Source organism: Semicossyphus pulcher, unplaced genomic scaffold (assembly GCF_022749685.1).
Source record: "Semicossyphus pulcher isolate SPU_LCO1_2020_fin unplaced genomic scaffold, fSemPul1.0.p SCAF_13, whole genome shotgun sequence".
Lineage (NCBI taxonomy): Eukaryota > Metazoa > Chordata > Actinopteri > Labriformes > Labridae > Semicossyphus > Semicossyphus pulcher.
The window spans coordinates 31,201,658-31,263,586 of NW_027211637.1; the positions used below are offsets into that span (position 1 = coordinate 31,201,658).

The 61,929-nt window shown below is 42.7% G+C and overlaps 3 protein-coding genes across 3 annotated transcripts; all 3 read left to right on the plus strand.

The window, feature by feature from the left end:
- Nucleotides 1–984: 984 nt before the first annotated feature.
- edem2 (ER degradation enhancer, mannosidase alpha-like 2) lies at nucleotides 985–6,606 on the plus strand. Its single transcript, XM_069660237.1, has 11 exons — nucleotides 985–1,203; nucleotides 1,780–1,890; nucleotides 2,207–2,246; nucleotides 2,476–2,581; nucleotides 2,770–2,895; nucleotides 3,120–3,331; nucleotides 3,965–4,106; nucleotides 4,197–4,321; nucleotides 5,008–5,152; nucleotides 5,386–5,507; nucleotides 5,817–6,606. The coding sequence occupies exons 1-11, from the start codon at nucleotides 1,112–1,114 to the stop codon at nucleotides 6,300–6,302; spliced, it is 1,707 nt and encodes a 568-aa protein (XP_069516338.1). The 5' UTR covers nucleotides 985–1,111; the 3' UTR covers nucleotides 6,303–6,606.
- A 17,024-nt stretch (nucleotides 6,607–23,630) lies between these two features.
- LOC138589188 (peptidase inhibitor 16-like) lies at nucleotides 23,631–41,208 on the plus strand. The gene is made up of 6 exons (XM_069659378.1): nucleotides 23,631–24,134; nucleotides 36,111–36,261; nucleotides 36,955–37,022; nucleotides 37,113–37,222; nucleotides 38,475–38,566; nucleotides 38,964–41,208. The coding sequence occupies exons 1-6, from the start codon at nucleotides 23,841–23,843 to the stop codon at nucleotides 39,485–39,487; spliced, it is 1,239 nt and encodes a 412-aa protein (XP_069515479.1). The 5' UTR covers nucleotides 23,631–23,840; the 3' UTR covers nucleotides 39,488–41,208.
- Nucleotides 41,209–52,484: 11,276 nt separating this feature from the next.
- On the plus strand, nucleotides 52,485–56,734 carry LOC138589412 (peptidase inhibitor 16-like). The gene is made up of 4 exons (XM_069659673.1): nucleotides 52,485–52,571; nucleotides 52,654–52,763; nucleotides 54,001–54,092; nucleotides 54,490–56,734. The coding sequence occupies exons 1-4, from the start codon at nucleotides 52,485–52,487 to the stop codon at nucleotides 55,011–55,013; spliced, it is 813 nt and encodes a 270-aa protein (XP_069515774.1). The 3' UTR covers nucleotides 55,014–56,734.
- The last annotated feature ends 5,195 nt before the right edge of the window (nucleotides 56,735–61,929 follow it).

A 61,929-nucleotide genomic window follows, 5' to 3' on the forward strand; every position in this document is an offset into this window, starting at 1 on the left:
AAATGATCTTAGCCCCACCAGCTGTGATTTTAAAGTGAAGACCACATTATTAAATCAATAATGATAATCCAATCATACAGTATATATTCGTCTATTGTTGTCCTTACATGCTAAACTAAAATGGTTTGACATATGTAAGATCTGTTGTGCCTCCTGACGTGGAAACAAGGTTAAACACAGCTCTTACAAGGCAATTTTAATTCCTGAATATGTTTTTTTTTTATGTTAAACAGTTGTTTTTTTAAGTCATACAAATAATCCTCTGACAGACGATATTATAAATATGTACCTGAATAACACAGAAATACTATATTATTTTCTGTTTTTAATCCTTGCTCACAACTTAATGAAGGAAATAACTTAAAATACAGATTATAATACAGATTGCATGATGTTAACTCCTTCCAGAGACGCTTAAAAAAGTCCCCACATGAAAAAAAACATCTTAATTATTTTAAATACCCATTGGAAACATTTCCCACTGTCATCTGTGCTACTTGCTGTGTTTCCATAATGTGTGTTTTCTGTGACTGGTTGTGATTATTTTATTACAATTGTGTTATATTGTCATTCATCAGCCTACCTGTTCACAATCCAGCATCAGGTCATGGATGTTTCATGGGAGAAGTTAAAGTTGTTGAAAACTTTATCCATAAGCAAATCAAAAATCCTTCTTACAACGACTCTATAATTAAAATTCAGAGTTCAAAAAGTGTTCGAAAGACGGGAAAAATAAATAATGTCACTTGTAACGTACATTTTAAACGTAACATAAACTTATTTTTAAACGTTATGCAAGCGAAAAATGTGTTAACAAGTTCTTTACCGCCAAAAACAGCAGCTAGCAAAAGTTGTACGAGCACCAAGCACTAACTTCTCACTTGATCCACTAACGTTCCTCAAAACGGTTTGTTCTTGAACACAGCACAGATTAGCTTCCTCGTCAGCGCTCCAGACGACGCATGCGCACACCCATCACTTCCTGAAAGCTGCACAACAACACCAGAAACCCACTTGTGCTCCTGTATTTGATCCATTTGTTCATGTTTTATCTCATTTTCCTCATCCGTGTCCACGCGGGTCTCTCTCCCGGGTCCCCTCGTGCCTCTCAATGCGCGCTCACGTGTGCGTGACGCTGTTTGTTTGTCTGCTGAGCGATGCGGCGACTCATCAGTTCACTGAGGAAGAGATGGCTGGTATCAGGTAAGCACACCCACTAAAACAACAGTCCACAGGATCTTTATAATACTCAGCTAAATGTAATGAGTTAAATTCCACCTCTGAGAACACTTTGATTAAACAAATTATCTCCTCATTCCAACTAAAACAAGACCATCTTTAATTACAATTGAATTAAATTAAGCCAGGAGGCTGAATTATACTGTACTACACCAAAGTAGAAACAATCAGAAATTAGTCTGATAATGTTTTTGTTAAATTATTTTGTGTTTGTCGTAAGATGTAAGATATCGTTCGAAATGTGTCTATTTCTTAACTAGTCCCTGAAGAATTTACATCTTTAGGGCACAAGACTTTAACCTAGTAAAAATGATCACTGACAGTTGTTTTAATGACAAATTCATTCCTGAAAACAACAAATGTACCAGTCACTATGTAACAGTCAAGATTGATTCTGAATGAATAAACAATAATGCAGGTTTCTCCTGCTGTCACTGGATCTTCTGTCAATAAAGTTTTTACTGAATGAAAGAAATAAACATGTCTGACTCCAATGTGTCTTCAAACATTGTCCTCTCTGTTACCTGCTTCATTTCTTAGACAGCGCATCAAATCCATGTTCTACCACGCTTACAACAGTTACCTTGACAATGCCTTCCCCTACGATGAGCTCCGCCCACTCACCTGTGATGGACAAGACACCTGGGGCAGGTAAGGTGACAACATCTGTGAATGAGAAGTTGAATGCCCTTTAACTAAACTATAATATATTGTACTATTATGTTTTGGCATCTGTGGACATTTCTTCTTGTTTAAACTTTATTGCTTGAGATCTGGTCTGATCTCTTTCTGCAGTCTCGCCAAAATAAAAGTCGTCTGCTGCTTTAACATTGTTAATGGGGTACAAAAAAAAGCAAATATTCTAAATATTAAAGAGGGTGTGTCTCTGCATTTCCCTCTGAAATCTGTGACTCTGTCGTTATGTCTTTAAACTTAATGTAACATAATAAAAAAATTTTCTCAACAGTTTCTCGCTCACTCTGATCGATGCTCTCGACACTCTGCTGGTAAGTTATTCTTTTAATTTCCTTAGGTCGAAACATGTCAAACATTTATAAAAGTGACTATTGTTGTGTTCAATTAATTCACAGTACCTTTAACACGTCTTTAATCTTTATTATATTTGACTTTTAGCTGCAAAAATTCTTGATTGTCTCGTTTTCCTTTGAATGTGACAAACAGAGAGTATGTGAAGCGTCATGCTTGTTGTAATAATGTCACCTTCTAAATGTGGAGGTTTTGGGAAACCGGACAGAGTTTCAGCGCGTTGCGTCGCTCCTCCAAGACACCGTGGACTTCGACATTGACGTGAACGCCTCCGTCTTTGAAACTAACATCAGAGGTAAAGACAGAGAGAGGGGTGGATGAGTCAGACGTTAGATTCCTGTGTCCTCCGGGAGCTTTAAGCAACTTGTGAGTTATTTTTTGGGAGGGGAAATTTGAATAACAAATTACTAAAACTGCTACGACTATCTTGTGTGTGTGTGTGTGTGTGTGTGTGTGTGTGTGTGTGTGTGTGTGTGTGTGTAGTGGTGGGCGGTCTGCTGTCGGCTCACCTGTTGGCACAGAGGGCGGGGATGGAGCTGGAGCCCGGCTGGCCGTGTTCAGGACCGCTGCTGAGGATGGCCGAGGATGCTGCCAGGAAACTACTACCTGGTATTAAACACAAACACACACACACACACAAACTCACACACTCACACACTCACACCAGAACCAGATCAGAGAATCAGAATCAGGTTTATTCCAGAGTAGCTTTTCACGTTTAAGAAATAAAGACAGTCAGTCAATAAACTCTGTCAGTGTTCGACATGTGCCGCTGACACAGGAGCACACTCCCTCCTTCATACGACAGCAGCAACACGTATGTTTGATTTCAGCGTTCCAGACTCCCACCGGGATGCCGTACGGGACGGTGAACCTCCTGAAAGGCGTCAGTCCCACAGAGACGCCCGTCACCTGCACGGCCGGCGTGGGAACCTTCGTCCTGGAGTTCGCCATGCTGAGTCGACTGACGGGGGACGAAACGTTTGAGAACGCAGCCCGGCGAGCGCTGAGAGCCCTGTGGAAGACCAGATCTGACATCGGACTGGTAACTGATCCACCTGTCTGTCCTTAACGATGTCTTACTTTCTACTGTTTCTCTTCTACAGTTGCTCAAACATGCATACAAAACCTTTTCGATCAGGATGATCCTGATCCCAGCAGAGGGGACGATTCAGGCTGGATTTCAGGAATGTAAAAGTTTTAATTTTTTGTGTGGACTTTGGTGCCCCCTGTGGACCAAGTATGTAGTGTAGTCCCATTGAGAGCTCTGGTTATCTACATTTGGTAACCTTGAGAAGTCTGTATCTGTATCACGTTGATCCAATTCAGTTTTACTTTGAAAAAACGGGAAAAAGGAAGATGGATTACCTGATCCTGGATAGCAAAAGTGGGTTTCTAAATCTGGATAATTCTTATCCGGATGAAACTTTTTGAACAACCGGGATGCCAGAAAATTTAATCAGAAACTTTGTTTTTGTTTTGAGAATAATCTGATGGAAAACTCACGATTTGTACAACAAACTGCTGCCATTCGTTTATTTCTTTCATTATTCATAAGGATAAAGATTTCTGGAACAAAAGTGACGACTGAAGAAAATGTAAAAAGACGGATCTCTGTGGACAGCTGTCTCTGTCTCCTACCTGTCTCTGTCTCCTACCTGTCTCTGTGTGTGTGCAGGTGGGAAACCACATCGACATCCTGTCTAAGAAGTGGGTGGCTCAGGATGCCGGGATCGGAGCGGGGGTGGACTCCTACTTTGAGTATCTGGTGAAAGGAGCCATCATGCTGCAGGACGAGGAGCTGCTCGAGATGTTCCTGGGTAACACGATCTGACTCAGCTTCTCTCAGGTGATGTGTGATGGATAATGCATGAAATGGAGCCTGTTTGAATTCAATACTCTTTCCTCAGAGTATGATCGAGCCATTCAGAACTACACCCGGTTTGATGACTGGTACCTGTGGGTCCAGATGCACAAAGGAACCGTCTCCATGCCCGTGTTCCAGTCTCTGGAGGCCTTCTGGCCCGGCCTGCAGGTAAGTGCAGTCACTAAAAACAAGCACAAGAGTCTCATTTTAAAGGTCATTGCTGGTGTTTGAAACCTGGGCACAAATGTTAGGTCTCAGTTTCTAATAGGTGCAAAAAGTTTCGGATTGCTCCAGTAGATGTGTTCATCCTGCAGCAGTGATGCAGGCTGTAATGGCTGCAACATAATCCTTGATGGATGATCATTTTAATATGCAGAACACAGGAGCTACTGGTCTAATGCTCCCTCTATATGATTGTTTTTTTGAGTGTTGTGTTGGATCTGAACTAACCAATTAAAACACCAAATTCACACAATAACAAAAACCTGACCGCTGCAGTTGTAGTCCAGCAACTCTCCTGTTCTGCATATTAAAATCACTGTTTTTCTGAATGGAGTCTGGTGTGTGTGCAGAGAGCGATGTAACGTCTGTGTGTGGTTAAAACAATCATCTTCCTCTGTAACACAAAGGTCTATCTCTGTAGGGATCCTTTCTGTCATGTTGTCACACACTCTGAGAATTTAGAGGACACACTTTGAGTGGGTGCGCTGAAAGATTATGTTGCAGCCATCTTTTGTACTCATAATTCAGTTAGACCGCCAAATATGTAAAACTGCTAAACAATATATAAAATACTTTTTAAAGGCATGAAATGAAATGTTCTTTTTATAATGAAGTTTCTTTGTGTGTTTCAGTCTCTTCTGGGGAACCTGGACAGCGCAGTGAGAACTTTCCAGAACTATTACTCAGTATGGCGGCAGTTTGGAGGTCTGCCAGAGTTTTACAGCATCCCTCAGGGTTACACTGTGGACAAGAGAGAAGGGTACCCACTGAGACCAGGTACACCCCTGTCCCAGCAGCGAATCCAGAAACAAAGAGTTTAGTTACATGTTAAATACAGTTTTTTGGTGTGTTTATTGAAAAGCCTTAAATTTGCCACATGGGGCTTTTATTGTGGAAGTAATTCAGACTTTTTCTAGTTAAGTGACCGAGCAGCATAACAATAAAACAGTTAATTAATCAGGTCAGTAACAGTAAGTACAGTAAGTGTTTCTGCGTGTTCATTATTTCAGAGCTCATAGAGAGTGCCATGTACCTGTTCAGGGCGACAGGTGACCACACCTACCTCCAGCTCGGCCTCGACGCTCTGGAGTCCATAGAGAAGATCGCCAAGACGCCCTGTGGATACGCCACGGTCAGTACAACTTGTTCTTGTCACTGAAATAAAAAAATAACGTACCAAAGAACCAAGAAGGACCCTCAGGGAGCGCAGACCTCATTCATGAGTCAGATCCAGGTCCGGTGCAAAACTGGACGAGTTGTCCCTCGGTCCATGTTTCGTCCTTTCCACAAAGTTTTACAAAAATCAGGCCTGTAGTTTTTCCACAATCCTGCAGACAGAAACAAACCGCATCAAACATAACCTCCTTACTGAGGTTATACTGGGACCAACTATAAAACTATTTTCTTCTAGATGTGTTTTAATTCGATCTTCCTCCTGCAGGTCAAAGATCTGCGAGATCACCAGCTGGACAACAGGATGGAGTCCTTCTTCCTCGCTGAAACCATCAAGTACCTCTACCTTCTCTTTGACCCCGCCCACTTCCTGCATGGCGGGGGGACGGAGGGGGACGGGTCCTGGGAGGAGGGAGGTGAGGGGGGGCAGTGTGTTTTAGGGGCGGGGGGGTTCATCTTTAACACGGAGGCTCACCCTCTGGACCCGGCGGCGCTCTACTGCTGCAGCAGCCACGCACAGGACCGCCAGGAGCTCCGAGACATCCTGATCAGCCTATCGCAGCCCAGGGATAAATCCAGCAGCAGCCAATCAAAGAGGCAAGTTAAACAGACAGAAGGCCCTCCCCCTGGCCAATCAGAAAGCATCGCTCTAAAACCAGGTGAGAAGAAGACGGCCCCCCTGCTGTCCTGCTCCGTTCAGCCGTTCAGCGCTCGACTCGCCGTCCTGGGACAAGTTTTCACTGATAACACCTGACAGTCCTGGATCACATGTTGACTCATAACTCCTGATATCGGACCTCAGATCAGCTGCTGTTTGAGCCTGGGGGGTGGGGGGGTTGCTTTCTCACTGCTAAGGGGTAATTATGGGACCAATTTTTTTTTCTCTACATATTTTGGGGCCTAAATGACAATAAAGGTTTTGGAATGGCACCAGTTGATGTGTTCATCCTGCAGCAGTGAAACAGGCTGTAATGGCTGCAACATAATCCTTGATGGGTCAAAGGTCGTCCACTAAAAGTTCTTGTTGTTTCCACTGACAGGCTCAGATTGTTATTCTAAGTGTGTGACAACATGACAGAAAGGATCCCTACAGAGATAGACCTTTTTGTTACAGAGGAAGATGATTGTTTTAACCACACACAGACGTTACATCGCTCTCTGCAAACACACCAGACTCCATTGAGAAAAACACTGATTTAACTTCACAGAACACAGGGATTGTATATCTACTGCTGCCTTAAATGATGAGTTTGTTTGTGTTATTGTGTCCAACACAAATGATGTTTTTGATCCAAATTAACTGTTTAAATACACCAAAGTCCCACAATAACACATGCAAACTAATTGGTTGTGGCAGCAGTAGATATATAATCCCTGAGTTCTGTGAGGTAAAATTACTGTTTTTGTAAATGGAGTCTGGTGTGTTTGCAGAGAGCGATGTAACGTCTGTTTGTGGTTGAAACAATCATCTTCCTCTGTAACAAAAAGGTCTATCTCTGTAGGGATCCTTTCTGTCATGTTGTCACACACTTAGAAGAACAATCTGAGCCTGTCAGTGGAAACAACAAGAACTTTAGGGGCATTGCAGCCTGTTTCACAGCTGCTGGCTAAAGAAATCTACGGGAGTCATTCCAAAACTTTTTTTATCTGTTAGTTATTAACGCCCTAAATATGAAAAATAAATAAATACATAATTCCCCTTTAATTTCTTGTTCTGCTGTCATGTTGAAAAAGGTTCCACTTTAAGTCCAGTTTGGGGGTAAAAAATCAATGAAGGCACTCAGGACCTGGATGTCATGAGTTGACTGTGTTGCTGTAACTTAATTTGAAATGTGAAATATATTTTTATTTATTAGAAGCATTGTGGTAGTTGTGTGATTTGTTGTTTTCTTGTTTACTGCCAGTTTGAAGCTGTGAAACTGAAAACTGGCAGTAATAAGATTCTTTTCAAGGTTTGACAAACATCCAATATTTCTGCAAACTCCACTGCAGCAGCTTTAACAAAGTTGTTTTTAGTATGCCAAAGTGAAATAATCTTAAATGCAGCCATTTTTACGTTGCCAAATGTACTTAGGTCATGAGACGTGCTATAAAGCCTAATAATTTAACCTTGAATAGATACTATTTTTTCTATTCATGGTTCCCAAGGTCAAGAAATGATCAGATGTGCAAAATGCTTGATTTCCAAAGGCACTATTTCTTTTTCTAGAGTGCTTTTAATGTGAAATGCAGACCTGTGTGAGCAGCAAAACAAATCATCATGTCAAAATGTTCAAGTAAGGTGCAGGTGTTTGGAGCTGCCAACAGGGGGCAGTGTTTCACCTCTTAGGAAGCATTAAAGTGTTGGTCCTGCAGGGACCTCCAGAGACAGTTTTTGGGGGATTGTGAGAATATTAATGAAATAAACAAAAGAACATATTTCTAATGAATTCATTGCACAAAATATTTCACATTTCTTTGATATTTGTCATTTTTTCATGCGCGACGTGTTACAGCCTGATAATGTAGTCTCATATCAGGCTCACTGATGCCTCTTTTCTTTGAGAATTACTCCGATTTCGTCCTACTTACAGTCTTTGACCTTCGATTTAAACCTCACTCTGCTTTTTAGGGAACACTCTTGCAGGTAGGAAGATGCCCAGGAGTTTGCAGCTTCACATTTAACCTCCGAGCAATTTAGAGTCACCGATGAACCTAACGAGCATGTCGGACTGTGGGAGGAAGCCGGAGTACCCGGAGGGAACCCACGCAGGAGAACATACAAACTCCACACAGAAAGGCCCCCTGGCTCAAACCCCCATGCAACCTGCAGATACAGATACTAAAAGTTATATATTAGGATAACAGATCTGTTGTGTGCATACCTCCGTCTGTTCTGCTTCTGTCGTATCTACAGGAAGGTCGAGACAAAAAACAGACGCATTCATCAGCAGCAGCTGGTTATGTTTCACTGCATTAAAATCTGTATTGATATAAAGTTATAATTGCTGCACTAACCTCACTGCAGAACCTCAGGTCCAAATGACAGACTCGTCTTCAGCCACACAGTCTGAATAAATGAGTCAGATGGTTCAGGGCTGATTTATGTTTACAACCTCAGAGAGCAAACACACAGAGACGTTGACATCACAGAGTCCTCATGAGTCCGACTGTAAACTTCTGCTTTTTAAACTTTTGCTCCCTCAAAGTGAAGCCAAACCCTCTCTGTCGCCCCCTGCTGACCTGCTGCAGTATAGCTCCTAAAGCCCGCCTCCTCCATGTTAACAGATGGGACATGAGTCAAACTATAAAATCAAAATACACGTCAAATACATTTTTCTCAAACATGGTTTCTGTCATTATAGTTAGTTCTTATCATGCTGATGTCCAAGTGAGAAGTTTACTTTAAATTAGTTATTTGATGCTGTAAAAAGGGGGCGTGGCCTCATGATTGACAGCTCTGTGGACAAATGGGGCTCCTGCAGCGTTCTGTTCCCGAGTAGCAGAGTAGAGGAGGAACGGCGAGAGGAGACGTAACTAACACTAACACTACAGTCATTGAACTTTCCATCAGCGTGAATATCTGCTTCAGACCGACACAAGAAGCTGTTCTGCTGCAGACTGAGCCCACCTGAGGGCTCCAACACGCCAAGGACACCTGAGGGCTCCAACACGCCGAGGACACCTGAGGGCTCCAACACGCCAAGGACACCTGAGGGCTCCAACACGCCGAGGACACCTGAGGGCTCCAACACGCCGAGGACACCTGAGGGCTCCAACACGCCAAGGACACAAGGTAAAGGTGTGTGTCGGGTGGAGGAAGGGGCGGGACGTCGATACTGCGACAGGAAGTGAAACAATTTCTTTCAGCTTTTGTTTTTGATCCTCTGACTGTGAAGTTTGAACGTTTCTTGTGGAGGTCTGGCTCTTCAGCAGGATTCCCCTCCTCCATCACACAGGGTGGGACTCCCTCTCTCCTCCTTTCCTTCCCGCCTCATCTACCTCATCTGTTCTCCCCCCCTTTCTTGTCCCCCTCTCTCCCCCTTCTTTCTCCATCTTGACATCGCCCCCTCCCCCTCCTCCTCTCTCTGGGTGGGGTTCCTCTCTCTGATTTGACCTCTTTATTACTCCTCCTCCTCCCTCCGTGTCTCCTTCTCTCTCTCTCGGTCCCTCGATTCTCTTTTGTCTCTTAAAATGTTTATTGTCCTCCACCCCTTCACCATCTCTCCCTCTTTCCCTCCTTTATCTGACTTTTCTTTTAATCTACATTTTTCCTCTTTTCTCCCAATGTTCCAAATCCCAATCCATCTCCTTCCTTCCTTACTCCCTTTCCCCCTTTCTTTCTTACTCACTTCTCTCCTTGATCTCCCTTTTTCCTTGGCTCCTTCTTCCTTCCTTTCTCTTTCTTGTGTTTCTTTCTCTCCTTCTTAATACACATATCCTCCCCTTCTTTCCTTTCACACCTTTCCTTCTTTATCTCCTTTACCCTTCCTCTATGCCTCCTTGTCCCTCTCTCCATCACTAAACTCCTCCGTCATCCCTCTTCTTTTCACTTCCAACGTCCTCTTTTCCTTCATTCCTTGACTCCTCTTGAGCCGTTTCCCCTCCTTCCTTCTGCTTTCCTTCCTTCCTTCCTTTCGCCGGTTCCTTCCTCTTCCCTTTATATTCCCCTTTCCCTCTTGCCTTCCTTTCTTACTCACTTCACTCCTTCATCTTATTTCCTTGGCTCCTCCTCCCTTGCCTTTCCTTCTCTTGCATTGTTTGCTCTTTCTTCTGTTCTTGTACTATAAAAAATACTCCCTTCTTTACATCCACAACTTTTCTTATCTCCTTCCCTACATTGCAAAACTCCTCCATCATCCCCCCATTTGTCACTTGAAACGTCCTCTTTCCTTTCCTCCTCGTCTCCTCGAGTTCTTTCCTCCTCCTCCTCTCAGGGTGTGTATCTGGATCGGTCTGTATTGATGACTGTATCATGACTAAGTGCTGAGTGTATAACTTGAGTTCATTCCAAACAATCTTTAAAACAGATTAGAACAATTCAGACCTCCTCTCCCTCTCTCCCTCCCTCTACTCTTCTCTGTTTGACCTGGTTTATTATAAAGTAAAGTTATTTAAACTCTATTTTACTGAGATTATTTTCAGGTACACATCCCCTGACATCTTACCTGTTGTTGTGCTTATATAAGATCCGTACCTCTGGTTGTTATGCGCACCAGCGGCTGCTTGCAGGGCTCTTCTTCTCGTTGCTTTCATTTGTTTCTCTGCAGACTGTCCGGCAGCTCTCAGTACTTTTACACTCGGTACTTCCACATTTGTTTTTTTGTCTGGAGTACGATATAACTAGTCCTTCTTGTGAAGGGGTCATTGCACGGGTGAAATTGAAACAACAAAGGTGTGCAAACTGCTGACGACGGCCCTGATGAAAACCTCTACCTCTAGAAGTCTATGTAGATTTTTGGTTTTACATGGGACTCTAACCTGTCTCCTGAAAGCCCGACAACCCTAAAGAACTAAGCCGGAGACATACTTCCTTTTAACCTTGTGTTTGCGTAAACAACCGCCTGCGTCATGAACGGAACTGTTCACATACATGTCTCTGCACTACGTGTGTTACTGGAGGACACCTCTAGAGGGCGCAGCAGAGAGCTCAGGCCGTATGCAGCTACCGTATGTGCGGGATGTAAACAACAGACATGGAGACACTCGAGGAGGTTACTGTTATATGTGTTCAGTGGACACAACACACCGTCTGCACCGTCCCCGCTCCGTCTCTCCAACATGTTCCTCCGTGCACGGACGTAACGCTCCCGGACTTGTTCCATTTAGTTTTGCAGGTTTCCACTTATTTGTCTGCAGCTGATATTTTCAGAGAATACATCCAATTCTGACAGCAGTCTTTCCCGACACTTCAACCTCTTCAAATGAATGTGCAATGTCTTCAATATTTCACATAACAAATGTACATTTTAAAATCTTCTGTGTTTACAGCTGCTAACCTCAGCTCTCGTCTATCTATCGTGCCTGTCTGTCTTCAGACATTAATGCCTGAGCTGTCTTATTATTTATTTATGGACATTTTTAGTCTAACGTATTCCAGCTGTGTCAGCTGCACTCGTATGTTGTCCACTCTTTGTTTGTCCTGTGATGTGTTGTAATGCACTGATTCTGTGACACAAATTAAGTTCCAAACTGTTAAATTCAGTTCTTCAGTTACATTAAATCTGTTTCCTTTGTTATATCTGATAAATGTCTCTCTTCATTTTCTGTGTGTAACTTTGCAAACATTTATTCTGGAGAAACAGCCTCCGGTCGTGTCTGTTGGCTCGTGGACCCTCTGCTCTGCACACTCTGAATAACAATGACAGAAAGAGGAACATGTGGTGATGCAATCAGCCTCAGCTGCTCGGCTTCCTGCAGGACTGAAGTCAGTCTGAGGGGATTTAACTCGGAGTTTCATCTCCTCCTGGAACCTAAACGCCCAATAAAACAGACTTCAGAGGAGTTCAGAGGTAAACATGAAGCATTTCAAGTGACACCTACTTTGGATCCACCCTCAGAGCTGTTACAGCTGCAGGTGCATGACGGTCTTTGGATGGAGCCGGCTAGCTGTTTCTCCTAGCTGTGCTTTTGCTAAGCTAGGCTAACCACAGAGGATAACTGGTGTTACCCAAAATGTTGGACTGCTCCTTTATAATGTAAGAAAACAAACTGTGTCTTACTGATGCTTATTTGACTTTTACAGCTTCATGAACTCTGTTTGCAGCAGATGAATCTCAGACTTTAAATCTTCTGACGTCTCTACGCTGAGATCATTAATGTCACAGTTTTCCCAGACAGGAGGAGCTTCCGTGTGTCTATTTTAATTAACTGTGATGTGGGAGGTCAAGCTCAGACTCTCCGCGTGATTTCGCCGTTTCTCCTCCCAGATGCTCCTCAGAGAAATGTCACTACTCCAAAGATATGTACAAGAAAAAAGGGAGTGAGGCTGTGACGTTCATGTCCAGAAAGAGGTTGTGAATATCTTCAGGATGCTTTAGCTTAGCATGCTCTGAGTGAAGAAAGAATAATGTGCACATACTCACGAGAGCAGCACTCTCCGACACTGCAAAGCGTGCCATTCACACTTCTTTGTCCACACTGTAGAAGAAGAAACCAGCTGAATGTGACGTTCTCTCTCTCAGGTCGTCTTATCTGGAGGGAGGCTGAGAAGAAAGTGGATAGGTCGGGTGTATCACAGTCCAATGAGCTCGTCCTGGTGCTCGCAATCCAAATAGTTTTCAATTTTAAAAAGCAGGTGCCATGTGCAAACACCTGCATCAGTCAGTCAGTGTTCACACATCCTGATAGCGACACACACAGGGTTAAAGAATCAGGCACCTGAACTAGTCGGCTAAGTTTAGGAAAAGAGATGTTTGAGTTAAACAGGAAGTTAATTACGTTTGTTGAAAGGTGCCCGCTGATTTGTAAACTGTGGATTTATAAACACGACTTACAGCTTATTTCTTCAGAGAACAAGGAATGGACCATTTCCACGGCAACTGCATCCGCCCAGTAAGTCCAATTTATCTGGATGTAAGACTAAAATGTGTTCAGCACTGGACTTTTCTCAGCTTTCACTGCGTATGCTGTATGTATCCTGCTTCTCACTCCAAAAACAACGGTTGCCGTGGAAATGGTCCATTCCTTGTTCTCCACAGAAAGAAATCCTGTTTCGAAATCCGTCCCCACAGTTTACTAATCAGCGGGCACAGATTATAAACCTTACGCACAGATTTGAAAACCTTAAAGGGATAGTTCAGATTTTTGGTTCTAGTTGTTTGAAATACTTGCTCGCAGTGGTGGCTGCAAAGCTATTAGCTCGCTCACCGAGTCCCGTGGTCGGAGCTCTGGCCGGTTCTGAGCGTAGAATAAGTCGTTCCGGTGAGATGCCAGGGTCATGAAGCCAAAGAGTTTTACCGTATTTTCTCTCTTGAACAATCGAGTATCACGGGGCGCTGGTCTAGCTCAGCTGGTAGAGCGGGCGCCCTGTGTACGGAGGCCACAGTCCTCGTCGCACTGATCGCAGTTTCGGCTCCCGGTCTGCCGATCATTTGGTGCATGTCATCCCCCACTCTCTACTCCCAACATTTCCTGTCTATCTTCAGCTGTCCTGTCAGATAAAGGCAAAAAAAACCAAAAAAACAATCCAGTGTCAGTACGCCTGCAGCAGGCTGGTTGCTCAGGGGAGCCGACCTTGTCTAAGGTGAAACTTTTTGGTTCTGCAGAGCACAAAGAGAATGAATTATGCAGACGCCAGCGTAGACGCTTCTTATTGGGCTCATCTATGAAAAAAAAAAAAAGTTTCATCCCTTGATCTCAGGTGAGACACTTCTGGACACATTCTCACCTGAGATCTGATCACAGTATGAGCCAGATCCCTTCCAGAGAAGCTAACGCCACAATGAGAACACCAACAACTGGGAAAGACTGCGTTTTAACTGCAATAAATCCTGTTTGTTGTTTTCTGACGGTGCAGATGATATTCATACCAGAGGAGGAATGAGGTCAGAGTGTTTAACACAAACATCTGTACCTCCCGAGGATAATCATCCACATAAATCAGTGTTTAGATCCAGTCACTGTAAGATGAATCAGATGTTTACAGGAGCTGCATGTTGGAGGTCTTCTTCACTGCAGCAGGTGGAGACTCGCTGGGCTGAATCACCTGCGGAATTCCAGATGACATGATCCCAGGTGATCCACAAAGCGGCTCGAACTGGGAGACGGAGATTCTGACGGAGAATCACTATGACTCCAGTAACACCAGTAAGACATATGAGCAAGACAGCAGCCGAAATCGTACGACCAGTATAAAAGCAAAACCAGTGTTTAAACCATAAACCAGTGAAACCAGTCAATAACAGAGACATACAGAAGCAGAAGACCAGTATAACCAGTGAAAGTACAGTCCAGTAAAATCACTCTTAAATGTGACCAGTATGTAACTGAGTGTTACTCCAGTGAGAACAACAAAACCAGTCAGACCAGTAAAAACAGAGAAAGTTAAGAAACCATTTCAGAAGAAACCAGTAAAACCATGAAAAAGTGACATCATTGAACCCAGCCGAACCAAGAAACCAGTACAACTTAAACCAGTGGCACCAGTGAGAACACTGAAACCATTCAAACCAAAATAACCAGAGAATAAAGTAGAACCAGTAGAACCAGTAAAACTAGTGAGGAGAGAAACCAACCAAAACCAGTGAAACCAGTTAGCACTGAGAGTGATGGAACCAGTTCATTTAGTACCACACTTACATGGCACCAAATAACCCAGTGAGATCATTAAAACCTCTCGAGGACCAGTTCAACCAGTAACACAAGCAAATCTAGACCCAGAGAAACCAGTAAAAGTAGAGAGCAGTGGGACAACTGAAACCATGGACCTTGTGAATCCAGTGAAACCGCCTAAACTCAGTAGAACCACTTAACCCAGTAAGACCAGTAAGAGCACGGCCATTACTCAGAGCAGGGGCATCATGTGACCTCAGTAAACCAAGTCAACCCAGTAAGACTCCAGTAACACCAGTACCCCTCGGTATTCAAGGTTTGACCTCTAAGGTGTGGTCCACTTCCTGTACCCATGACATCATCACTGAGCACGTGCAGAGCAGACAGGTCCAGGAACAGATGATGATGGTGATAACGGCTAAGCTACATTTTACGCTGCTCAGAGGTTGCATAATTTTAGCATGTGTGTGTGTGTTTAAGATTTGGCTCTTGGTCCCCAAACTAATCATACTCTGACGGGCTGAGAGGGTCCACACCCTACACACACACACACACACACACACACACACACACACACACACACAGGCTATCATCTGTTAGCCATTAGCAGCCAGTCAATGACAACAGAATCACATGGGCTGGGCTCGCTGCTCTCACACACAATCACATACTCCTCATATGATGTATGGATTTCTGTGTGTGTGTGTGTGTGTGTGTGTGTGTGTCTGTGTGCGTGTGTGTTGCACTGCCAGGCCCATCACAGAGCAGCTGTGAGGTATGGAGGATTTAACATTTGGTACCAGTTTAACTTCAGTCCCAGTTTGTAACTGTGGGGGAATTCCAGTCGGGTCTCCTCCCTCTCTGCTGCACTATTGTCTCATCTCTCCTCCTTTTCCTTCTTAATTCTCCTCTTTGTCTGCAGCAGCCTGCTCTTTCTCACTGTTCATGCTTATACCTATATAAGTCATGCACTCCAGTTCATTTATGACACACCTAACTGTAAAGGGAGGTCTTACCTGAGCGGAGGGAGGAGGTGTAGTCTGCTTGCGGTCACACTCGGTGGATGGATCAGGATTTTCTTCCAGGAGAACGAGGTTCGAGTCCCGCCTGAAAAATATCAACATGGAGTTTTTATTTTAAGCCACACCATGATGTGTTTCCTAAACTGAACCAAAGACACAGTTTCATATTTACATTGTGTTAAAGGAAAACACAAACATTACAGCTAGCGTCAAAACAGACGCTAATGTTATAAAGGAAGAAAAAAGACCTCAGAACAGACCTTAAGGGTACCTTTAAAAATACACTAAGGGCTACCTTAAAACACCTTCAAAGGTTACCTGGCACTTGAAATTCTTATGTATCACGCTCTCTTATCTGGGAGATAAACTTTAACTGTGCATCCCTGCGTCACTTTATCACGTCTCTCAAAGATTAACGCTACTCGTACGTGAGCTGCAGTCTGCACGTGAGCAGTAGGGGCAGTGCAGAGGCAGAGAGGACGTGACGGGGTCGACACAGCAGCAGGGACAACAACGGCAGAAAGTTCTGAAGACGAGCCGATAGACCGAGTCCACAATGATCCACATCTGTACGATGTGTCGTTGCCGCTGCACAGAGACAAACATGCCTGTCAAACAGCTGCAGACAGATAAGTTCTGTTTTAGAAGTCGACGTGGAAACCTGCAAAACTAAATGGGAACAAGTCCGGGAGCGTTACGTCCGTGCTCGGAGGAACATGTTGGAGAGACGGAGCGGGGACGGAGCAGACGGTGTGTTCTGTCCACCGGTCATCTGTCGCCTGAGCTGCATACAGAATCATTCAGTCTGAGCGCTCTCGAACACGTAGTGCAGAGACACGTATGTGAAAGGTCGCCTGAAACAGACCTGACCATGAGCGATAACGGTAGAAAGAAAGCTTCAAAAGAGACGCTAAGGGGTACAATAAAACAGACTTAATATTGTGTTATAACAGAAGGAGAAGGACCTAAAACAGACGCAGAATAGGAGCTTGATAATACACTAACTTTGAAGCAGTCGCTAAAGGGGACCTAAAAGCGGGACAGCCACGTGTTAGAAAGGAAGGAAAAAGACGAATGCTAAAGGCTATTCTGGAATAATGCTAATAATGCTACTCTGTCATGTACAGTTGTCCCCCCCCCCCCCCCACTCCCAGACCAGGTGGGAAATAGAAGCCCCAGTTTTGAACACACCTCAACTCTTGACCTGAGTGAAATGCCCCTTGGCATCACATGGACTAAAATATTTCAGTAAAACTGGAGGGTAGGGAGGAACCTGGCTGAACGTGCAGCTACAGGACCTGAAGCAAAAGTATGCAACTCGTTCACCTTGAAATAACAGCTTCACAATCATGTCCTGGTACACTGACTGATGAGAGAGAGCATGGAGCGTCTTTCATTCCCACTCCACGCCCCTAACACCTGTTCAATATGACGAGGCTCTTTAGCAGAGATCCTTGAGGCCCTGTCTTGATATTCTCAGTGCGGACATCGTGGCAGAGGCGAAGAGACCGATGAGGACGTGGATGGAGAAAGAGAAGAAGAGGCCGGACATGACTAAATATCGGACAGGCTGTTTAATAGCTGGATTGAATTACACTCTAAAATCCAAATCACAAAAAGACCCAAATGTTCCTTTAAAGAGAAACTCCTGTCTGTCCGTTCATCACGTCTTAACTCACCGGCTCTGCAGAGACCTCTCTCCTCTCTCACGGGATCTCAGCCCGTCACGCTGAGGAGACTCCTCACATCACAACCAACACGAGTGAACTTGTCTTTGGCTCGTCTCCAGCGTCCAGATGCAGCAGAGAATGAAGCCGACACTGGACTCTGACTCCACCCTGCAGGTCTCACATAACTGGAAAAGTTCTTACAGGATGTGATACACTTAAACTTTTGTGTCTGTGAACCATTAGATGTAAATCACTGTTTTTACTGTAAGAGATCTCATGTGTATGAAACTGCATGAACAATAGTTTAGCCTGAGACGTGGATGAGTCAAAGTTTCCCAATCTGTTCAGTGAGCTTCTGAAAGGTGACATGAAACATCGTTCAGGCATCAGTTCATCTTTACTCACTGATTCTGCAATAAAACGCAGACTGACGGGATTTTTGATATCAGAAGTGTTCTGGTTTGTAGTCCGAGTAGTATTGACCAATCACGTATCAGCAGGCTTCAGGAAAAACAGTCCGTGTGGAGAGCAAAAGCAGGCGGAACACAGTCTGCTGTATAACCTTCCCGGCTCCCAGCTGAGGTCATCTGATGACGATTCAGCTCCTTATTTATCTCGAACGTCTACAGCTAACAATCTGTTCTAAGATGTCGTCTCTCAACTCTGACTTCATTCCCGCGTCTCATGTTGCAGTCGCAAGTCCTCAACACAGAGGAAACATCGCCTTCAGACATTAGCCGATTGTTTCAGAGGTTGGGCATCAGATTGTGGTGGAGGTTCTGGAGGATGGGGGTGATGTGTTCATGGGAGTGGGAGGGGGTGAGGAGGCGGGCAGCAGAGTTCTGGATGTGTTGGAGTTTACTGAGGACGTTGGAGGATGAACTGTAGGATGCTGTTGCAGGAGTCGATTCTGGATGTGATGAAAGCATGGATATCTGTGGCCTCTCTGATAGACAGTCAAATGAGGACTTTGATGTTGCAGAGGACTAGGAGACGGTGAGCTTTTGTTTCCTCCGTGTCCTGGTGTGGTGCAGCCGCTCATTGGATACCAGAAGAAGACATGCTGAAGGCTAACTCCTCCCTCGCCTGCTTCACCTCACAGAGGTTCCTGCTCGAGTCCTGCAGGAGGCCCAAACTCCAGGCCACGTCGGACACCATGCTTTCAATCATGCGCAGTCTTTCTGCTGCATGCTCTCTCAAACATTTACATGCAACTGAGATGTAAATATATATAGTTTATTATAGGCCCAAATATAATACCAGTACCACCAACAATCATGCACGTTAGCTCAAAACACCACGATGATTAATAAGGGACTTAATTCAACCTCTTTACGTCTTTTAATTTGCACCCAGATTTTTACATTATTATTAGCAATTTAGCTAGAGACCGCCGCGCGCCGTGCAACTTTAGACCAGCGTGCACCGTGCACTTTAGACCGCCGCGCACCGCGCACTTTAGACCGCCGCACACTGAAGATCTTCAGAAGGAGGCCCTGAGTGTCATTAGTCAGGTTCAACCAAATGAAAATGCATTTATATTTGTATTAACTGTGCATTGTTAGTTTATATATAAGTACTGTGATGCTGCTCTCATGTCGTGCGTGCGTGAACCTGAAGCTAACATGGACGCCTCACGGCCAAAGCTCTCATGTTCGGTGTAATTACAGCCACATTTAATGGATATACTGTTATATCATCAATGCAAAGTATTTTCCACCCTCACACGAAAAACTTGAGTTATCTGAGTGTGTGTGTGTGTGTGTGTGTGTGTGTGTTTGTTTGGCTGAGAGGTCACACACATGTGCCGTGTCTCCCTGCAGACTGTCAACATGAGGTCGGTGTTACGGAGCATACGGTGACCCGCAGGATTCAGTTTCATACATTCAACCCCTGTGCTTCCTTACACACACACACACACACACACACACACACACACACACACACACACAGGAATGTGTTGTACAGTGAAATGTGAGCCTGTGGGTACAGCTGGGTGTGTGTTATGATGTGATGTTCTTGGCTGAAAGAAGGAAAACACAGCTTTAGCGAGCGTTCACACCGCGAGTCACGACTCCTAATTGCATCTGTGGTATCTTGTGAACGCACACGCACAATACCACACACACACACACACACACACACACACACATACAATGTATAGACCCACATGCACAGTATGCTGGGGAACAGTTTATGTTTATATAAAAGCATTTTTGGAAATGATTCTCTGGTCACGACTACAAATACATTTGCCTTAATGAATGTTGACCTGCAGAGACACATCTTCTCTTACATGTACTTAACATGTGATATATCAACCATTGCAGTTCTAATAATGGATCGCCTCCTGATCCTCGAGTAACCTGGAAGACGATCTGGTCCACTATCATGAAAGCCGTCCTGCGCTCTCACTTCTGCAACAACTCATGCCTCAAACCTTCTCTGAACTCAGCTGGTGACCATGTTGGACTTCATGAAGACAGACGACACGTCTCCACCTCTCGGTGTACAAAAGTGAAGCCAAAATAAAGCTGGTGTGTCCTGTGTGCAGGAGAGATCGGCTGGTGGAGCCGCAGCATCGACGTCCCGCCCCTTCCTCCACCCGACACACACCTTTACCTTGTGGCGTTGACGTGTGTTTTGATTTTATAGTTTGACTCATTTCCCATCTGTTAACATGGAGGAGGCGGGCCCCAGCAGGGGGCGACAGAGAGGGTTTGGCTTCACTTTTAGGGACCTGTCGATTGATGGGAGGAACCAAACCCTGATTGAATTTTAAACTCTGCCTGCACACCACTCAGCACTAACCAGTAGGAGCTGACTCAGGTGTTCTTCCTGAATGCTGTAAAAGCTGATGTAGTTGTGGAGAGTTTTTTCGCCTCCCTCGGATGTGTCAGAGTTTCTGGACCAGTTGATCCTAGTTCAGTGTCCACTGGGTGCATTTAATGTTTGTTGGGAGCTTGTTTCTAACAGATGTGACAGCTGTGACTCCTCCCGGTCCATGATGTGGTTCTCTCTTCATTGATCACAGATCTCAGACGTCAGGGCTTCTTCTGTTCTTTGTGTGTATCCAGGCAACAGCAACACAAGAGCTTTAAAAACAACTCGGAACAAACAAAATCATATTTAATGTGTGAGATCATGTAGAAGAAGAATAAAGCTGGTTGTTTCTTTGTTTAAAATAATCTCACTTTGAGGTCTTCACTGCTTCTCACAGCTCTCCACACGACTTCAGAAAACCTTAGAAATGAACCTTTCGTTTTTATTAAGTGAACTTTGCCGTCATTAAAACTTTCCACAGACAGGTCTGATTGTTTTCTGGGTTATTCTTTAAAAGCAGAAAACTTCTCTGTTGATGTAATCGTTTTAAATTCTGATTTGAGAGCGCTGCGCCCATTTATGCACCTGCTGCCGAATATCCCCAAAACATCGTAGCTCGTAACGAAGCCGGACACATCTGAATAAAGCCAATGAGAACATCTACATAACAGAAGGATGAAGTCATCATGTGACACATTTTTTAGGAGGTGCAGCTTAAAGTAGCAGATGCAGCAGCACAGTGCTGTTTCTTCCCCTACCATCAGCAGGTGCAGCTCAGGCTCTGATTGGATGAACACCTGGTTAAATCCAGCACCACAGAGACACTCTTGTATCCCTGAAACAGGGCGGGTTTCAGAGCTGAACGCTCTCCACACTACAGTTTAGTTCATTTGTAATTAAACATTTTAATGCAAATAAAACTTTTGCTTTAAATCCAAAAGTTTTGTCTGCAGTTGAAGACGAGCTCAGGAGCAGGACCTGCTGACACCACGCTGTCACATTAGTCATGCTTAGAAGAGAATAGGAGTCTCTATTGTCCGCTCACGTGGTAATTTGCGTTTGGCTTCACAGTTTGAACTGAACAAGACATACATACACGTACAGACGGAAACGTCCTCAGCCATGGGTTGGGATACACGACATATTAAACAATAAATGGCAGAGTGACGAGTTATGAATAATCATAAGAAGCAAAACGATTTAGATAAAGTGCTTAACATTAATAAATAAATATCTAAGAATTCATCATTTGTTTAGAAGGCTGACGGAGGAGGAATAAACGATGTTTCCCGTTGCTGTTGGCGTTCAAAATCGTCTTCCTGAAGGGAGCACTTATAACTCACTGTCAGTTAAACTAGATTAAATCTGAGGGAGAGTAAAGCGGTAATTTTAGGCTGTTAGCCTCTACGTTATTATGAATGGGAATCTTAGAGGAGCAGCCGGCTCATACAGACAGTATATCTAAGGCAGAGCGAGAATAAAAAAGCTTTAACTTATCTCACACTGCTGAGCTCTAAGTAACCTAATAACATAACTTAAACTAACAAGTGGATCTCCCTCCTTACCGCGCCTTGGCGTCAGCGTCAGCCTGGGCAGCGCACCTATGAGGAGGGAGTGGCTAAAGTTAGCCAACTGAGCTGAGCTAGCAGCTACAGGCCGACAAAATTCACAATATTTCATCATTAAACAACATAAATCAGCCGACATCAGCACCAGCATTACATCGATGCTCTGTGAGCTGTGCTGAGGAATACCCACTGTGTTTGTGTGTGTGTGTGTGTGTGTGTGTGAGTCCATACTTCCTCATATGTAAATCATTGATAAACTCAGAGACAGTGGGAGGTCAGACTTATTTGAATTTAAACCCCAGTCACGTTTGAGGAAGTTTCAGTGAAGTTATTTTATCTTCTCTCCTGGTTGCATTTTTATTATCAGCATGAACGTTTTGTTATGAACGTACAACAAGAGTGTTTTATTAACGAAGCATTTTTAGTTATATTGACTTATTTTAACTTATTAAAAGAAAAGAAACGTCTGTAATCTGCAATCTCAGAACCCGTTGTCTATAGTCTGTTGACGATATAGCCTCTGGGGACAACGGTGAACATATCACGCGTGTCCGTTTCAGCCAGCGTTTAGCGACGGCTTCCAGCGCAGACGTCCTCCTCCGTGCGCTGCATGTTTACAGTCCAGTCAGCAGCTCGAGCAGCGACCGTGTGTTCAGATCAAAGGTAAATTCTCCCTCCAGATGTGTCTGCTAAATAAACGCTGTCATCTCTCGGTTCGTCCCATCCCCCGGAGGAGCGCCCATTCATCTGTCTGTGCTGAGTCTCAGTCTCACTGTAAACAGGAAGTTACACAGAGGCTGCACTCTGGCTTACTGCAGCGGGATGAAGCCCAAACAGAAACAGATTCTCTTGTGATCGACTTTAATTAACGGCTCTTCAGTTTGCTGAAAGAACAACATCATGATGCAGATTAGGAACAACATGAAGCTTTGTCAGGTCTGTCCTCAGGAGGAGAAGAACACTACTTTAACATGAGACGGAGGGCGGACCCATCGTTTATGATGCGTTCGAGGAAGTCAGGAAATCTAAACGTTGAACGGTTTTCGCGACACAGCGTCAAACAGATTTGTCTCAAGCTGAATGTTTGATCTACAACAGATTGTTAGCTGTTAGCTGTTAGCTGTTAGCATGCAGACGTCTGTTTACAGAGATTAATAAGAAGCTAAATGATCGTCATGTGACGCTGATGGGAGCTGTGATGTCATGAGGAGGGATTACGTTCCGCCTGCTTTTGCTCTCCACACGGACTGTTCTTCCTGCATACACCTGCTTGCTGATACGGGATTGGTCAATACTACTCGGACTACAAACGGAAACCAGAACCCTTCCTGTACTAATATCCGGTTATTAGAGGCGCGCCTACAGATTCTACATTTAAATAGAGATTAGCTTTGTCGATTTGTCACTTCACAGACAGTTTGGATGTCAGAAGACTGATACTTTTTCAATGCTTGAATGTTTAGAACGTCATGCCGTCAGAGCAAATACAAGCTGAAGGGGAAAAGAAAGGAGGAGAGGAAAGGGGGGGGGGACTGACATGGAGAATATGGAGGCTAAGAGGGCCGAGGAGGGGCTGTGGGGGGGCTGTGTAGGGGGGGCTGTGGGGTGTGTTTGTTGTGCGTACCAGTCGGTGCAGTGTGTGAAATGTGAACTGTGGAGTGTGTGTCAGTGTGAAGGGGAGGATCCTCTCCCTCTTAAAGCTGGGTGAGGAAGACGAGCCTGCAGAGCTGAGAGTGAGCGGCACTGAGGAGGGACACACACACACTTCTACACTCTCACAAGACAAGGACAAGAGACCTTTTGTACACACACAGACACACTTATAGATCACTCTTACACACACACACACACACACACACACACACACACACACACACACACACACACACACACTTCACTGGACTCTGGACTGACCTATTAAGGATACATCTTACAGGACAGGACTCTGTTTCCCATCATGCACAGCAGGAGCCTCTCAGAGCTCCAGGTGGTCTCCACACAGCGGGGGGCCTCGACTCTAAGGACTACCCAGGATGGAGCCTCATGGTGGAGCTCCAGGCTGAGGAGGGGGTCATCACGCTGCCTCAGGCCACCGAGGGCAGCTCCTCTCTGGGCTTGGCTCCTGCTGGGGGCCCTGGTGGTCCCTGGAGCCTGGAGCTTTCTGAGCGAGGAGCTGGAGGAGCTGCTGGTGGAGCTTCACAACCATTACAGAGGGCAGGTTTCACCCAGCGCGTCGGCCATGCTGCCTCTGGTAAGACACCTGCAGGGCTTAAAATACCACCATGCAGGGCGTTAAAGGGCAGCTGAAACCAGCTTATGTTTCATTAGGGCATTTCTTAGGGCATTAACGCCATCACAAAACAAAATCTACAAATAGAGAAGTAAAAGAAATGACAGTGGTGTTCATAAATATGAAATGCTTTCCAGAGTTTCACTGCAATTATTGAGCAGATAATAAGAGCGTCTGCGAGCTGCTTTTATTTTATTCTTTTACTCCAACCTGCTAATCAGCAGCTTTGATCTCAAACATCCAGACTGTGTTGTTAAACCTTCTGAGCAGGATTGGGAAAACTTTGATCCAAACATCAGGATGATCCTGATCCCAGCAGAGGGAGGAGTCAGGCTGGAGTTCAGGAACTAAATGTGATAAAACTTTTTAGTTGGTCATTTTTAAAGGTGTAGTTTATGCTGTACACATGTCTTATATATTGCCCCTGAATTGCTGAACCTCTACAGTGACACAGTCGATCAAGTAGACATTAGGTTTGGAAAAATAAAAGGATTTAGTCCCCATAAGATTATGCAGAAACATCAAACATGAAATATTTAATTTAAAGCAGCTGTGAGGAACTTTCACTGTGTGGATTTTGGCGCCCCCTGTGGACAAAGTAAGTAGTGTGTAGTCCCATTTAGAGCACCGGTAATCCAGATTTGGTAATCTTGAAGAGTTTGTATCTGGATCAGGTTGATCCAATCCAGTTTTATTTTTGAAAAACCAGGACAACAGGAAGCTGGATGAGCTGATCTGGGAGAGCGAAAAAGAAGGGATTTCCAAATCCGGATCGTTCTGATCCAGTTTAACTCTTTGACCAGCTGGTTCAGACAGAAACCCGGTTCATGGTCACTCTGACTTTTTGCTAAGAGCCGTAAACATGAGTCATGTCGACGAGTCAGTCTTAATCTCAGTCAGAGGGAACAGTCGAGGTTTTCACTGAGTCTGTTGACAGCGAGGCTCCTCCTGAGCTCCCCTCAGACGGCACAGACATGTCTTTATCAGGAGAAAGAGAAGCTGCTGTTCAGATATACTAATTTAATTTTGTAGCATTGGGAGCACCAGGATTATCATTAAGCTGAATTGTATGGCGATGATGTGATAACTCCAAAACTCAGCAGGTCACACTGAAACTGTCCAAAGTGATCGACCTCGGCAAAGAGGAAAATATGATTTTAAAGACGAACACTTTTTAAGGAGTAGATGTTTTTACACTGCATTATATTAAACTAGAATGCGAACGAAATTAGTGTTGGCTCTTAGGCTGAGCAAGGTTACATCCAGACGAAAAATAAATGTGCAATAATCTTTAAATATACTCAAACCTGCAGATAAAAGTTAAAATCAGCAGAGAAGCCCTGAGCGGACATGCATCCATACATTTTATTTACTCTGTTTCACCGTGTAAACAAGTAATTTCAGTTGTTTTCTCAAGATCTCAACTTATTGATCTCGTCAAAAGTGTTCTTCATATTTGTATAAACATCGTGGAGGGGTTTCGCCTGTCGTTCTCGTGGTTGTTAGGACTAACTGTCGACGGTGTTTCCTGTGAGATTTTCAGAGGGTTTTAACAGATCTAAGAAAGCTTGGGAAACCTGGCTCCTTGTTCTCATCCTTAGTGCGACAACTGGGAACCATGGATGTGATCATAGTTTAAAAGCTTCGAATTTAGCTCCTTCTTCAGAGCAAGAACTCTCCCAGCAAAAAAAAGGAACTTTGAGTGACATATGATTATTGGTCCAGACAGACGTGCAAGTCAAATCTGCCGAACACATAAAATAATGCAGCACCAGCAAACGCTGAAACCGACGTCTCCTTTACCCCTCCTACCACTTCGCCCTCCATCTCGATGTTGTTGTTATCTTCGGGTTGCTCAATGCAAAAGTTTTGTAGTTCTCGGGGGGGGGGGAGACTCCTCTTACGAAGTCCCGTTAATTTACCGCCTATTTGTAGAGCTGCAGAAACAGTAAGAAGAGTCGTTCAAACCTCTGCACAGCTGAGCAATCATGGCGGGAATTACGTGTGAATTTCAGATTTCAGACTGATGATTTTCGGAAAGTGTCCAACATCAGATTCTAATGAGAGTCATCAGAATCGTGGTCATATTTCTGCTATTATAGAATATAGCAATAAGTGCCATCAACTAACCCGGATACTTCTCCTTTAACCAGTTGTTCAAAAGTAATCTGATCAGATTACAGCTATCAGATTAAATCTGGAGAACATGTTGCTCAAAAGACGAAAGGATGGTGAAATGAAAATGTATGGATGCATGTCCTCTCAGGGCTTCCGTAGTTTCGTCTACTAATTGGGACTAAAAGTTGGTTGTAGAGGACTGAAGATATTCAGAGACCACTATTATGATATCAGCTGATCTGTTGCTCCAACTCTTTGCTCCACAGAAAGATGTCCTGAACACGGTCCAGATTCATGTAAACCTTCGTGATCTCACGTGATTTAATATTAGAGATTTCGATGTCTCGTTGAAGAGCCACAGTGACGCTTTGCTTTTGACTTTTGTTAATAGTTGGATTTCACAAAAATGACGTGAGAAAGGAAAACAGACCTGTTCTCATTAAAATGTTGTCACACCTTTTTGAGCTAAGCTAGCAGCTTGGTCAAAGTTTTTCAGATCCACTGAAACAAATATCTGAACACTCAAGAAGTGAGCGTACTTGTTGGTTCTGCAACAATGGAAATGGACGCCTTCATCAGTTAAAGCTTTACTTTGGAACACGAAGCCGTTTCTGAATTTGAACACTCAATCTTTCTAGAAATGTCTTGATTTCTCTGGGTTGAGTTATGAGATGTTCTTGGAGGTTTCTCTACACAGAACATAATTCATTCGGATCGTCTCCAGCTGTTGAATTCTTCATCAACAACAGAACATTCAACAGTTTAGCAAATTTAGTCTTTAGATTTAATAAAACTGTGTCATTGAAACACTGAACATTTATCAAACTCTCCTGTTTTCTCTTTCTGTGTCTGTGTCTGTTTTTCAAACCCAGATGTTTGTCTGTTTGCATTTCTCTTCTTTCTTGTTCTAATTATCCTTCTTTGTTTCTGCTGTTCATGTGTCCTATTTTTTGCTGATAAAACCACTTTAGCAATTTACTTGTCTTGATTTTCAATTTCTCGGCCTTTTGTGGACACTGAAGTCATGAAATTACAGAATATTACTGGGGAGAAAATCTTTGTTTTTCAGAAATGGCTTTGTTTTCAGATTGATGACACAAGCTTGTTATTAAATCCTCCAATTAAAAGAGCAGCCTGTAGACACATTTTGTAAGGCTAATTATAGATGTTAGAAAAATGGGGAAACAAACAGAGACATGGGGCGGGCAGTGCTGTATCCTAGATCGAAAGTAAGCAGCCATTTTAGGCCCTCTGAGGTTCAGCTTGTGAGATTTGAAGTACATTTAATTATTCAAAGTTTGACTTTGGCCGTCTAAGCTACATGCTAACATGCTAACAAATGCCTGCGGTGGCATTTCTCCTTCAAATATACTTTCATTCTTGCTGAGACTCCACAGTTAAAGCTAACAGCTTGATAGCTAAAGAAATATGTAAGCGATAATTAGCGTCCTGATAAAAATTAATAGAACAGAGTTTATATCAGAAATGTAACTGTTAATTAAACAACATTCTCATTCGGCTAAGCTTTCATCAGATTGAGCTTCACTTTGTCAGTCTAAGCTAACAGTTAGTGATCTTAAATTAAGCTACGTTTCGAGCTTAAACCTAAATGTTAGCATGCTAACTTAGTACAGAGTCTGTAATTATGCATATTTACAAACATGTGGTGTCAATGTTAAGATTTTTCGGTGTTGCAAACATTTAGGATATTAGTTTGACGATAACTCAACATGTAGCATGTTAGCTTGATGGTATTTCCATGTTAGCCTAATAATGATACTATGCTAACATCTTCAGAGTTTAGTTATGTTTGTATGTAGCATTTAGCATGTTAGTTAGAGAGAATGCTAACATTTACCTTGATAGTATATGTTATACTTAGCATGCTATCGTGCTAACATCAGCATGTTACATTCAAGGTAGGCTACCTGTCATGAACTGAAGTGTAAATTGTGACCTGTTTTTTCACCCTCGTCATTAATCCTCTGGGATATCTGAGAAATGTGTCAACTATAAAACTACGACACAAAACAGATGGAGCTTACGAGTGCTCAGAAACACGCCTTTTTTAACATCACGCCTGTTCCATGATCATTTTGAACTGTGTCAACAAATGTATTCAAAGTTCAAACAAACAGTATTACGACATGTAAAACCGGTATAAAACAATAAGGGTCAAAACAGAACAAGAGACACGTAGTAGGCAAACACGTGTGTGTGGGGGGGGGGGGGGGGGGGGGGGAGACAAAGACTGTAGGGATAGAAGGGAAAACAGAAGGTACAGAGCATCAGAGTGAGTGTGCTACTTTGAACAGGTGAGTTTCGAGGTGGGATTTGAATGCTGTTATAGGGTCAGACTGTCGGAAGTAAGGGGGGAGGGAGTTCCAGAGCCTGGGTGCAGCTGAGTCCTTGCACCCTTGGCGCTGAGGCGTGAGGTAGGGACAGTCAGAAGACCGGCAGAGGATGAGCGCAGGGAGCGAGAGGGGGTGTACTCCTGGAGCAGGTCAGAGAGGTATTTATGTCAGCTGATACCAAACTTTCACTCTTATCGGGAATCTACCAAAAACATCTCCTGCTCATATTAACTATTGCTTTGGAAAGTACTGAACGCGTGACGCGGTTATTTCTGACCAGAGGACAGATTCGATTTTTAAAAATCATCAAAACAAATCATTTAATGCATAAAGCATTTTATATATATAGCAGAATATGTTCTTTACATTAAAGCTGATTATGCAGCTTCTAAAATTCTTCCAACTATAGACCAAATACAGACTATTACTATTATCGACCGGGGAAATAACCAACAGATTACCTGATTATTTGCAGCACTGATGGACCAACATTGAACAAACAGAAATACCTTCTATGTTTGTTATGATGCTGCTTCTAACTTTAGCTCAGTGTTTGACTGTCAGTCGGACTTTCAGGTGAACTGAGGGTCAGATTAAATCTGTGTTGGAGCTTCGGGCAGGTCGGGGCCGGCTGGTTGTTTTGGTTTGGTCAATGGACCAGAGAGAAGCCTCGGCTGCTTTAACTCTTCATGGAGACGATTTTACCTCTTCAAGATGGCAGTTACATTTACAACTACGTTTCTTTTATTAAGTTCTAATCCAAATATGGTTTTGATAATCAGCTTCCGAAACTCTATTTACATCACTTCTTTTTACCTTATTATTGAGTAAATTTGATTGATAAACGTTTCTTCCCCTGATGTTACTTCTTAAGCCTGTATTTGTGGTTTGTGGTTGTTTTCCTCTGTGTTTGAGAAGAAATACTTTATGTCCCTATACGTACAAAATCATCTTATTATTTGCTGCCCATCTTGACCAGAGCTGGCAGATCTCAATGGGACCTTTCTGGTTGATTAAAGGATCAAATCAAAGGAGCTACACATGCTAAACCTTTAGCTCATAACAGAGCAACAAAATGCTTGTAGAGAATACCTGAGAACCTGATTTGGACACGTACCAGCAGAAACATGTCCGACAAGCTGCCAGGAGAGGAAGATAAGAGCGGATTCCTTTAAATCTGGACTCCAGAGGTTCAGAGGCAGAGAAAAGTCTCTCAGCAGTCTAAAGGAGACGAGCCTCTCTCTCGGTTTTTAACCCCATGATGAACGATCTGTCCGCCAAGAAACCAATATCACTATTTGTCAAACTTTAAACAAAGAATAAAACATTGTTTGCATTCACGTGAGCGTGAAAGTTCCCCCGTGTGACATCAGAGGAAAATGGCAACCATGACATGACAGAACGAATAACTTTCATTGGACCTTTAGAAAGAAGCCTTCTGGAGCTCTTTAGAAAATAGTAGCTGTGTCCTAATTCAGGGGCTTCATCCGTCCAAGGACGTATTTGAAGGCTGATTGCATCACAGCGGCGCGTCGATGGCTGTCCCATTTCAAAAGCTTGTTCAGATGCAGCTGACAAATGCATCCTACTTTTCCTGGGCTGTGAAGAACCCATCGGGTGCATCCTCTGTGGCCCAACGTATCCAGAGATTCATTGCGCGCCAACTCAAACGAGATGATGGACTGGAGGGGCCTTGAGCTACCCGTTGCTAAGCCCCTGAATTTAGACACAGCTGTTGACTCTCTCTTTAGCATAACAGCTAACTGTTAGCATACTGACAAGTTCTGTCAGAAAAAAACAGCCTAGAAAACAATAATGAAAGAGACAGAACATGATCAACGTCTATTCAAGTGCTGAAACAAGTATGACGATTATAGTTTTAATTGCGGTGAGGTAATGGACAGATGGATGTGAAACCACGACAATTTGGTCATAAAAGTTTGATACCCGGACATTTTAGGCTTCTCAATATTGTTCAGGACTCGGGACACCCAGCTCGATACCAAGACAAGCCTGGACGTCTGGTCATTGAACTCTTAACTTTAGTTTTTGTTGATATTTGTGCGTATTTTTCAGGCTTTTTCTTTTCTTGTTATACTCCCTCTGACGGGATAACAGCTGTGGCTTTCACAGAGTGACAAATTAAAAGAAACTTCCTCTGTCTGATACGTTTGAGTCCAAAATGTAACACCCTAATCTTTTGGTCAATGCGGTTACAGATAGATCCTATTTGTACAGGTTTCCAGGATCACAGTGAAAAGGACCATAAATGCTGAGTAAATTGCAGTCTGGATTCCAGGAACAGACGGGTGTTTCCCTCCTGTTAATGACACGAGAGTCAGAGGAGAAACTCGGCAGTGAAATCATCGGGAGACAGGGAGGGAGTCAGCGTCAGGGTTGAGCAACAGAGGAGGACGAGTGTTGGGAAAGAGAGAACACAATGTTTAGATAGAAAGAAACAAAAATTAGGTAGTGAATGAATGAGCACCCAGAGAAACGTTTGTGTGTGTGTTTATGATTGTGTTTAACTTGTGTGTGTTTGTGGACAAGGAGACGTCCCAGCCTGTCTCTGACCGGTATGGTTGCCCCATTGGGACATTTCCATATTCATGTTATTCTCTGTTGTTTTTGAGACTGAAGAGAAGCAGAAAGAAACAACAGAAATAAAGAGGGAAGTAAAAGGACAGAGAGTGATGAGAGTCAGAAAGAGGAGAGGAGAGGCAGAAGGGGAGACGAGGATAAAAGAAGAGGGATGGAGATAATAGGGTATGAAGAGAAAGGGAGTAAACAAGGGAATGTAGGACGAAAGGAGAAAAAAGAGAAAGGGAGGTGATGTTAAAAGAAAATGTGTAAGATGAGATGGAGAGAACGGGGAGAGGAGGGAGGTGAACTGGGAGGAGATGACAGAGGACAGATTACTGCTTTTCTTGGCAGAAAAAAACGTCTGTACAATGTAAGTACGAGTTCTGCAGTGAGATAAGGTGTTCAGAGAAGAGGACGGAGACCGGCAGAGAGAAAAGAAAGAAGACGCTCTCAGATAAAACATCGAAAATGAACAACCAGTCCAACCAGTTTGATATCAAACTGAAAGAAATTGTTATAACCAGTTCAAAGGAATAGAAAGTAAGAAACCAGTCCAACCAGTTCCATTAAAACTGGTCTGTGCTACACAGAAGCAGCAGAGCAACCCGGGTAACCAGTTGATACTGGTAGGCTGCACAGACTAGAGAAACCAGTTGGACCAGTTCAGATAAAACTGATATAAGTTCAGACACAAGTCTATCCAGTTTGGTCCCAAAGGGTATGTGCCAAGAGAAAATGAGAAACCAGTTCAGAGAACAGATCAGCAACTGAGAAACCAGTCTGACCAGTTCAGATAAAACTGAAAAAGTCCAGTTAAATTAAAACTGATATCTGCAGAACAACAGAGGAACCAGTTTAGACCACTGAGCAGTTCACACATAAATATTTACAACTGAAAAACCAGTCTGACCAGTCTGACACTAATAAAGCAATTGGGAAGCCATTTGAATAAATACATATAGTAATATATAAATAATAACATAAATAATAGTAACTGAGGAACCAGTTAGAACAGCAACAATAGCAACTGAGAAGCCAGTCTGCCCAGTCCAGATCAAACTGGTATGAAACATGATTAGTACAGCACTGGTCATGTGTGGATTAAAACAGCTCGAGTCTTCTGCTGCGTTGGAGATTAAAACAAACAAACAGGCGGTGCGATGGCAGCCTCAGAGCCTCAAACTAAAGCAGGAAACCTGCAGAGAAAGAATGTCAATCCTCTCAGCAGGAGACTCTGTAATACTGCAGTATTGTATGTGACTATTAGATCTCTGGTATTTCATCATCTGAACTGTACTCAGCTCATTATTGGTGCTTAGGAACCAATAAAAACAAACCCAAAGGAAACAATCTGTTGAGCAGCTAGAGGGAGGTTTACAGTTATATCACCACTCTGCTCCTATCCAACTATGTTTCCATCATAGAGGAAGTCTGGAGACATGTGAGATAAAATTCAGGGTTCAGCAGGTGAAGCAAGTCAGGTAGAAAGACCTGAAAACAATCTATAGGGATAAAACATGCACTTATATATAATATAATAATAACTGTGTCAAAAACAACAAGCTAATAGTTTACGATTATTGAGGTGAAAAAAGATTAACGATCTGTGAATAAATTCAGCAAACTGCAGAATAAAGCACACACATGATTTGACTCTATGGTAACTAATAGGCATGTGCCTAAAGTAGTATAGCTGATATTGGGATGCCAACGAAAAATATATGTGCAAAACATAGCAAGAAAGTCTCAAATTAAAAGTTATATTTCAAAAATTCAAGAGGTAACCTGGCATTAAAATACCTTCTCATACTTTTGAGATGTTAGCATGAGATTGAGACTCTTGTCAGCTACCTAGCCGGCACTTTAGGTTTGGTTTAACCAATTGGACATTTATTTGAGAGTACCTGGTTGTTATTTTGCTTTCTGTATCAATCAGAATTGTATTGTCTTTTGTGGTTGTAGTCCACCATGAGACATTTTCTCCCTTTTCAGTCACGTTTTTTAAAGTGGCAACAAGTGTTAGCATGTATTTGAGACTCTTGTTAGCTACCTAACCAGCAGTTTAGGTAGCCCACTTAAGTTAACACAAGTTAACGCTAACATGCTAACACCAGCTCTAAGTACTTGTTATGACAGTAGAATGTAGTTTGTGAATAAAACATACGATTACTGTTTAAACAAACTGGACCTTAATATGAGAGTACTAATGTACATGTTAGCATGTATTTGAGACCCTTGAAGTTTTGGGTAGTAAACTAGCATGTGATAAAGTTAAAACGCGAATCAAATGTGTCGAATTAAACCTGTATTTTAGAGTACCAATAAAAATGTTAAACCATAGCTAAACCATAGCTAGCCATTAGCTAACTGCTTAAGATAGTAAACTAGCTTGTGGTAATGATGCTAACAACTGATGCTGGTTTATATGTTTGTTAACTACTGTGTTTACCAAATGTGTAAACAAATTGGACCTATGACAATATGGAAATGTTGACATGCTAATACCAGCTACGAGTTGTTATGGTATCTGATTTGTAAATAACAATATTTTGCCCTCTTTTGCCCACATTTTAAAATGCAATGGCTGCGGACCACCATGAGACACTCATTTCCTACGCAACTGTAGACAACTCTAACAAAGTAAACTTATTGAGAGACGGATTAACACATTATTGCTTTGAGACGTTTATGGGAATTTTTTTACAATAAAATAAATATGTCAGTTATTTTTAAAAGTAACTGTACTGAGGTCTTTATCTCGGGCAGTCTCCATCTCGTGGTTTGAGTTACAAAGAATGCAAAAGAATGAACAACAGGACCCTGTCTGAGAGTTTAATATTCCTGTGTGTGTGTGTGTGTGTGTGTGTGTGTGTATTTATTTGTCCAGTGATGACACACAACACAAACAATAGTCAGGGGTCTCCTTCACATTCCTCCCTCTCTCCAGGCTCTCTCAACATCTGGTCTGTGTTTTGACTTTGGGGTCATATACATGGTCAGAAACACACACACACACACACACACACACACACACACACACACACACACACACACACACACGCTATAAGCCATAAAAGAGGTCACATGGTCTGTGAACAGCTGATTTTTGTTTCTCTTTGTGTCTACAGAAAAGTCATGGATGATAACTTTGTCAAAAAACTTTAAACCACGTGTGTCTGGTCTATCTGTGGCTCGTACTCTCCAATGGTCATATCTGTTGTTTTTGGAGTTAGTAGTTATTAACGTATCTGTGATTGAGGTATGAGGACATTGATTTATACACATTTCATTGGCTCTTTATGTTGCTAAAACACAAATTGGGGGTTATTAAAAAATGCTTTGTGACTCAAAATTCAAAAATAAATCTAAAATCCCCACAGCTGATTCCCGGTGTAAAATTCATCATCACTTCCTGTAGAGGAAAGTGTCATAAGGTTGAGTAAAAAGGCATGATGGGAAGGAAATACATACCTCTGACAGACAGTTTCAGGGGTCAGGCATTGGTCAGGGTCAGAGGTCAGGCCATGGATAAGTGGATGACATCATATTCAGGAAATAAACGCTCATCTCAGGTTGAATCTGAGAAGGAAAACAGGACAGAAAGAACAGAAATGTTTATGTGAATGAAAAGTGATAATTTCCTGTGTTCCTATCAGCATGAGTCAGGGTCAATGTGATGTTTATAAATGAAAATGTGTCTTTACTTTCCTTTTCCTGTCTTCTGCAGGTTTCCTTTTTATGATATTAAACATCAAATCAATTCCAACCATGTGTTTTATAACCATAATAATCAACCAAAAAGTTACTGAATCTGCAGAAGTCAAATGTGGTTTCTTTAATAACAGAGACATAAAACATGTTATATAACACTAATAATTATAATAATAAATTAAGAAAAAGCAACACAATAAAAAGTTCACGCTTATTGAAGCTGGTTGAAGAGGGGAAAGAAAATACAGCCGAGATGTAAACTGTTGCAAAACAATTAATTTCATATGAGCAATACTTTTTTTTAGCCTTGTAACTTCCTGTGTGAACAAAATGTACAAAATGAACACCTGATATTTCTTTATGTTGCATGTAAAGTGGGCAGTTCCTCTGTAAACATTACAGCACAGCAGATTTCTGTGTTTGTTTGAGTCTGTTTATGATTTATGTTCCTCATTCCTGCTAATCAGCTGGACCCACGGGACGAACTGAAGTCTGAAAATTCTGCAGTCAATTATAAGTTGGCTGTTGGGATTGTGTACTCTCTTATTACTAGCTTTGTAGTAAGGGTTTCTCAGTTTGGGGGTTTGGGAACATTTTAAAACTCAAAGTCCAACCACTAACTTTTTTGGACCAAATTGTCATTCGTAAACACTGTATTGCTTATAAATAGGGAGGTCACTTTTTTGCAAGCTTAACATCACTAAAGCCGTTAGGAACAAATAACTGCTGGTCTTATGGAGGTTCTTATAAGTTGTAGCACTACTTTGTGTTTAGTGCTAAGCTTCAATTAAAAGCATGCTAACATGCTAATTTAGGATATGGAAACATGATAATAATTTGGCAACTTCAGCATGTTATTGTGCGCACGTTAGCATGCTGATGTTAGCATTTAGCACAACTTCAAAGGCCCACTAACACAGCTGAGGACTCTTGTACTTGTCTGCAACTTGCGAGGGACATCCAGTGGTGGATCCAGGAACCCTAGGTGATGAAAAGTGCAGCCAAAAGCTGCAGTTCCTCTGTTGTCCACTTGAGACATTTTTTTCTTTGAGTGATAAGCTAGGATATTTATCATTTATACGTGCTCACTCGTTAGGAGGCATCTGTATTTTTTCCTTACTTCTTTTCTGAGCAAGTTCTCTTTCGTATAACTTTCGTTGTGTATTTGCAGAAATGGGACCCGAGCCTGAAAGTGATAGCAGAAGGCTATGCTGCTAAATGTATCTGGCACCACAACCCTGAACTGGAGGAGACTGGAGAGAATCTGTTCGCTGGAACCAAACCTCTGGACCTCCGAGAGGCTCTGGAGGAATGGTTTCTGGGTGAGTCGCTTGATCAGAGTTTACCACCCATTTGTAAAAACCAAACTCTACTACTACTACTACTACTACTACTACTAAACACCAAATTGCAGACGCACAAAATTAGAGAGACAGATAAAGAGCCTTCATCTCTTAAAGTTTCTTTCCTTATTGTTTATTCCTTTAAAAAGGCAAATCAATAAAATGTTAGTCAAACAAATAAAATAGATATATTTCAACTACTCTAACAGAAAGTTGTAAAAAGGTCAAATAATAATAAGAAAATGATTCAGCTGCGTCAGTGCCGAATCCATCTTTTGCAATTAGTTATGACATCATGTGACGTAAGAATCTGAGCTCATACCATGCTGTTAAATCTAATGTGCTGGTTTCTATGGCAGCATCAGATACAACCACAAACAAACTGATAAGTACAATGTAAGGTACTTTTAGTCCTCTACACTTCAGAGATATCGTACTTTAAGTCCCAGTGCTGTTACATTGTATATCAGTACTCATGGAATGCCTCTTGTCCAATCAGATTGCTTAGTCAGAACTAATATGTATGAATTGTATGAAAAGTGTCACAGCTGACTCCACAGTTACCAAAAACACAATTTAAATGCAGTTTACAAATTAAGTGAATAAATAATCTAATACAATAAAGACACATGAGCCTAATGTGATGTGTTGTGATGTCACTGATTCCTGTAGAACACCTGAACTATGATTTCCACAACAACAGCTGTGATGAAGACAAGATGTGTGGACACTACACACAGGTCAGAAACACGCAAACACGCACGCACAATTACTTAAACAGGCGTGTATCACAGGTCTGGATCTAAGCTGTGTGTGTGTGTGTGTTCCAGATGGTGTGGGCGGACACTCACAGAGTCGGCTGTGCTGTGCATCACTGTAACGACATGGAGGGACTGAACTGGGGGAAGACCTACTTCCTCGTCTGCAACTACTACCCGACGTCAGTACCTCCACTGTAATACTGCCTGTACTTCAGAACTAACACTACTGATGCTGCAACTAATACACTGCTGCTACAGTCACTACCACTCGTTACTTCTACTTCCTAGTAAATCACTTTTACTACGACTACCACTACTAGTACTACTAACCACTACTATTAATACTAACTGGACTATTATTCATACTACTACTTCTGGTGTTTCTCCCACTACTGTCAATGCTACATGACTGTTTAATATCACTAATAACACTTCCACTACCACTTCTACTCCTGCTATTACTCCTTCTAATGTAAAACTCCTCCTCCTCCTCCTCCTCCTAGTAGTTCTACTTCTTCTCCTCCTCGTCTTAGTAGTACTTCTCCTCCTCCTAGAAGTACTCCGCCTTCTCGGAATCTTAGTAGTACTACTTCTTCTCCTCCTTGTCCTTGTAATAATTCTCCTCCCCCTCCTCCTCCTAGTAACACTCCTCCTCCTTCTAATCTTAGTAGTACTTCTCCTTCTCTTCCTCCTTTTACTACTCCTTCTCCTCTTTCTCCCAGCACTACTTCTCTAAGTGACTACCCCTCCCCTTCCTCCACCTCCTTGTCCTCCTAGAAGTACTTTTCCTGCTTGTCCTCCTTTTAATCCTCCTCCTTCTCTGTCTAATAGTACTCCTCCACCTCTTCCTTCTCCTGCCACCCCCTTTAAGTAGTACTACGACTCCTCTTATGTTTCCTTCTACTAGTACTCGTCCTCCTTGTTCTCCAAGTACTACTTCTCCTCCTCCCGGTACTAGCACTTGTTTGCCAAGTATTGCTTCCCCCTCTTCCTGGTAGTACTCCTCCTTCTTCTACTCTTAGTAGTACTACTCCTTCTCCTCCAAGTCCTGGTAGTACTTCTCCCTTTTTAGTACTGCAACTTCTCCTCCTCTTCTACCAGTGCTTCTCCATGTTATAGTTTTACTATATGACTATACTGTATAATGTTACCTCTGTATCACTGACAGCACTACTTCTCTCATCAGTAGAGTGATACCACTGCTAGTCTAACTGCTTGCACTATAATGAATTATGTTGATGTGACTGAAGTAGCAGTGCTACTGCTGGGACATGAGCTCCCTCTTGTGGACTGTTGCATGTATAACTATTTAGTATTTTCGCTGATTATGTATTTCAGTGCATGAAGGAGAAATTAGAGGAGACTATAACAGAGTACAATTAGACTTATTATTACACTATATATTACCTGTGTGTTTTTGTATGTTTTCAGAGGGAACTATGAAGGCGAGCGGCCGTACGTTGAAGGTGATTGGTGCTCCAGATGTCCTGAGAACTTCCAGAAGTGTGAAAACAACCTCTGTGGTACGACACGCTGTCTTTACTCCTCTGTAGTTCACATTCACTGACAAATCAGGTCCTAGTAAGCAGAGTTCAGAACCCGTACAGTACACAGCTTTTATATTTATAACAAGTTAATCAACAAATATGACTTCGTCTGTTAATGTTTTGATTCATTCATTCAACAGAAAGCACCAAACTTTGTTTCAAGCGTCTCAAACAGAAGACTTCCTGCTTTTCTTTGTTTTGTATTATTTCAAATAAATATCTTACATACAAAAGAAGCAGCCATGTTTTGCTCCTGAGAAATTGTAACAGGATTTTTTTGTTGCATCTTTTTTATAGATTAAAAGTTTAAAAAATGACTTCAAATAACCTTTAAGTCAGAAGTTCATGAAAATAATGCTCTTGTGTTTTCTAGTCGCCGACACGGTGGAGGAGGAGGATGACATTGATGCGGAGGATGAAGATGAGTTTACAGAATTTCCTGCAACAACTGTGCCATTCCTCCTGCCTGCAGAGGATGAAGAGGAGGAAAAGGAGGAAGAGGAGGCGGTTGTTCCTCCTCCTGTAACATCTGACCCTCATGTCCCGCCTGCCACCACCGCCATCACACCTACAACCAGCACTCCCCGTGTCACCACCACCTCTGCAGGGGACTCAGAGGAAATCCAACCAGATGACACGCCTGACCCAGGCACACAACCTCCAGAAGCCCCGCTAACGACACTGGGAAGACTTGAGGAGGTTCAGGAAAAGATGAGGGAGAAGGAGGAAGAAGAGGAGGAGGAGCAGGTAGAGGAGATAAAGCCAGCGGAAAAAGCAGAGAGAGATGTGGTTGGAAAAATATTCCAGAAAAACAGAGTTACAATGAGCGCTGCTTCAGTATGTTCACCGTCTGTCCTGTTAGCCAGTCTGACTGCCATCCTGACTCTGAGGCTGTGAGGAGGAGGAGGAGGAGGAGGAGGAAAAAAGTTCCTCTACACCTCACCACTCTTGCGTTGACTGCACATGACCTTTAATCCGCCCGGTGGTAACAAACTGTTTCCCGTCTCTCCCCCATTTGGGTCCATTCATAATTCACACTCACCCGAAAACCATTTTCTAAACATCTGCCCGTGGTCCAGGCCGAGATCTGGGGCAAATAATGTGTGCAAAACCTGCTTTAAAATGCTAAGGATACAAACATTTAACTGCAAGGAAGCTAGCAGAAACTTACAGGCACTAAATATGTCATTCATATCAAAAGAGACAAATTTAAAACACCAGTTTGGATGATTTTTTGGACCGCTAGCTGAAACCAACGCTATACTACAGAACAGAAAAGGGCCTTGTGAGAATAAATCAGAATTTATCAATCAATGCATCTTCACTTTCTGTGGGAGTGAGATGTTTAGATCAATCTCATGGTGGGTGTTAGAATGTCTTTAGCCTAGCTTATCATAAATACTGGATTGGCATTGCTTGGCAGTGTCCAGCTAAAGATTGAAAATGCTCCTATACTTAGCTTCTAAGCTAACTAAGAGATATACATGTTAAAGCCATAATATTCACTTTTAAGAGGATTTACATCAAAAAATGGTATAATGTAGCATTCGTTAACATCCTATATGACCATTTCCCCCCACCGTTTTTTAAGAATGAAGCTAGGTATTTAGCTAGCTATGTAGCAAGTTTACAATCTATTCATTACTCAGCTTACAGAGCTCTGATTGGTTGGCTAAAGTAGGGATCAAAACAGATGTGACAGAGAACAACGCTAGAGTTCTGATGCCAGGCTAGCTGTTCCCCTTTGCTTCCAGTCTTTGTGCTAAGCTAGGCTAATCACACCCCACGTCTTAATTTGAACTTCTCTCTTTTACCCGAGCTAATTTCTCCAGAAGTCTTTGTTTAGCTTGAGAGCAGACTGAGGTGAACATGCTACATTTAGAGCTTCAGGTGTGAAGGATCAAAGTAAGGTCACCCCTCACAGCTAAGTGTGCACATTTACCTGAGTGGGTTTTAAAGTTCATCATGAAGTCGTGCTTATAATAAAACATAACAGTATCAAAGCGTTACAACCGGAGATGTGTTCAATTACAGATGCAGGATACCAAATAAAGTATTTTTGTGTGACATAACATTTTAAATTGTGTGCACTCTGTAAACACAATAAAGTATTTGTGATGTCAGACCCACAGAGCTGCAGAGCTTTTGTACCATTCTAAAACAGAGTTGAAGTGTTTTAAAAAGAGGCCACTCACACACAAAGAATAAAGCTTCGGCCTCTCAGATCGCCTCCTCGTGTTGGTCAGTCGATCGTTTGTTTCTGCAGGGTGGAGGTGAACAGATTCACAGCATCATCTCGTGGAAAAAGAACCACTGTAAAGAAAAAGGAAAGACATGTTTACTGTTTGTAGTGTTTTTAGTTTAAATGCAGGAGAAATTATATGTGAACGGTGTTTGCTGTGTGTCAAACTGACGACCCTGCTTCTTCTTCATAAATATAATCTACTGTTCATCATTTACTGGAGCAACAACTGGACAGAGTCTCTAATAATGTACATTATCTCTGTGACACTGTGTTAGACAACAGGAAATTACCATAACTATCCTCAGTAACTTAGCAAAGATGATGTAAATGTCTGTATATAAGATTAATAAAGAAATAAACCGTTTCTTCTTTTCGACAACGTTTATGGCTCTTTTTCCACCAGTTCACATTCATTAAGGAGTCTGAGGACACCTGGGCTGTGTTCGATATGCCGTACTATACACTAGATACAATATACTACATGCTATATACTGCATACTGCGTTCAGCGGTCGTTTGAAGTATAGAGGAGCTATTCAAATTAATTTTGCAGTAAGCTACGCCAGGTGGAAGTAAACAATAACCACCGCTTCTTTAGCTTTAGCGCCCCCTTCTGCTGGAATGCTGCTGCTGCCCGTCATTTCAACTGCCGCTGTGACGTTCCAGCACTTTGCATTGTGGGATACAGAAGGCGAGGTAGACCGGTCCAATGCATACTGAAGATTTTCTCCAAATCAGTACGACATCCGGGTATTTTTGGCATTTTGCTTTTGTTTGCATACTGCATAGTACATGCTACATTTTGGCTAAATCAGTACATACTGCTAGTATAGTATGGCATTTTGAACACAGCAATAATGTAGCAGACAACCTCCGGTGTTGAAAAATGAAGCCAATGTGTAAGTGCAAAAACCTGCAGTTCCTCGAGTGGCCACTTGAGGCTGGCTCCAGAAAACAAGAAATAACATTACAGCAGGTGGGAAAATGCTAATTTTTACAGCAGAAATAAACATGTTTACAGCCTGGTACAAAAAAGGTTTTTTTTATAAATAGTTAAGTTTATTGTTTAAGATAACTGTACAGGGGGTGAGGTTTTTTTTATAACACACTCGTTTTAATGAGATTAAGCCGGATTATAGGGGTCGGATCACTTGATTGACAGATGGATCCTGCTGGCTGTCTGCTAGACGTCACGGTCACAGACACACGGTCACTGAACTTAACTTCACCTGTTTGTGTTGTTGGAGCCTTTAGAGGACAAATAATCCGTCTCTCTGTGGGATTTATGGAACTTTCTGGCCGTGCAAGAAGTCTGAGCTCCAGCTTTTCGGTGAGTTAAATGCTTGCGTGTTATTGTACTGATATATTTTTAGCACTAAGTAGCAGGTATACTGTGCTCGCTTTTGCTGCTTGTTAGCCTGTCCAGTGTTTATCAAACATTTATTTAATTGTCGGCCAGTAAATAGGAGTCAGGAGTTGTTGGCTTTTCCCCGGAGAGATTACAGCAGACTGACCGAAGAAGACAGAAGACCGGTTATTTTACATTTCCAGTTACATGTCGACTAGCTGTTTTTTCACCGGGCGAGCGAGCAGAGAGTCCGCTGCTTCTTTACTCTGATAACTAAACACCTGCAGTCAGTCACCATTACAAACAGAATCTCCTCCTGGGAAAGTTAAACTAGTTCATTCATCATTTATACAGTCTATGGCTAATAACCGCTAGCTACGCTCAGGAGCATATAGCTTAGCCGTAGCTGGCTGATTCATGCGGCCCGCCCATAGTCCTCAACCATAGGCTTCAGCTCGTTCGCGCTCCGCCTCTTTGCCTGCCTCTAGATTAGCAGGCTCTGGCATTTCTAATATAGCGACCCCCAGCGCCGGCGCAATTCAGGCTTCAAAACGCTTCTTCAGAAACCAATGGGTGACGTCACTGAGACTATGTCCATTATTTATACTGTCTATGATAGAAGATGGAGAATGCCAGGAGGGCAGACTGTGACAGAAACAACTGAGTTACTCTGAGCTACAACTGACTGAAGCCTGCAGCAGCTGTGGATACTATAACTAATGTTTGTGTTTCATATTATATGAAGACTGTAAGCTTAATATCTCAAAATACAAAATTACTGCATTAGTTCATAGAAGCAGGTTACTTAACTCATTGTCATAGGAAATAAAGATATGGGATAGATTATCTCCATTTCACATTGTTAAAAAAATTACTTAATGATTATGTGTAGAAAACAGACTTTGTTTAAAGATTGTCAATCGATTAAAAGCTGTTTTAATTAGATAAGATATTTTTCTAAAACAAAATTATATACAATGTAATGTCATGAGAGGCAGCGTCATTGAGGGGAGATACATTCCCTCCAGGTGGCTGCAACAAGGACTACAACCCATCATGGCATCTGTTAATAGACTACAAAGCCCAGGGAGAGCAGGGCAGTGAGATCAATGGGTGCTGCCCAGCTGAAGCTGATGAGCTGATTACCCTGGTGAAGGAAGAAGGCAAACAGTGTGGGGAGAAGAAAGAGAAGGACTGAGATGAAACAGAAGGGACAGGGCTTCTGTCAGTTTACAAGAGAAGATAACAAGAAAGCAGATTAGGATTTGAGTTAAATCCCTGTTTTTGATTTTGTAAGCAAGAGTTTAAGTTTACCTGTATGACAAAAGTCAATACAGTGTCTTTATGTTGGAAAGCAACGCTTCACTGTTCTCTTTTCCTGCACCCACACCTCCAAAGCTCCAAAAGAAAAGCTCTTTTTATCTTAAGTAGATCCATCTCATATCCCCTATATGACTGTAGGTTTTGTTTATTAAATAATGGTGTTTCCTTATTCATTGCACTGTACCGAATATGTCTCCTTACCTGTGGAAATGCAGATAAGACATGATTAAAGGAGAAGATATGAGAAAGGTACACTGATGTGTGAAGAGAGAGAAAGTAAAGATGGAAAGATTAAAAGTTTACAGACACATAAAAATAGAAAATGCAAAAGTGGAGGAGAAACAGATATGAAGGAATTAAAATGAAGGAGCGCGAAGGGCTGAAATATTCATTGCTAACTACTCTTACTGCTCTATTTCTGCTGCTTACTGAGAGGCTGCACGTGTTTAAACTTTATTTGTAAATGTTTAACATAATATTATTATAGGGGAGTACATGATGGGTTATCAAGATTTTACAATGTTTTGTAGCAAATCACAAACTCTAAAATACTATCAAAACCTACAAAATGAGTATTTTTCATTTTTCACTGACCAGATACCAGATTGATTATCACTTCAAAAGACGTGATAGAATTAACTTACATGTTTATTTTGGTTTCTAATGCCTATTTTGAAATGCTTATGTGTAAAATGTGTGTGCATGTGTGTAGAATGTTTAAAATGTGTGTGCATGTGTGTAGAATGTGTAAAATGTGTGTGCGTGTGTGTAGAATGTGTGTGCGTGTGTGTAGAATGTGTGTGTGGAATGTCTGTCACAGAATGAAACAGAATTCTTTGATGACCTTTGATGTCTTTGATGTCTTTGATCTGGCAGAGAATCCTCACTAAGACACTTATGACATCACACCAGAGGTTATATTAACCAGTCAGACACTTTAGTTATTATGAACAAAAACAAGAGAGACAAACTTATTTTCTCTGTACTGTTAACAAATATCGAACAAAGCCCACTGGAAATGGAACATATGGAGACGGTTTCAACAACCAGCCCGCCCAGCAAGGAAGAAGAGACAGAGGTCTCCTCTGTTTCCTCTGAAACGTCAATGACCTCCTTATATGCCAGCATGCTCGTCTCAGATGTACTGGGTCAGGCTGCAGACAATGCAGACGAGTTGATGCAGTCTATCTCAACATGGGAAGCAGAGGAAGACTCTCACTCAAAAGCTGAAGACGAAGACAATGAATGCTCAGCTGCTTGTCGCACCAACCAAAAGGTGGAGCAGCAATTACATAGGTTTTTCAACCTCCGCCGAGCGTTTGCAGAGCACCAAGGAGAAACTCCACAATACAAAGAGGAAGATCTTCCCCCCGAGATGGATTCTACGTCTGAACAAGAGGGATATCAAGTGTCTGCACCACCAAGCCTGAAATCTCATGCCAGAATGCTCATCTCAGATATAGTGAGTCTGGCTGCAGACAATGTAAACGAGTTGATGCAGTCTATCTCAACATGGGAAGCAGAGGAAGACTCTCACTCAAAAGCTGAAGACGAAGACAATGAATACTCAGCTGCTTGTCGCATCAACCAAAAGGTGGAGCGGCACTTACATAGGTTTTTCAACCTCCGCCGAGCGTTTGCAGAGCACCAAGGAGAAACTCCACAATACAAAGAGGAAGATCTTGCCCCCGAGATGGATTCTACATCTGAACAAGAGGGATATCAAGTGTCTGCACCACCAAGCCTGGAATCTAATGCCAGAATGCTCATCTCAGATATAGTGAGTATGGCTGCAGACAATGTAAACGAGTTGATGCAGTCTATCTCAACATGGGAAGCAGAGGAAGACTCTCACTCAAAAGCTGAAGACGAAGACAATGAATACTCAGCTGCTTGTCGCATCAACCAAAAGGTGGAGCGGCACTTACATAGGTTTTTCAACCTCCGCCGAGCGTTTGCAGAGCACCAAGGAGAAACTCCACAGTACAAAGAGGAAGATCTTGCCCCCGAGATGGATTCTACATCTGAACAAGAGGGATATCAAGTGTCTGCACCACCAAGCCTGGAATCTCATGCCAGAATGCTTGTCTCAGATGTACTGGGCCTGGCTGCAGACAATGTAAACGAGTTGATGCAGTCTATGTCAACATGGGAAGCAGAGGAAGACTCTCACTCAAAAGCTGAAGACGAAGACAATGAATACTCAGCTGCTTGTCGCCAAGCGTTTGCAGAGCACCAAGGAGAAACTCCACAATACAAAGAGGAAGATCTTGCCCCCGAAATGGATTCTACGTCTAAACAAGAGGGATATCAAGTGTCTGCATCTGTCAGTACAAAGAACTCTGACGATTCTGAGAGTCCCAATGAGGACTTGAGGGATGAAGATGACCGCATGCTACAGGTTGTCATGGACAAATTAGACGTTGTAGACAGGTTGGTGCAGTATATCTCAACATGGGAAGCAGAGGAAGACTCTCACTCAAAAGCTGCACCACCTGGAAGCCTGGAATCTGAGGTCACCACTAATTTGACCTCACCTGGATCTCCGGAGGAGCAGCAGAAAATGGAAAATGATGTGGAGGAGGCTGTTAGTTCAGAAAGCACTGTCTCAACCTCCGTCTCTGCAGTCATTGAGGAAGACCTTAACATGAACACAGATTCAATAGACATACCCACATTTTCAAACCTGAGCTCTGACTCTCTGGAGGTGGTTGATAGCGTTAAACAAAAGGACATCACACCAGAGTCTAAACAATATGACCCAACTCTGTCCCCCACTGGCTCACCTCAACAAGCAGAGCCTCATGAAGCTAGCTCTGCTGTCATTGAGGAAGACCTTAACATGAACAACGATTCAATAGATGTACCCTATGGAGAGGATGAATGTGAATCAACCAGCGGTGATGCAACAGCTATCTGGTCATCCTTTAGTCCCAATGAGGACTTCAGGGATGAAGATGACGGCAGACAACAGGTTATCATGGAGAAATCAGAGGAAGACCTGTTAAAAGATGCCGCACCTAGCCCCTCCTCAGATGCCAGGCCTGGGACACGAGCAGACCCGAGCTCTCTTCCTTCAGAACTTGTGGATGTGAAGGATGAAGACGTTGCACCAGCCAGCATCATGGAGCAATTCACAAACAACCTGGAAAGAGAAATGGTTGCACCACCAAGCCTGGAATCTGAGGTCACCACTAATTTGACCTCACCTGGATCTCCGGAGGAGCAGCAGAAAATGGAAAAAGATGTGGAGGAGGCTGTTAGTTCAGAAAGCACTATCTCAACCTCTGTCTCTGCAGTCATTGAGGAAGACCTTAACATGAACACAGATTCAATAGACGTACCCACATTTTCAAACCTGAGCTCTGACTCTCTGGAGGTGGTTGATACCGTTAAACAAAAGGACATCACACCAGACTCTAAACAATATGACCCAACTCTGTCCCCCACTGGCTCACCTCAACAAGTAGAGCCTCATGAAGCTAGCTCTGCTGTCATTGAGGAACTTGTGGATGTGAAGGATGAAGACGTTGCACCAGCCAGCATCATGGAGCAATTCACAAACAACCTGGAAAGAGAAATGGTTGCACCACCAAGCCTGGAATCTGAGGTCACCACTAATTTGACCTCACCTGGATCTCCGGAGGAGCAGCAGAAAATGGAAAAAGATGTGGAGGAGGCTGTTAGTTCAGAAAGCACTATCTCAACCTCTGTCTCTGCAGTCATTGAGGAAGACCTTAACATGAACACAGATTCAATAGACGTACCCACATTTTCAAACCTGAGCTCTGATTCTCTGGAGGTGGTTGATACCGTTAAACAAAAGGACATCACACCAGAGTCTAAACAATATGACCCAACTCTGTCCCCCACTGGCTCACCTCAACAAGTAGAGCCTCATGAAGCTAGCTCTGCTGTCATTGAGGAACTTGTGGATGTGAAGGATGAAGACGTTGCACCAGCCAGCATCATGGAGCAATTCACAAACAACCTGGAAAGAGAAATGGTTGCACCACCAAGCCTGGAATCTGAGGTCACCACTAATTTGACCTCACCTGGATCTCCGGAGGAGCAGCAGAAAATGGAAAATGATGTGGCGGAGGCTGTTAGTTCAGAAAGCACTATCTCAACCTCTGTCTCTGCAGTCATTGAGGAAGACCTTAACATGGACACAGATTCAATAGACGTACCCACATTTTCAAACCTGAGCTCTGACTCTCTGGAGGTGGTTGATACCGTTAAACAAAAGGACATCACACCAGAGTCTAAACAATATGACCCAACTCTGTCCCCCACTGGCTCACCTCAACAAGTAGAGCCTCATGAAGCTAGCTCTGCTGTCATTGAGGAACTTGTGGATGTGAAGGATGAAGACGTTGCACCAGCCAGCATCATGGAGCAATTCACAAACAACCTGGAAAGAGAAATGGTTGCACCACCAAGCCTGGAATCTGAGGTCACCACTAATTTGACCTCACCTGGATCTCCGGAGGAGCAGCAGAAAATGGAAAATGATGTGGCGGAGGCTGGTGGACAGACCATCAGAGTTCACCAAAAGAAGTCGCAGTGGTGGCGCTGCTTTCCCAAATGGCGGCAGTGTAAGGTCCACCCAATCTCAGACCAACCAGTGAATGAGGTTATCCGGTTTTCATCCAGCGAATCATCTGGAATCAAATGTTCAACTCCTGCAGCCATTTCAAAACAAAGCTCTGTGCAATCCAGTAAGAAGAACTCCTGCCAGAAGGATGAGGACAGTGCCCCAGCCAGCATCATGGAGCAATTCACAAACAACCTGGAAAGAGAAATGGTTGCACCACCAAGCCTGGAATCTGAGGTCACCACTAATTTGACCTCACCTGGATCTCCGGAGGAGCAGCAGAAAATGGAAAATGATGTGGCGGAGGCTGGTGGACAGACCATCACAGTTCACCAAAAGAAGTCGCAGTGGTGGCGCTGCTTTCCCAAATGGCGGCAGTGTAAGGTCCACCCAATCTCAGACCAACCAGTGAATGAGGTTATCCGGTTTTCATCCAGCGAATCATCTGGAATCAAATGTTCAACTCCTGTAGCCATTTCAAAACAAAGCTCTGTGCAATCCAGTAAGAAGAACTCCTGCCAGAAGGATGAGGACAGTGCCCCAGAAAGCCCACAGAGCCCACCTATTACCCTAACCCCCTCACCCCCAACTGATTTCCAGGAGGAAGTTGTCCCAGTCCCAGTGACTAAAAAGAAGTCACTGTGGAAGCGGTTCAGACATTTCCTTGGGTTGAGGAAACCGCAGAGGTGGAAGAGGACCTCATCCACAACGCCTCACCCAGATCCCTCTGACCCCTCCTTTACCCCCATCTAGCCCCACCCCCACCAATCCTCCCCTAACCCCCCACCAATCTTCCCCTAACCCCCCACCCTCCTTGTGGGTTTCCCCCGGGTTGCTCCGGTTTCCCCACATTTTTTAAAATAAAAAAATAAAAAATGAAAATTACATTTTGGGTCGTCTAAATTGTATAACATGTATAATGTGTAACTATATTAAAAAAAATCTACTAAATAAAAATATAAACATAAAATTTCAACATAGATGGTTTAATTTGGTTGTTAGTTTGAATACAGTCATGTTATTAAATAAACCTGTTGTCAGATGTAGGAACTTGCCAAAATAGCCCCTGTGATAGGCGCTGCCATCTTGCATTGGTGACGTCATACGGAGCCAGAGTCTGTGCAGTAGAGATCGGCGGGTGAAGCGGCCGTAGCCACTTCCGCTAACCCAAACACACACTTAACTTACCGAAAAAACAGCAAGGATCCCACACACCGGCGTGTTTAACAGCATAACAGCTTCTCTGTGTGGGTCTGAGGTTAACGTTCACAGGTATGGAAACTTCAATGACTGCAGCGACTGTTTTAGTTACGTTTCCACTCAGGGATCGTCCTCCGCTCTGTTCACCTGGAACTGATCGGCTGCAGGAGCCGAATTTGTCAACAGAGCTGTCAATCATCATTTTGACAGCCTCAAATAACTAATTAAAAATAAACTTGTCAGAAAAACGAACACTTGGACGTGAATCACCATGATAATAACTGGCTATAATGACAGAAACCATGTTTGAGAAAAATTTATCGGCCGTGTGTTTTGATTTTATAGTTTGACCCATGTCCCGTCTGTTAACATGGAGGAGGCGGGCTCTATGACCTATACTGCAGCCAGTCAGCAGGGGGCACCCGAAAGGTTTTGGCTTCACTTTTAGGGAGCTGTCATGTCGTCCATCTTTTTATACAGTCTGTGGGCTCTACTGCCAAATGTGGCCAGGGTGGCGAAATAAAAAAAGACTTCCATTTAAAAGTTCTCCAGAAATGTTTAACATTACAGCAGATGGGGGAACTTTCTGTGTCAATTAGGCATCTCCTGGCTAAAGTGTAAATTTTTCGGCTTTTGGCACTCATTTACCACAAGCAGCACAAGATTACTTACGATTTGATGCCTTAATTATGTATGTGGAGTGAACGTTCTGTGCGCTGGTGCACTTTGTTTGGAAAGATTCAGAGTTCTTTTTTCACAGCCTCTCCCCTATGAATGAAGTAACTCTGAATGAATGATATGCTGAAAGCTGAAATGACCTGAAGACGGAAAAGCAAAGCAAAAAACGTGGTGTGTGACAGACGTAAACACACGCGGGTTGCACTTGCACCATAAAGAAAATTAAATCAAATTAGGTAAGCAGTAAAAATAAATAAGAATATTCTATAAAATACGTACACTATATCTCGGAATGTGCAGCATATTGCCCAGTGGGAAATACAAAAAGAGCGTGCCATGCACTGATATAGTACAGGTATAGAAGTCAGATGTAGATTAAGAGACTATGATGTTGGATGAGAGTCCAGGTCAAGGGGGAATGAAGGCGTTACATATGAGGCTGATGCAGAGTTCAAGATCAAGATTCAAGATGTTTATTGACACTCCGATTATACAAATACAGATGTGTGAAATTCTTATGCTGGGAGGACCCATTTAAAGAGGTTAAATATCAAACATAAAAGACATAAAATATAAGAAAATATATTTAATAATATATACACCAAAGTGTGCAAGTGTTGTAAATGACGAAGATACCAACACCAGACTAGTTATTGTTCCACCAACCAACTGAAACTAGACTGTTGTTGCCAAGCAACCCAAACATCCTCCTGCACTCTGATCTGTGTCTGCAGGTGACCACAGATCTGCTGTTTTTGTATCATGTACATTTATCTGTTTGTTTTGCGAAATAAGAGTCGGCTGTGCGATTCAGAGGTACCCGCCTGACTAATGTGGACATGCACAGTCTGCTGTAATGTTAATTAAGAGTATTCAGAACACCTGGTTGAGGCTGAAGGACACGCACAGTAAAAAGACCCAGTGATGTTGTACTCTATATATCCACTCATGAAATGCCTCTAATCCAATCAGATTACTTGGTCTGAACTTACTGTTGTATAATTCATATTGCATAATCTTTATAAGCACACCAAGTTTGGCAGAGTTTTTACAGAATTGTAGATGTTCATATTCTTACCGTTTACTGAGAACAAACAACGACAAATGTTCCTATTATGTTTTTACGACATTAACACTTAATCTTGTCTGAAAATGGCTATGGAAAATTTTAATCGTTGATTTTTGAATGAATTACAAGACATAAGGGAACACATTTAGAGGAAAAAGTGGCCGAATCAGTAAAACTGCTAAAAACGGCTTTTTTTCCAACATCGTGTCATATTACGTCACTACAGGGACTCACGATGTCCGACTCTACTTTAGCTCAATGTGCAGTAGTAGGTGGTAGTGAGTCTGCGCTGTTATATCGTATTGTGCACATATTATTTCGGTAGTCTAACATTGTATTTCAACAGTTATTGTGATGGTTATTTATTCAGTTTGTGCCGGTTGCACAAATTGTAGCTTGACAGGACATCGAGCCCACTGTTCTCCTGACAGGAAGAGGAACGGTGCGAGCTTTCTTGCCTGGATGTGTTTGGTACTGGTGAAGAGACGGGACCTTGTTTCTGCACCGTTCACAAAAAAACGCTGTCATCTGTTGCGCTCATTGTTCACAGGAGGATTATGTTGCAAGCGATATCATGGAGTTCAGGATGGGACGTTAAAACAAGGAGCAAGTGAGACTGATGGCTGGTGCGATCCCTTCAATACATACAGCATGAGGTTCACCGTCAGCAGCAGCCTCTGCTCCCAGCAGGACATACAATCAGAGATTCATCGGCGAAAATGTGAGCTGTGTACAGTAAGACTTGATTTTTAAAGTTAGCTAACTTGAAATTAGGGTATAAGAAGAAACGTCACCACTCTCTCTCTGTAACGTAGTACGGACTGTTACCGTTTAGCCCAGCTGAAGCTGCAGCCGACACGCAGTCGACACATGTTGTGATGTGAAAAAAGCGCTGTGCTCTGCCTGGCACGGTCGGCACCTGTCTTGATCGTTGCATGTGTTGTATTGACTCTCAGATGTCCGTCGCGTTGGACAAAAGTGTCCGCTGAATTCAATTGTAAATTCAATTGCTAGATATCGCTAGCTAACACCGGTCACTATTCACGACACCTGCCCACTGGTTCTCGTTGCACTACAGCTCACTGTCTCTCGTTATTTCTCCTCATCGTGGCCTGTTCCTGCTCTCTTTGATACCTAACAGGCTCATAATTATCACCCTGTGGTCCGTCTTATGCATATGTTTTAACAATTTCTTCTTCTTCAATGACAAGAATTCAAAAATCTATTAATGTTACAGCTCTTATTAATCTGCAGGACTCCCTTACGTTAAGTCACATCCGGTCGTCTGTTTTGATGCAGAAATATAAGAAAACGTATAAAAGTGTCACAGCTGACTCCACAGTTACCAAAAACACAATTTAAATGCAGTTTACAAATTAAGTGAATAAATAATCTAATACAATAAAGACACATGAGCCTAATGTGATGTGTTGTGATGTCACTGATTCCTGTAGAACACCTGAACTATGATTTCCACAACAACAGCTGTGATGAAGACAAGATGTGTGGACACTACACACAGGTCAGAAACACGCAAACACGCACGCACAATTACTTAAACAGGCGTGTATCACAGGTCTGGATCTAAGCTGTGTGTGTTCCAGATGGTGTGGGCGGACACTCACAGAGTCGGCTGTGCTGTGCATCACTGTAACGACATGGAGGGACTGAACTGGGGGAAGACCTACTTCCTCGTCTGCAACTACTACCCGACGTCAGTACCTCCACTGTAATACTGCCTGTACTTCAGAACTAACACTACTGATGCTGCAACTAATACACTGCTGCTACAGTCACTACCACTCGTTACTTCTACTTCCTAGTAAATCACTTTTACTACGACTACCACTACTAGTACTACTAACCACTACTATTAATACTAACTGGACTATTATTCATACTACTACTTCTGGTGTTTCTCCCACTACTGTCAATGCTACATGACTGTTTAATATCACTAATAACACTTCCACTACCACTTCTACTCCTGCTATTACTCCTTCTAATGTAAAACTCCTCCTCCTCCTCCTCCTCCTAGTAGTTTTACTTCTTCACCTCCTCGTCTTAGTAGTACTTCTCCTCCTCCTAGAAGTACTCCGCCTTCTCGGAATCTTAGTAGTACTACTTCTTCTCCTCCTTGTCCTTGTAATAATTCTCCTCCCCCTCCTCCTCCTTCTAATCTTAGTAGTACTTCTCCTTCTCTTCCTCCTTTTACTACTCCTTCTCCTCTTTCTCCCAGCACTACTTCTCTAAGTGACTACCCCTCCCCTTCCTCCACCTCCTTGTCCTCCTAGAAGTACTTTTCCTCCTTGTCCTCCTTTTAATCCTCCTCCTTCTCTGTCTAATAGTACTCCTCCACCTCTTCCTTCTCCTGCCACCCCCTTTAAGTAGTACTACGACTCCTCTTATGTTTCCTTCTACTAGTACTCGTCCTCCTTGTTCTCCAAGTACTACTTCTCCTCCTCCTGGTACTAGCACTTGTTTGCCAAGTATTGCTTCCCCCTCTTCCTGGTAGTACTCCTCCTTCTTCTACTCTTAGTAGTACTACTCCTTCTCCTCCAAGTCCTGGTAGTACTTCTCCCTTTTTAGTACTGCAACTTCTCCTCCTCTTCTACCAGTGCTTCTCCATGTTATAGTTTTACTATATGACTATACTGTATAATGTTACCTCTGTATCACTGACAGCACTACTTCTCTCATCATCAGTAGAGTGATACCACTGCTAGTCTAACTGCTTGCACTATAATGAATTATGTTGATGTGACTGAAGTAGCAGTGCTACTGCTGGGACATGAGCTCCCTCTTGTGGACTGTTGCATGTATAACTATTTAGTATTTTCGCTGATTATGTATTTCAGTGCATGAAGGAGAAATTAGAGGAGACTATAACAGGGTACAATTAGACTTATTATTACACTATATATTACCTGTGTGTTTTTGTATGTTTTCAGAGGGAACTATGAAGGCGAGCGGCCGTACGTTGAAGGTGATTGGTGCTCCAGATGTCCTGAGAACTTCCAGAAGTGTGAAAACAACCTCTGTGGTACGACACGCTGTCTTTACTCCTCTGTAGTTCACATTCACTGACAAATCAGGTCCTAGTAAGCAGAGTTCAGAACCCGTACAGTACACAGCTTTTATATTTATAACAAGTTAATCAACAAATATGACTTCGTCTGTTAATGTTTTGATTCATTCATTCAACAGAAAGCACCAAACTTTGTTTCAAGCGTCTCAAACAGAAGACTTCCTGCTTTTCTTTGTTTTGTATTATTTCAAATAAATATCTTACATACAAAAGAAGCAGCCATGTTTTGCTCCTGAGAAATTGTAACAGGATTTTTTTGTTGCATCTTTTTTATAGATTAAAAGTTTAAAAAATGACTTCAAATAACCTTTAAGTCAGAAGTTCATGAAAATAATGCTCTTGTGTTTTCTAGTCGCCGACACGGTGGAGGAGGAGGATGACATTGATGCGGAGGATGAAGATGAGTTTACAGAATTTCCTGCAACAACTGTGCCATTCCTCTTGCCTGCAGAGGATGAAGAGGAGGAAAAGGAGGAAGAGGAGGCGGTTGTTCCTCCTCCTGTAACATCTGACCCTCATGTCCCGCCTGCCACCACCGCCATCACACCTACAACCAGCACTCCCCGTGTCACCACCACCTCTGCAGGGGACTCAGAGGAAATCCAACCAGATGACACGCCTGACCCAGGCACACAACCTCCAGAAGCCCCGCTAACGACACTGGGAAGACTTGAGGAGGTTCAGGAAAAGATGAGGGAGAAGGAGGAAGAAGAGGAGGAGGAGCAGGTAGAGGAGATAAAGCCAGCGGAAAAAGCAGAGAGAGATGTGGTTGGAAAAATATTCCAGAAAAACAGAGTTACAATGAGCGCTGCTTCAGTATGTTCACCGTCTGTCCTGTTAGCCAGTCTGACTGCCATCCTGACTCTGAGGCTGTGAGGAGGAGGAGGAGGAGGAGGAGGAAAAAAGTTCCTCTACACCTCACCACTCTTGCGTTGACTGCACATGACCTTTAATCCGCCCGGTGGTAACAAACTGTTTCCCGTCTCTCCCCCATTTGGGTCCATTCATAATTCACACTCACCCGAAAACCATTTTCTAAACATCTGCCCGTGGTCCAGGCCGAGATCTGGGGCAAATAATGTGTGCAAAACCTGCTTTAAAATGCTAAGGATACAAACATTTAACTGCAAGGAAGCTAGCAGAAACTTACAGGCACTAAATATGTCATTCATATCAAAAGAGACAAATTTAAAACACCAGTTTGGATGATTTTTTGGACCGCTAGCTGAAACCAACGCTATACTACAGAACAGAAAAGGGCCTTGTGAGAATAAATCAGAATTTATCAATCAATGCATCTTCACTTTCTGTGGGAGTGAGATGTTTAGATCAATCTCATGGTGGGTGTTAGAATGTCTTTAGCCTAGCTTATCATAAATACTGGATTGGCATTGCTTGGCAGTGTCCAGCTAAAGATTGAAAATGCTCCTATACTTAGCTTCTAAGCTAACTAAGAGATATACATGTTAAAGCCATAATATTCACTTTTAAGAGGATTTACATCAAAAAATGGTATAATGTAGCATTCGTTAACATCCTATATGACCATTTCCCCCCACCGTTTTTTAAGAATGAAGCTAGGTATTTAGCTAGCTATGTAGCAAGTTTACAATCTATTCATTACTCAGCTTACAGAGCTCTGATTGGTTGGCTAAAGTAGGGATCAAAACAGATGTGACAGAGAACAACGCTAGAGTTCTGATGCCAGGCTAGCTGTTCCCCTTTGCTTCCAGTCTTTGTGCTAAGCTAGGCTAATCACACCCCACGTCTTAATTTGAACTTCTCTCTTTTACCCGAGCTAATTTCTCCAGAAGTCTTTGTTTAGCTTGAGAGCAGACTGAGGTGAACATGCTACATTTAGAGCTTCAGGTGTGAAGGATCAAAGTAAGGTCACCCCTCACAGCTAAGTGTGCACATTTACCTGAGTGGGTTTTAAAGTTCATCATGAAGTCGTGCTTATAATAAAACATAACAGTATCAAAGCGTTACAACCGGAGATGTGTTCAATTACAGATGCAGGATACCAAATAAAGTATTTTTGTGTGACATAACATTTTAAATTGTGTGCACTCTGTAAACACAATAAAGTATTTGTGATGTCAGACCCACAGAGCTGCAGAGCTTTTGTACCATTCTAAAACAGAGTTGAAGTGTTTTAAAAAGAGGCCACTCACACACAAAGAATAAAGCTTCGGCCTCTCAGATCGCCTCCTCGTGTTGGTCAGTCGATCGTTTGTTTCTGCAGGGTGGAGGTGAACAGATTCACAGCATCATCTCGTGGAAAAAGAACCACTGTAAAGAAAAAGGAAAGACATGTTTACTGTTTGTAGTGTTTTTAGTTTAAATGCAGGAGAAATTATATGTGAACGGTGTTTGCTGTGTGTCAAACTGACGACCCTGCTTCTTCTTCATAAATATAATCTACTGTTCATCATTTACTGGAGCAACAACTGGACAGAGTCTCTAATAATGTACATTATCTCTGTGACACTGTGTTAGACAACAGGAAATTACCATAACTATCCTCAGTAACTTAGCAAAGATGATGTAAATGTCTGTATATAAGATTAATAAAGAAATAAACCGTTTCTTCTTTTCGACAACGTTTATGGCTCTTTTTCCACCAGTTCACATTCATTAAGGAGTCTGAGGACACCTGGGCTGTGTTCGATATGCCGTACTATACACTAGATACAATATACTACATGCTATATACTGCATACTGCGTTCAGCGGTCGTTTGAAGTATAGAGGAGCTATTCAAATTAATTTTGCAGTAAGCTACGCCAGGTGGAAGTAAACAATAACCACCGCTTCTTTAGCTTTAGCGCCCCCTTCTGCTGGAATGCTGCTGCTGCCCGTCATTTCAACTGCCGCTGTGACGTTCCAGCACTTTGCATTGTGGGATACAGAAGGCGAGGTAGACCGGTCCAATGCATACTGAAGATTTTCTCCAAATCAGTACGACATCCGGGTATTTTTGGCATTTTGCTTTTGTTTGCATACTGCATAGTACATGCTACATTTTGGCTAAATCAGTACATACTGCTAGTATAGTATGGCATTTTGAACACAGCAATAATGTAGCAGACAACCTCCGGTGTTGAAAAATGAAGCCAATGTGTAAGTGCAAAAACCTGCAGTTCCTCGAGTGGCCACTTGAGGCTGGCTCCAGAAAACAAGAAATAACATTACAGCAGGTGGGAAAATGCTAATTTTTACAGCAGAAATAAACATGTTTACAGCCTGGTACAAAAAAGGTTTTTTTTATAAATAGTTAAGTTTATTGTTTAAGATAACTGTACAGGGGGTGAGGTTTTTTTTATAACACACTCGTTTTAATGAGATTAAGCCGGATTATAGGGGTCGGATCACTTGATTGACAGATGGATCCTGCTGGCTGTCTGCTAGACGTCACGGTCACAGACACACGGTCACTGAACTTAACTTCACCTGTTTGTGTTGTTGGAGCCTTTAGAGGACAAATAATCCGTCTCTCTGTGGGATTTATGGAACTTTCTGGCCGTGCAAGAAGTCTGAGCTCCAGCTTTTCGGTGAGTTAAATGCTTGCGTGTTATTGTACTGATATATTTTTAGCACTAAGTAGCAGGTATACTGTGCTCGCTTTTGCTGCTTGTTAGCCTGTCCAGTGTTTATCAAACATTTATTTAATTGTCGGCCAGTAAATAGGAGTCAGGAGTTGTTGGCTTTTCCCCGGAGAGATTACAGCAGACTGACCGAAGAAGACAGAAGACCGGTTATTTTACATTTCCAGTTACATGTCGACTAGCTGTTTTTTCACCGGGCGAGCGAGCAGAGAGTCCGCTGCTTCTTTACTCTGATAACTAAACACCTGCAGTCAGTCACCATTACAAACAGAATCTCCTCCTGGGAAAGTTAAACTAGTTCATTCATCATTTATACAGTCTATGGCTAATAACCGCTAGCTACGCTCAGGAGCATATAGCTTAGCCGTAGCTGGCTGATTCATGCGGCCCGCCCATAGTCCTCAACCATAGGCTTCAGCTCGTTCGCGCTCCGCCTCTTTGCCTGCCTCTAGATTAGCAGGCTCTGGCATTTCTAATATAGCGACCCCCAGCGCCGGCGCAATTCAGGCTTCAAAACGCTTCTTCAGAAACCAATGGGTGACGTCACTGAGACTATGTCCATTATTTATACTGTCTATGATAGAAGATGGAGAATGCCAGGAGGGCAGACTGTGACAGAAACAACTGAGTTACTCTGAGCTACAACTGACTGAAGCCTGCAGCAGCTGTGGATACTATAACTAATGTTTGTGTTTCATATTATATGAAGACTGTAAGCTTAATATCTCAAAATACAAAATTACTGCATTAGTTCATAGAAGCAGGTTACTTAACTCATTGTCATAGGAAATAAAGATATGGGATAGATTATCTCCATTTCACATTGTTAAAAAAATTACTTAATGATTATGTGTAGAAAACAGACTTTGTTTAAAGATTGTCAATCGATTAAAAGCTGTTTTAATTAGATAAGATATTTTTCTAAAACAAAATTATATACAATGTAATGTCATGAGAGGCAGCGTCATTGAGGGGAGATACATTCCCTCCAGGTGGCTGCAACAAGGACTACAACCCATCATGGCATCTGTTAATAGACTACAAAGCCCAGGGAGAGCAGGGCAGTGAGATCAATGGGTGCTGCCCAGCTGAAGCTGATGAGCTGATTACCCTGGTGAAGGAAGAAGGCAAACAGTGTGGGGAGAAGAAAGAGAAGGACTGAGATGAAACAGAAGGGACAGGGCTTCTGTCAGTTTACAAGAGAAGATAACAAGAAAGCAGATTAGGATTTGAGTTAAATCCCTGTTTTTGATTTTGTAAGCAAGAGTTTAAGTTTACCTGTATGACAAAAGTCAATACAGTGTCTTTATGTTGGAAAGCAACGCTTCACTGTTCTCTTTTCCTGCACCCACACCTCCAAAGCTCCAAAAGAAAAGCTCTTTTTATCTTAAGTAGATCCATCTCATATCCCCTATATGACTGTAGGTTTTGTTTATTAAATAATGGTGTTTCCTTATTCATTGCACTGTACCGAATATGTCTCCTTACCTGTGGAAATGCAGATAAGACATGATTAAAGGAGAAGATATGAGAAAGGTACACTGATGTGTGAAGAGAGAGAAAGTAAAGATGGAAAGATTAAAAGTTTACAGACACATAAAAATAGAAAATGCAAAAGTGGAGGAGAAACAGATATGAAGGAATTAAAATGAAGGAGCGCGAAGGGCTGAAATATTCATTGCTAACTACTCTTACTGCTCTATTTCTGCTGCTTACTGAGAGGCTGCACGTGTTTAAACTTTATTTGTAAATGTTTAACATAATATTATTATAGGGGAGTACATGATGGGTTATCAAGATTTTACAATGTTTTGTAGCAAATCACAAACTCTAAAATACTATCAAAACCTACAAAATGAGTATTTTTCATTTTTCACTGACCAGATACCAGATTGATTATCACTTCAAAAGACGTGATAGAATTAACTTACATGTTTATTTTGGTTTCTAATGCCTATTTTGAAATGCTTATGTGTAAAATGTGTGTGCATGTGTGTAGAATGTTTAAAATGTGTGTGCATGTGTGTAGAATGTGTAAAATGTGTGTGCGTGTGTGTAGAATGTGTGTGCGTGTGTGTAGAATGTGTGTGTGGAATGTCTGTCACAGAATGAAACAGAATTCTTTGATGACCTTTGATGTCTTTGATGTCTTTGATCTGGCAGAGAATCCTCACTAAGACACTTATGACATCACACCAGAGGTTATATTAACCAGTCAGACACTTTAGTTATTATGAACAAAAACAAGAGAGACAAACTTATTTTCTCTGTACTGTTAACAAATATCGAACAAAGCCCACTGGAAATGGAACATATGGAGACGGTTTCAACAACCAGCCCGCCCAGCAAGGAAGAAGAGACAGAGGTCTCCTCTGTTTCCTCTGAAACGTCAATGACCTCCTTATATGCCAGCATGCTCGTCTCAGATGTACTGGGTCAGGCTGCAGACAATGCAGACGAGTTGATGCAGTCTATCTCAACATGGGAAGCAGAGGAAGACTCTCACTCAAAAGCTGAAGACGAAGACAATGAATGCTCAGCTGCTTGTCGCACCAACCAAAAGGTGGAGCAGCAATTACATAGGTTTTTCAACCTCCGCCGAGCGTTTGCAGAGCACCAAGGAGAAACTCCACAATACAAAGAGGAAGATCTTCCCCCCGAGATGGATTCTACGTCTGAACAAGAGGGATATCAAGTGTCTGCACCACCAAGCCTGAAATCTCATGCCAGAATGCTCATCTCAGATATAGTGAGTCTGGCTGCAGACAATGTAAACGAGTTGATGCAGTCTATCTCAACATGGGAAGCAGAGGAAGACTCTCACTCAAAAGCTGAAGACGAAGACAATGAATACTCAGCTGCTTGTCGCATCAACCAAAAGGTGGAGCGGCACTTACATAGGTTTTTCAACCTCCGCCGAGCGTTTGCAGAGCACCAAGGAGAAACTCCACAATACAAAGAGGAAGATCTTGCCCCCGAGATGGATTCTACATCTGAACAAGAGGGATATCAAGTGTCTGCACCACCAAGCCTGGAATCTAATGCCAGAATGCTCATCTCAGATATAGTGAGTATGGCTGCAGACAATGTAAACGAGTTGATGCAGTCTATCTCAACATGGGAAGCAGAGGAAGACTCTCACTCAAAAGCTGAAGACGAAGACAATGAATACTCAGCTGCTTGTCGCATCAACCAAAAGGTGGAGCGGCACTTACATAGGTTTTTCAACCTCCGCCGAGCGTTTGCAGAGCACCAAGGAGAAACTCCACAGTACAAAGAGGAAGATCTTGCCCCCGAGATGGATTCTACATCTGAACAAGAGGGATATCAAGTGTCTGCACCACCAAGCCTGGAATCTCATGCCAGAATGCTTGTCTCAGATGTACTGGGCCTGGCTGCAGACAATGTAAACGAGTTGATGCAGTCTATGTCAACATGGGAAGCAGAGGAAGACTCTCACTCAAAAGCTGAAGACGAAGACAATGAATACTCAGCTGCTTGTCGCCAAGCGTTTGCAGAGCACCAAGGAGAAACTCCACAATACAAAGAGGAAGATCTTGCCCCCGAAATGGATTCTACGTCTAAACAAGAGGGATATCAAGTGTCTGCATCTGTCAGTACAAAGAACTCTGACGATTCTGAGAGTCCCAATGAGGACTTGAGGGATGAAGATGACCGCATGCTACAGGTTGTCATGGACAAATTAGACGTTGTAGACAGGTTGGTGCAGTATATCTCAACATGGGAAGCAGAGGAAGACTCTCACTCAAAAGCTGCACCACCTGGAAGCCTGGAATCTGAGGTCACCACTAATTTGACCTCACCTGGATCTCCGGAGGAGCAGCAGAAAATGGAAAATGATGTGGAGGAGGCTGTTAGTTCAGAAAGCACTGTCTCAACCTCCGTCTCTGCAGTCATTGAGGAAGACCTTAACATGAACACAGATTCAATAGACATACCCACATTTTCAAACCTGAGCTCTGACTCTCTGGAGGTGGTTGATAGCGTTAAACAAAAGGACATCACACCAGAGTCTAAACAATATGACCCAACTCTGTCCCCCACTGGCTCACCTCAACAAGCAGAGCCTCATGAAGCTAGCTCTGCTGTCATTGAGGAAGACCTTAACATGAACAACGATTCAATAGATGTACCCTATGGAGAGGATGAATGTGAATCAACCAG

Excerpts from the sequence above, each read along its gene's own strand:
- LOC138589412 (XM_069659673.1), top strand. The coding sequence starts at position 52,485 with ATGTCACTGATTCCTGTAGAACACCTGAACTATGATTTCCACAACAAC. Across the intron at positions 52,572-52,653 it reads TGTGTGGACACTACACACAG|ATGGTGTGGGCGGACACTCA; the intron begins GTCAGAAACACG and ends TGTGTGTTCCAG. Across the intron at positions 54,093-54,489 it reads GTGTGAAAACAACCTCTGTG|TCGCCGACACGGTGGAGGAG; the intron begins GTACGACACGCT and ends TGTGTTTTCTAG.
- LOC138589188 (XM_069659378.1), top strand. The coding sequence starts at position 23,841 with ATGCACAGCAGGAGCCTCTCAGAGCTCCAGGTGGTCTCCACACAGCGG. Across the intron at positions 36,262-36,954 it reads TCTGGAGGAATGGTTTCTGG|AACACCTGAACTATGATTTC; the intron begins GTGAGTCGCTTG and ends TGATTCCTGTAG. Across the intron at positions 37,223-38,474 it reads GTCTGCAACTACTACCCGAC|AGGGAACTATGAAGGCGAGC; the intron begins GTCAGTACCTCC and ends GTATGTTTTCAG.
- edem2 (XM_069660237.1), top strand. The coding sequence starts at position 1,112 with ATGCGCGCTCACGTGTGCGTGACGCTGTTTGTTTGTCTGCTGAGCGAT. Across the intron at positions 2,247-2,475 it reads ATGCTCTCGACACTCTGCTG|GTTTTGGGAAACCGGACAGA; the intron begins GTAAGTTATTCT and ends CTAAATGTGGAG. Across the intron at positions 4,107-4,196 it reads GCTGCTCGAGATGTTCCTGG|AGTATGATCGAGCCATTCAG; the intron begins GTAACACGATCT and ends CTCTTTCCTCAG.